General features: G+C 35.8%; 1 protein-coding gene and 1 pseudogene across 1 annotated transcript; both read left to right on the top strand.

Annotated features, from left to right (window-relative positions):
- Nucleotides 1-25,914: 25,914 nt before the first annotated feature.
- Nucleotides 25,915-27,564, top strand: LOC121298388 (histamine H1 receptor-like). Its single transcript, XM_041225497.1, has 2 exons — nt 25,915-26,652; nt 26,887-27,564. The coding sequence occupies exons 1-2, from the start codon at nt 25,915-25,917 to the stop codon at nt 27,562-27,564; spliced, it is 1,416 nt and encodes a 471-aa protein (XP_041081431.1).
- Nucleotides 27,565-32,216: 4,652 nt separating this feature from the next.
- LOC121298387 lies at nt 32,217-51,776 on the top strand (annotated as a pseudogene).
- Nucleotides 51,777-56,719: the final 4,943 nt, after the last annotated feature.

The raw sequence follows: 56,719 nt of genomic DNA, 5'->3' as shown, positions 1-56,719 counted from the left end.
ATAAAGATATTATTATCAAGGTGCAAAGGGCCCTCAGAATTGAATGTTTTTTGTAATGTTTTTATAAACTAAATATAGAGAAAGAAGCAAATACTGATCAAGAACAGTTTCATGAATATCACAATGTATTTTTTAAATTCAATCACTCATGAGATTTAGTTTTGCGAGTAGGTAAAATGTATACTAAATGTTGTTTAATTAAACTTAATCACACTGTAACTACACAGTAGTAGCACAGATATGTGTAATTACAATGTAACTACAGTGAAGGTTTAAATAAATCATTAAAATTGAAGGCTTTTCAAATATTCATAAAAACACATATGAAACTAAATATAAAACTGCTGCAAGTCGAATTAAGCTATCCTAGGGCTAAAGCATAGTAAAAGCAATCCTTGTAGGATTGAAACACTCCCACCTGTCATAGAGATGGATTATTCACATTATCTTGAACAGGTACTTTGGCTGTGGGTTTTTTTGTACTAATGGGACTCCAGAGAGACATAAGCCATGACAATGTCAACTTAATGCATCTTGTGTATAAACAGCACCCTGTGCAAAGTGATCAATTAGAGTCCCGTCTTATCCACAGAATTCACGTGTGCATCTTACCACACCTTGCCTGTGTGTCATCGTAGTTATACAAAGTTTTGTGGCAGCATTGTTTTGTTTTGCGCCAGTCCCTGTTTTTCAGGTTCCTCATTGACGTTTTCCATGGTGTGAAAATTAAAAAAAAACAACCAAGGTTGGGAAGTAACAAACAAATTTTATTCTGGTTGCTGGAGTCAGGGGCTAACATGAAATTCAAACACTGCCACAAACTCCAATTCTGAAAAAATGTAGAGCATATGAAAAAGCAGGTAAAAGGTCAATTTAGTGACACAATACATTTTTCTTTTCCATAACAAATGAAATGAAAATCAAATAACACTTTACATTAAGTGTACCTAATTACTGTGTATTTACATAGTAGTTACTTAGTAAATACATGTGTAGTGACATATAATTACCCTAACCCTTTTCTGATACAATCGTGTACTTACATATATTGTTGCAATTTTTTTTTAAATGTATACCTTCTTTCCATTCTCTGTAGACAGTAACCCATAATATAGATTTGTTTTCAAATCGCAATTGCAAATTAGCATGGCTCCACTGAGGAGAGCCTTCTGCCAAAAATCTGAAATACTGAGGTGTTATGGCATCACTGCCTGTAAACTGTTATACTAGCTGTTGTGAGTCATGGTATAGATCCATTTATCGACTGTTATGTGCCCTTAAAATGACACTTCAGCAGTAAATTAGATCACCATGGTGACCAGTGTACAGATTAATAGCGTCTCTGAGAGGCTAAAGATTCAAGCTCACCAACTCATTATATCATTGGTTTGGTTTTAGTTTTCAGTTTGAAAAGCAAATCTATCGGCCATTGTTTGTGACCAGGGGCCCTATTCATAAAAGTACTTTCCAACTGCTGTAATAAAACGAATTTCGTTTAAAACTGATGAAAGTTATCAATGTGATCTGAGAAAACTGGTGACTGTCGCAAAGCACTTTATGAATGGGTATACAGTCATTCAAGAATGAAAATCCCCACTGAAGCTCAATCAGTGTTTTTTGCAATACCAAGCAAGCCCAAATTTCCCACCGACTGCATCAGCAGCATTGGTATACTGTATATTGTAATGCTCCATGAAAATAAACAGGTTCACACAGGCAGTTTTCGTCCAAACTGTTTATTATGAACACGGGTAAAAGAAATAAAAAGAAAAGAATCACTGCCAGCCGTGGATCACAGCAAAGAAATAATAATAATGAAGTAACTGTCTATTCTCAGACTCTCACTTGCTCGCCAGAGAATGTGTTCTTGTGTGAGTATATATTTATATTAAACATTTTCCTTCATATAAAGCTACAGATTTTTTTTTTCAAAATAGGCAGTGTTAATCACGGGTATGTCAAACTGTATAACAGAGCAAGTGTAGTAATAAAATAAGTCTTTAAAAAGATAGCCTGTCAAGGCTGTTGTTAACTTAGAATTGACTGTAGAAAGTGTTCAATAACTCCTAGTTATCGTTCACTCTTATGAATAGCAGGTTGACGCTCAGGGCCAATGAAAACTTTATGCTAGTGAGGTCATTGTTAACCTTTCTCTCAGTTCGTTAAAAACATGCCTTCACAGGCGAAAATCATTGGGGCTTAATAATGCACCTGAATTATCTCTTAAATGCCGTTAAATTATGTACTCTTGTTTTTTCATTTCGACAGACGTTAACCCTTTATGAATAGACCCCTAGATGTCTACTCGGGTATTCAAAGATTACTGCTAATCGGGGGTCTGTGAAATCGATTGCAAATGTCTAAATGCTACTTAACATTGTATCTTATGGTGTATATGTTTATGACAGGGAACGTGGTTTGCTGCACATAGACAGCCAGGTTGTAGATGACTTCACATAAATACTGTGGCAGTTAAGCTTTACTACTTTCATCTGAGTTGGCACAGGCTTTTTTAACCCTAGCCTTGAAGTTATGCTTTGCTTTCCTGATGCCATTGTTAGTTTAATCAGTCTTCTGGGGCTTAGAGCACTGTATTTGAGATGATACGATTCCTTAGCTAATGGAAGTTAAGATGGTATATATTTTACCACATCTATTAATATGCATGTTTCTACTCACAAACTACAGTTAGGAGGAAGTTGCAGAGACAGGAAGTAGTAGTCAGGAACCCCCTGCCAGTCACCATTTGTTGCTAGGTAATCTCTGCTTTGTCACACTCATTGCCTTTCTAAAGGTAAAGAAATGGGCAGAATAACTTTTACTGGTAAAAGGTTATAAAATACTGGGTTGGCCATCAAAATAATTGGCCATATTTCTACAAAGTCATTACTAATTAATCATTACTGTCTGATGCATCGTCATTACCTGCTAAATAACTGAGCACGACGACAGTAAAGTCAATTATCTAGCAGGTAATGAGCTCTGTTGAGGACAGTAATGCATTTATAAACTGAGCTGTGTTTTTGTGTATGAGGACCTTTTTAAAATGTGTGTATTTTGAACTGGATCTACTTGAAATGTATTTTGTTGTTTAACCCTCATAAGGACACCTGCAATAAAACAATATATAACTAACTGGTGTAAATGATTGAAAATGTGTATACAAACGCTTCATTTTGCTTTTCCTTTACTTCGAGCCATCGTTTGATGTAATGTGTTGTTTATGCTATGCAAAATGGATAAGACGCCCAATGCGCACAGCTGTCTCCTAGCAAGTGAAGGTACCACTGTATTCAGGACGCAGTGATTTATTCTAGGGACATGTCATCCGGGCACGTGAGATGTCATTGGAAAGCCCCAAGCCTCTTTCATTTGGTATATCGACTGTGTTCCTAGCTCTTTCCGTTTTTGAGTTACATGGACTTGAACACACCTACCGATTGCTGTGCATCACAGCACTGGGGCACTGAATGAGGGGGTGTTAGAAAGTATGCATATGGGCATGTCTGACATCACTGGAAAGAGAAAAGCATGTACTTTTAAATGGTATTGAAACCGGAACACTATCTGTTGACGTGACCAAGTAATAGGCAACAAACGAAACTTAGGCGCTGACTCAAGTCACATGACTCAAGCCTTAGTTTCGGTTTGCTGTAGTTTCTCTTAGGAACATGTGTTCAGGACATATGTTACATCATTGGAAAGCTCCAAATCTGTATTTTCAAATAAGCCTCACTATTATGGTGCCTGAGATATTCATGCGAGAATGTCGGGCCATTACATTAAGCCTAGGGTCCGTATGGACCCCAAACCGAAAACAATTTGGGAAATTCAACCAGGCAACCTGGACTAAAATGATCCTTTGCATAGTGAAACAGGATGGCTGCCTGACAACTACCTAAAAGGAAACAAAAATCAAGTCACTAGATCCACATAATAACTGATACTTAAGCACTATGGTGTCCGAATGGACCACAGGTTAGCTTATGGGGGTTAAATCAAGTTCCAAAATTCTAAAGTTTTGATTTAAAGGGCATGAACTGTGGGATAGAGGCCGCTATACTCTGAACCTTGGCAGAGACAAACAGTTCTATGATATTCCTACAGATTCCTCTGTAGTGTAATAGGTAGGAAGCTGGGTGTAAACCGGCAACCCTGTGCACAGCAAGCTACAATGCAAAAGCAGGGCTCATTTGTATTTGTGGTTTCAGAGTTTTTAACCTAGTCTCATCTCACTGACAGCAGACAGGATCCACAACGGCAGTGGATCACACAGAGATATTCATAATAAAGGCAATGTGTCACTCAAGAAGCTACCCGCTTAGATAACTAGCACAGAATGTAAATTGACAAGTTGAATCAACCTAGGTACCGTGTGGTCAGATTCTAGAATAAAGACTAAGAGAGACTGGCTGGGATAACCTTTGGAGGAGTCATTAACTCAGGTGATGGGATTTTTGGCAGCCCAGCCTTTTCTTTGATCGCAGAGATCAGGGCTCTTGAGAAGTGAAAACAGCACATCAACATTCGGGGCAGTCTTACTTTAATCAGTATTAGCTATTTTTCCTTAATGTTTTATCTATAGATTTATGGTGCATAAAATGTGATATTTTTCAGGCCATGCACGTTATTCTAAAAGAAAATGTAAACCAATCAGAAAATGCCCTAACCTCCATTATAGCATCTTATCTGCAATAATGTATCCTGAAGGGGTGCATGATGAATGTTTTGTTCAATGGATTCTAAACCCATGAATAATAAACATGTATTTTTTATATAGGACATATTTTAATAAATCGTGCAATAATATAATACGGTATTCAATATTTCGATTGTCCTCATATCCCATGAAATACCGTACTTGTGTAAAATTTTACTAATGAAATAACTAATGGTAATTTGTAAGCCCTTTTTAACAGGATGAGTAGAAATAGAAAACCGTGCTTATGTATGTGATTGTGTAAAGCATACAGTACATCAGTGGGGTTGGGTAGGATCTCTGACAGTGAGGTGTTCTCACAAGCTCTACTAAAGAGAACTGCATTTCATATGCACAAATTACAGCATTAAAAAAACTTGATGTATACCAAGCTGAATTACACAGATAACCTATTCGGGCAGAGCACCATGTGTAACACTATCTATCTATCTATCTATCTATCTATCTATCTATCTATCTATCTATATATATATATATATATATATATATATATATATATATATATATATATATATATATATATATATATATGGTCTCGTGTTCACTGGTTTCTTATTATCCATTATAGTTTTTTGTTTTTACAAAACATTTCATATAGTAGTTGTATTTAGTATTTATTTTAATTTTTTATACCGTTGAATTTTTGTTTTAATCATAGTGCCATCCTGTGGCTGAACATTGCAATTGTGAAAACAATTTACATTTTCACCCCTGCATTACATAGTATAATGTTGTTTATTGAGTTGACCTGTATGCTGGTTTTTACAGTCGTTGTAATAGTTCCATCACTATAGTTACGTTTCTGCCAGTGGAGAAATTAAAAAAAAAACAAAATTTATTCAGAGCAAAAAAATTACACACTTCTTCACCATGACAAATACTTTCAGTCAACCGTTAATTGAATGCCTAGAGTTTGCCTAGTACTAACAGCATGCACTGTTATTTTCTCTTTGCTCCTTTCTGGTCTAATACCTGTTTCTAATACCTTTAAGCTACAGAATATGCAGGCTAATTACAATGCAAACTATCTCATTATTATTTATTAGGGACCAATGTGCATACCTTTTTGTAATAATTAGCTTTCTGCCTGTTGGAAAGACATTTTTCATTAATTAGAAGCAGCACTCAAAGTCCCAGGTGCTGTATCAGTCTGATAGAAAGTTAATTTATTCCTGTTAATTAGAAATACATCAAATTCATGATGTCTTTTAATTTTGTAAGTAACAGAATATCAAATGGTTATGCTCTATATAACAAAATTTATTTTTTGGTGGTAAAACAAGGATGATGGAAGACTGAAGGATAGTCTCTCCAGTCTAACCATCTGTCTCCCATCAGTTTATTTATCAGATCAATTCTAAAAGTTTCCCATAGTGCAGTAAAAGCATAGCAAAGTATAATAAAGCACTATGAACGCATGGATAAGTATAGATAAGCATTGTAAAGAACAGAGAGGTATGGTAAAGCATATAAAGAACATGGCAAACCAGGGTAAACTATGGTAAATGCATAGTATGGGAAAAGCATGGAAAAAGTGCAAAAATACCATGCAAATATTGTGTGGTAAACTTGTATAAGGGATATGTAAACTAAAAATGAGGGATGTTGAATTGCAGCTAATAAATGCTGGTTAATTAAACTGGGTGTCCATGAGCATGACTCTGAACCCTGAACCATATCAGTGTTTATTTGAGATCTTACCTCTGTGAGATCTGTGTAAATGTATGTCATATATCCATTTTCAGGATGTCTGGCTGTGATGTCAAGCAGTGGCTTACAAACAGAGAGATGATTACCATGCACTGTAGTGAAATCAGAAGCACTGTTATTTAGATTTCCCATAAAAATTCTGCCCTTTACGAGGTATGCATTTGACCTGCAAGCTACCAGCATAGTACATGTGGCCAGGTTTTCATAATGATAATGAAATGTAGAGAACTTGTTTAAATGGTGCTGGAGGTTTTCTTGTGCAATATTTGTTTCTCAGTGTAATGAAAAAGACAGTAAAATGCCTAAGGTTTAACAATGTCTGCATTTCAACTGCAATTACCCTGCCTCTTGCACCGCTGATGTTGAAAAGTGAGTTCTGCAGCTGAATAATTAAAGCCAGATTGAATTATTTTACATATTGTATTTAATTAAAGCTAAATAAGAACAGCTGGCTGTTAAAGGATCTGAATGCTGGGGTTTCAGTATGCGTTGAAATACCAAAGACAAAGGGCTAGGTTTTCTTTCAGTGTTGTGTCTTTTGTTATATAACAGCTCCGCCTCCTCACATGTGTGACAGCGTGACTGCCAAGAAGAAGAAGAGAGAACACTGTCTGGAGTGTGAGGGTATAAGGGAAACATTCCTACACACAGTAATACTGCTCCATTTAGGTGTTACTGTCATTTAATCAAGCTCTCAGGAAGTGTTGGCATGTAATGTTATGTACTGGCATGTAAGTGGATTTATCTGCTGCTTTATAGGGACTCAGTATATTGAATAAATAAGTGTTTTTGCAACCACAGCTGCTGAGACTATTGATGGAATATTCCTCAATACTATTGCAAATCTCTCAAGCTCTGTGAAGGTGCAATCCTACACTTTCACCCCAAGGTGGGCTGACCTCAGCCTCTATTGAGTCAAATGACGTTTCATTTTCGGTTCTATGGTATTGAAAAAATAATTATTACCATAGAGCATTCTGTTGCCCTATTAGTTTCTTCCTTTAAGTGGGAGACAACAGTTTTTCAAAGCTTTATACCTAGTAGAACGCCCATTGCATAGTGCTGTTACAGGGTTCAGTGATGTGCAGGGTGAGGCATAGAGTCAGGGGAGTGCAGGTTCCTGTCCTGGCTTTCTGAAGTCGCCAGTCTTTGCTGGGGAGCGTCGCACTGGTCCTGATGCTCCTGTCAGTTAGGGAGGCAAAACAGGATAGGACTGTTTCTCTCTGCTAGCCAGGTGCCTGGTGAGCTCAAGCACACACCTGCATGGCTGGCTTTTGTCCTCCAGAGGCTGGGAACTGGAGTTCCTGAGTGTAAAGAGACAATTGCCCTGGTCGTGCAGTGTGGGAACATAATTGGGCATTCTAAATTGTTGAGGCAAAGGGTGAATTCTAAAGACAGCAACCTAAACAGTAGTACCCTATATATTTACATTGATAGATGACATATTTTGCATTGAACAGTATGTTTCTTTGATGTTTAGCCCAAAAATGTATTGCTTGTATAAAGATAAAGCTTTTTGTATTTGTTGTTTGTACATACACAACAAACCCTATTGAAACTGCGTTACACTACAAAATACACTTATTACATGACTGTGTTTCTTATCTATAAACAACAGGGTCTGTTTTAAAATTTAAAATACCCCAATCTGTGTCCAGTAATGGGTAAAAATAAAAGTGAAAAATTACATTTTCTTACCTGTGGGTGGAGCTATTTTTCTTTTTTTTAAACTTCTGAAAATCACCTGCTGCATGCAGGATAGTGTTGTATATCACTCTTTGTGAAATACAACTGGTTATAAAGATAGTACGGTACTTTGTAATGCTGCTGTGGAAAAAGAGAGATCTGTAAAAACACAATGGTCACCTCAGTGGTCATATTGAGCAACCAAAGCACTCTCTAGGATCCACGGTAGTCGTATTCCTAGAATCTTATCTACACAAGATATACCTCTACAAAACACAGCTTGTCAGCGAGTTCAGTTTGGAGTCAGCCTTCTGTAAGAAGTGTTTCAATGCAAGTTCCCTCACTATGTTTGATTTGAAATATATTTCCGTGAGACCTGATTAGCACTAATCTTTCACTACCGGTACCTAATGTTACCATAGGCAGGGTAGCCTAAGACTAGTACTAATGTAATATGTGAAGCAAGCCATTAGTGTGTGACTTTAGCTTCCCAAAGCAAAAAAATATATATATGTTTATGGTGGGATCAATCAAGACATGCAATCAAGACAAACAAGAACTATGCAAGCAGGTTACATAATTAAGATAGGTCTTCAAAGAACACATGTGGTATACTCAGTATTTATGTGCTAAGCACAAATTGGGTGCTGGGGTTGAAAACATATTTATAAAGACTTTTTTAAAGCATGCTTGCATTATTATTCCAATCATATCTGTTGCTGGTTCGAGCGCTCTGGATTCTGGTAATAGCTGCCTTGTCACGAAATTGCTTTGTGGAGTTTTCTAATGACGCTGGCAACTATTATTGTGACCTTTAAGTCCAGTAATTATATTTTTCAAAGAAAAAAATGTAACTCAGGGAGAAGAGTGGCAGCTGGGAAAGTGATGAGTGAATTGACACTTTGTAGCAGTAAAATTCGAGAATGAATCTGCTCTCACACAATCGCAGGAAAGGCTGTGATAAGCCAGGCAAGTACTCTGGTTGCAATATTGTACAAAGGTTTGTGCAAGGCTCAGAGTTTGACCTTGGAAATCAGTCTCGTGGGGGGGGGAAGAGGGGGGGGGGGGGGGGGCGGGGGGGGGGGGGGGGGGGGGGGGGGGGGGGCGGGGCAACTATTATTGTGACCTTTAAGTCCAGTAATTATATTTTTCAAAGAAAAAAATGTAACTCAGGGAGAAGAGTGGCAGCTGGGAAAGTGATGAGTGAATTGACACTTTGTAGCAGTAAAATTCGAGAATGAATCTGCTCTCACACAATCGCAGGAAAGGCTGTGATAAGCCAGGCAAGTACTCTGGTTGCAATATTGTACAAATCAAATGAAACAGACAATTGGAAATCACATAGTGTCCTTAGTGGAATAAAACTTTCCACTACTTAATCAACAATTTAGAAGGATGTTTTTTTTTTTTTTTTTTTTTTTCCAGCGATCTGGAAAGTTAAATGGATTTTGTTTTTAAATCACGCTATGTTAACCCTTTATTGCAAGGCTCTGTAGCTTGTCAGTGGTGTGGAGTGAGTGAAGGAATTTAAAAATGACTCAGTAACAATACAAACCATATCTGTTATAACAATAATGGATGGTTTGGGATATTTCATGCAAAGTTTGCATTTAATAACTGTACCCAGTTATCATATGTTTTGCTGTTTGCCACTTTTTGAAGATGCTATAAGGGTAGTGGATAAGCATACTTGGGAGGAATAATGATTTAGATGATAGATGATCAATCTCAAATGTAAGACAGTATGCCCATTCAATTTTGATAAAAATGAATGGGGCTGAGCTTTACAGATATATTTACAGTGTATGACCATACAGTACCATACAGTATTACTGCATGTATTTAGCTAAGCACCCTTAAACAAACACGTCATATAACTCTGTTTCCATAGAAACTAATAGAGGTGGAGAGTGCAGTCCATTTATTGTGCTCTTTCAAAAAAATACGAAAATACAGCTCTGCTATAGTCAAGTGGAACATTGAGGATTCTGTGTGCTGCCTTGGCTGTATGTTAGTACTACTTTACATTGCCATAACGAGGATTTTTAAGAGAAAATATATGCACTTTGCATCCTGAATAGCAGCCTTTTTTCACATTATGCCAGTGTGCACTGCTGATATGCAAGATGGTAATAAATAAACTGTATGGAAAATTGTATTAAATTGTGCACATAATATATATATATATATATATATATATATATATATATATATATATATTTAGTATATATATATATCTCTTATACATATATTTTGATATCAGCATACAATATATTTTGATATCCATTTTAATACTAATACATTTGATCTCTAGATCCCGACAAAGAAGAGAATATCAACTGTAACTGAATATAAACAGATCGGTTGTTTAAGTCCTCAGATGCCAGAGATTCTTGTCCAGAAATATCTAGCATGACTATACTTCAAACAGCAAAGGATAACTATGTTTTTTTTTTTTTTTCTATATGTAATTGTGTGTCTAACACAAAAAAAATAAATAAATAAATAAATAAATAAAACAGCACTTGATGATTAAGCTCAACCTGGTAGTGTAAAGTTGCAAAAAAAAAAAAAAAAAAAAAAAAAAAAAAATGGAATAAAGGTGATAGTTAGCCTACCATAGCGTTACAACATTAAAAGCAAGCATCTCACAAAACTACCCACAGTGTGTGATGGTTCCTGAAGTTAGTAATTTATTCTACCACTAGGTGGCTGTAGGCATTCTTGTAAATAACACAGACCACAATGGTATTTTTTTCAAGCAAGTTCTCTTATTTTGGTCACGTTTTGTCGAAACTGGTTTACCTTTGAGGTGTAGTGGTTTTAGAATGGGGTGGGTTAATTACTTTGGAAATGCAGTATGTGATTAGTTAGACTGTACAATACCATATATAGCAATCCTCTGGTGCTGCAACCTTGCTGGCATTCATTTTGCGAACCCTATTTCAATAATGCAACATCACCAGACACAAATTCTACTAACCAATAAAACCCGATGCTCTACAAAAAAACAATCAGCCTATTTTAAAGTTCCTAACCACAACAAAGAAACTGGCTAAAAGTATGTTCTGTTAGGCATAGAAAGAAGTTTTCCAGTTTCCTAGTTGTGTTACACTTTGTTTTATCTATTGTTGGTTCAAAATATTTTTTTTTTTTTCTGTTCTGCTGAAGTGGTTCCTTACAGTGTGGTGCTTTTCAAAGCAGTATTGATAAACAAGTAGGCATTGAGTCACAGAGCCTCACGATGCAGTGCCTTTCAGCGCTGGTTTAAAAACAGAGACACATTACTGTAATGTTCTGAAAACATCTTCCTTCAAAGAGCAGTGCAGCCATAAAAAAAGAAAAATAAATAGTAAGCTAATAAACCCATAATAGACCCATATTATTAATTTAATTACTTAAGTGCATTGATACCTGCAGTAAAGACTGTTAATGAGGGCACTGCTTCTGAGATTTCCTTTAACCTCTCTAGGGAGACTCCAAATGGTGAGCAGGGATCCAGGTAGTGAATGTGTCCATATATAGTTTCACTCTTGTCGATCTAATTGTGTTTGATTTCCTAATGAATCTGTTGAAAATACATACAAAAAGGTTCTGGAATCAGGTCAATTCTCTGAGTAAAGATCATTATAGATTCTTAACTAACAGACAGAACAGTTTGACCGTTAGTTTTTCATTACACATCATTCCCGACGATTTGTTTATTATGTTCCTGATGTGAGTAATAGGTAAAAATAAATCTGACTTTTTACAAGCTATCAAAATATTACACAGCACCAGCAAACCCACCAGCTGCACAATGGACCCCTCCATTCTGTCATTTCTCATTTAACGCATGTAAAATCAGGCCAGAAGAGTTTAGGGTTCCCAATCTCAATCGTCTCTTGCTGTGTTAGTTCTTACAATACATTTTGTGTGACTTTTGTCAGGGTTTCCCAATCCTGGTCTTGGGGGCCCACTGTGTCTGTTAGTTTTCATTCTGAGTTCTCAGCTCCTTAATTAAACCCTTAATTGAACAGAATTTCCTTAATTAGACCCACTTACTTGTTTTCAGCTCTTAAACAGTAGCAGATTTCAAGATTGCTGTAGCATTGTATCAGCATCTTGAACTCTGCAACTGTTTAAGAGCTGAAAACAATTACAAAGGTTGAATTAAGCAAATGATCAGTTCAATTAAGGGTCTAGTACTTGCAAGCTCAGTTGGAATAAAAATCAGCAGACACAGTGGGTCCCCAGGACTAGGATTGGGAAACCTTGACTTATGTGACACCAAACTTGTCTTAAAACATCAATTAACACTTGTAGGCTAGCATACTAAAAGCTATTTTTAAAACAAGATTTCAAACCACCTAACCAATTGTTTTTCAGAGCACTATTATCTTAAATCTCACTTCACCCACCATGGAATCATTACAGCACTTTCGTTGTCACACGCTGTACAGCACAAGAGATGCCCTGGGGTTGTGTTAGCTCCTGAGGTCTTCTCTAAGCGTGCTTAATGTGTCCTCTAGTTATAGATATTATATGAAAGGGCTGCTTTCGCTCCGAGTCTGGCTACACAGGAAGAAGTCATTGGGCTCCGCTACAGGCTGACTTTGCTATTCTGTCAGTGTATTCTTCATGGTGTTTGTTTATGCAAACTGTACTGGGTGAGTCCAGGAAACAGGATATGTATCCAAATGAAAGTTAATGATAGAGAGTTAACAAATCCTCAAAGAGGCGATGCGGCCAATATCCAACCTGAGTGCCTTGCCTGGTTTAATTTCATAAATGTGTTCTGAGGTATTCTGGCTTCAAATGAGTGTTTATTTCGTGGCTAGAATCCAAAACTTCTGTGAAACTAAGGATTTCAACTGGGAGCTTGTTTAACAGTTTACAGAATCATACTTGTGCAGTACATAGTATACACATCATGTGGTACGCAAACGCTCAACAACAGTGAAAAATCACATGGGTTTAAACCTGTATAAAATACATGGTTCTTTTTATTGTAATAAAAAATAGTTTATTGGTCAATAATAATCTTTCTGCATCTATAAAATATGATAGAGTAGAATTACCAGACACGACAAACAATTTCATATCACAGTAATCAAGTTTTATTGGTAACATACAGGTACAATTATACAGAGAAATTCACTGCTACTAGAGTATATATGAACTAGCCCTAATACAGAGTAACAGATGTTAATACTTGCCTATTAGTTCTGGACAGTTTGGCAATGAATACCCTCTCCTGCCTTTTCCAGCTGTGAGTGAGTTTAACATTGTGACGATACATAAAGCCTCCAACCCCTACCCACGGCCCATGCATTCATTGATAAGCCCCCTCTCCTTATCGGCAACTCCTCACTTAACAAAGTACATATGCCACCTCCCCCGGCAGTTCTCAGGCATTACATGTATCGAAAAAGTTCAGTTCTCAGCAATAAATAGTTAGTCAATTAAATGATTATTAAAAGTGTATTAAAATACTAAAAACATTAAAAGTACTACATGTTACACTGTCATACTGCAGTAATGCCCTAAACAACAACAGTTTTCAGGTAATGCAACAGCGATTGGACTACATTACTGTACACTGTTTGAAATGAAAGAAAATTAGACACAAGATGGTTATATTTTGTTTTTCTTGATAGCATTTGAAACAGATTATTTCTAGATAAGCCCAGTGAAATATGCCACTTAGTTTTTTCAGGTAAAAGAAAGTAATTTTTCCAAAAAAAAAGAACAATAACCCAAAAGGGAAAGAACATTTAAAAGAACATTGTGACTTTAAGATTTCTGGCATTATGAGATCTGTGTAACTAAATAAATGTTGCAGTGACTGAGCTGCATTTAAAGGCTGGAGCAGATTGGAATTTAAATACTGCTGCTTCACTGTTAACGAAAGCCAAGAGAGGTTTGTAAAAAATATATAAAATGTACAAAATATGAACATCTCCACAATACAATGAACAGTACAAACCTGTTACAACTTAAATAATAATGCAATGCAAACAATTAATGATCACATTAGAGTAAATTAAAGTTCCCAAACTGAACCACACACACTTTTTGTATTCCTTTGTCTTATTGTATAACCAAACTGAATTCCTTTGACTGTTGCTAGATCCTACCGGAAACAATACATTGTTGGCAACTCCCAGTCAATCAAAACTTTAAGTAAATATATATTTTTTAATCATTGTGTTTCTGTGGGTTTATTTTGGGTACGCCAGAGGGAATTTAATGTACTTTTTATTGGCCTTAGAGTAAGTAGCGATGTTCTGAAAAATATAACGTTGTAAATCCTCAAGTGTTGCGACAACTGTTTAAATACGTACCTGTCATTTTCCTTTTCATTGTTAACATCCTGACAACTTTTTACACTTAGAATTTTAAAGTCTGTTTCAAAGCTCTTTTGAAAAAGTCCACTCTAGTGCACCTAATCCATCTGTGTTTTTTTTTTCTTCTTAGCCTATAGATATAATTGAGTGTGTGGTGTAAGAAATGGGGCCAATGTTGGAAACATGTAATCTTTTTGTTATTTTCTGCTTGATGCTTTTATAAAATACCAGCATTATGTGCTTATTTTTGCTGCAATTTTTTTAGGCACTCCTTCTTCAAAGAGGGTTTCATTATATACATTGGGAGCTGCTTTCAACCACACCCTTGTGTCGTACAGAATGACTTAGTTCACTATGCAGTACTTCAAGATTTGTTTTGTTTGCGCCCTCATTACAGATTTTGATCCAGTTAAGGGATGGTACCTATATAGTTTTGTCACCACAAGGTCTTAGTTCTAAAAATAAATAAATAAATAAATAAATAACGCTTTAGATATATAAATAAGCAAATAAAGAAAAACATATTTGTTCAGTTCCCTGTTCTCTGTGTAATTAACAGTGGACTTGTTGGTTGTCCTTAGACTCAGAGTTGTTCAGGGAGTCTGTTGTACTCACATACCAGTAATCAAAATTTGCATCGATAATTTCTCTGCCATGTGTGGATTAATAATGTACCAATTAAATCAGATTTTTAAGTTCCAACCCATGCTATTGTGCACAAGGAGGATTCCAAATGCTTTTGAATAAGCTCTATTTTCTGTTTATTGTTGAAAGCTATAAAGTTATCTACCCTCCTAATGCAGAGCCACAAGTCGCCCACGGCACATGAAGTATTGGCAGTGCCGTGTGGAGTCACATGATCATGACCTTGCTGATTCAAATCCTAGTCTTGCCAAGCTGTTGATCTTGGCTGGGGGCCCACAAGAGCACAGCATTGGTCTTTGCACTCTCGTGGGTTGAGGAGGAAAAAAAAAGGTTGGGAGAATGCACCTCGTAATGCTTCAGAGAATATGATTGGAAGTCGCATGGAAATGTTATCTCCTGATCAGTTGGCGTCATGCTGCTCGAACTACAGTTTTGGTATTTAATAAATACCTGTTGTTGCAAAGCTGCTGGGCTTCCAAACAGCACAGAAGGCAAAGCTCAAGGAATATAAATTCAGTGATCTTATCAGGTCAAGTGGAATTCTTTCTTAGTTATTTTCCAAGCTGTGTTTGTATTGCATTTAAAAGTCACTTTATTTTTCAAATGGATATTTATAGTTCTGTAGCAATACACACTCCTTTTAACGAATAGCATGATAGATTTGATAGTGCTACAATTAGCAAAGCTAATTAATAGTCAACACTATCACAAACTCAATTACAAAACAGTTCTGTTTACTTCATCGTTTTCATTAACCATTGGAATAATGCACACTGGGATTCATTATATTTGCACTCACCCTCCAAACCTATTTTGTTGAAGTAGTTGAAATAGAGAACATTTCATTTGTGTTCAATGTGAAATGCAATATGCTGGACTTGTGGTAGTGCTCCTCTGAGCTGAGTCCACCTGGCTTCTTCGATTCTCCAGACTACAAGCCTGTCTGCTTGGATGTCAGTGTAATCTACAAAATCCAGATCCTTGTTATGGTAGACCTTTGTGATGAAGCTTGGCTCGTTCCATTTCTGTGTGGTTTCTAGGTGATGTTATTTTTTATTTTATTTTTTTTTCTGAAGCAGCCAGCTGCTACACTTGTGAATATTGTGTTTATTTTGATTTTGTATTTTTTAATTGCTGTTTCATATCTGAAGAGTGGAACCAGCACAAAAGAAATCTTGAATTGTATTTTCAGCACAATATACTGTCCCTTTTTAGTGTTGCCCAGTCAGACTATTAACTCCATTGCTTCCAATCAAATACAGTTACGTTTTAACTTGTAATAATTAAGATGAGACAAAATATTATGCATTCACGTTTGCATTGCATGTTTACACTGTGCGGCATAGAGAAACCGTATTGTACACTTGAAAGTATTTGCAAACTGTCCCTGTGGATGTTGTGGTTGTCATTGCTATCTTTCCAGCGTGTTTGTATTACCACTGATGAGATTTAAACAGCTGGCTAGAACTACCTTTAAGTACCTTTCTTTTATTAGACTTTTTTCTTCGTCTAGCTTAGGTATCAATAAAGTTCAAATATATAATATATATATATATATATATATATATATATATATATATATATATATATATATATATATATATATATATATATATATATATATATAGTACAAGGCTATCCTGGAAGAAAACTTGCTTCCTTCTGCTCTGACAATGTTCCCCAACTCTGAAGATTGGTTTTTCCAGCAGGACAATGCTCCATACCACACAGCCAGGTCAATCAAGGTGTGGATGGAGGACCACCAGATCAAGACCCTGTCATGGCCAGCCCAATCTCCAGACCTGAACCCCACTGAAAACCTCTGGAATGTGATCAAGAGGAAGATGGATGGTCACAAGCCATCAAACAAAGCCGAGCTGCTTGAATTTTTGCACCAGGAGTGGCATAAAGTCACCCAACATCAATGTGAAAGACTGGTGGAGAGCATGCCAAGACGCATGAAAGCTGTGCTTGAAAATCAGGGTTATTCCACCAAATATTGATTTCTGAACTCTTCCTAAGATAAAACATTAGTATTGTGTTGTTTAAAAATGAATATGAACTTATTTTCTTTGCATTATTTGAGGTCTGACAACACTGCATCTTTTTTGTTATTTTGACCAGTTGTCATTTTCTGCAAATAAATGCTCTAAATGACAATATTTTTATTTGGAATTTGGGAGAAATGTTGTCAGTAGTTTATAGAATAAAACAAAAATGTTCATTTTACCCAAACACATACCTATAAATAGTAAAACCAGAGAAACTGATAATTTTGCAGTGGTCTCTTAATTTTTTCCAGAGCTGTGTGTGTGTATATATATATATATATATATATATATATATATATATATATATATATATATATATATATAATATATATATTGTTCAGGGTTATCTTAGTAGGAGAAAAACACATATAAAAAATAAACACCATTAGCCAAAGCATGAACTTTTCTCAACTGTGTAACCAAGTTTTTTTAGTGTGCCAGAGCAGAGGCCCAGCAAGAATGTCTGTGTGTTTGGTGGCTGTCGGCCATCTTGGTGAAGGAACAGTCTGGGGTCATTGTTTAAGTGATTGTGGGAATGGGGAAAATATGGCCAGGTGGTGATTGTGTGGTTAATTGTCAATCAACCCCCTGACCGCATAGTATAAAAGGATAAAATAATGTTTGTTTGTGAGAATGTGTAGGAAAGCAAGCAAGCAAGATAGCTAGCTAGCTAGCTTTATTGTATAGTGTTTGAGGTGTTTTTATTTAAAACTTGTATTTTATTCCTGTGTATTGTTTTATGAATAAAAGTCTGGGTCTAATATTTTAAGGTCGCAGACCAGCCTTGACCACACAATCATTTTGAATGCTGTTTCACAACCTCTGAAGTTTTTTTTATTTATTTTTTTTTTTTTACAAAGTTACATTTGAACTGTAGGATATAGTTGATACTGTTAGGTGTATTGAACTTTTATAATGGTGATGTCAATCTGTTAAGATTAATAAATATAAATTTTAAGCCAATCTTCAGGATTCGACAAGCAGATACTATCTTCAAAGAAATATGTATTGATTGATTTTTTTGAACTACATCATATTATGGCACATTCTCTGTTGTGGACAACCAATATTAATATCTGGTTAGTCTAACTATCAAATGAGCTCCTGGCTAATGGAAACGATTTACTTTAGATCCTTTCGAAATTAAAGTCTAGATTAAAAAAGAAAAATGAACCATGTGGTCACATGATAAGCTCTTTGAGTGAAGTGAGATATGCCATGGTTCAATTTAATTGGAGTATTTTTTATGTTTGTCTATTTGTGTGTGTCTATATATATATATATATATATATATATATATAGTCTGCCTTTTTAAAATCCCACTCGAAAAAAGCTCAATTAAAAAAAAGCATTCACAAAAAGACTGCTTGTAAGAGATCATAGTGCCCTATCTTAAAGTGCAAAGGCACACTTTTGGATTGAGGAAGCTATTATAATAGTATTAAAACTAAGTTGTCCTGAAAAGACCAATACTTATTTTGCTAGTTTTTACCGTTGAAAAAACATTTGAACGTTTGCCAGTGCTCTTGCTTTAAAATAGAGCCCCTTAGATGATATTAAATTGAGGCTAAAACATATGGATTATATGTTTGCTAATTTAATGTGTTATGTAGTATTTACCTTTGTTTTTATTGAAATTTGTATTGGTTTAAAGATTTTGTTCTATACTGTAGACAATTTAAACAATTTTCCATAACGTAAACACACATTTCCTGTGTATCTATAGCAGTGTTACTTTCCTGAGGATGAGTATCTTTTCATGTCAAAAACATTCAGTCCTCGCTTCACCAGAGAGAGTTTGGGAAAGTTTAAAGGGCTGATACTATAAAACTGTAAGCTTTTCAACACTGACATTACCTAAGGGAAGGGGCTGAAAAATGATGGGGATGTCAGCATTGTCATTCATGTCATAACTACACAAAACAGGTATAAACAACCATTAGTCTGATTAGGATCTGATTAAGATTTTGTTATTCTGCCATTGCCAGCTGGGAAAATATCACACCAGTAAGTAATTACAATTATTAAGTTTAACAAATTATATTGTATCACTCAATTCAGTACCCTTAACCTAATAATTATTACAATTACTGGGAAACAATAATACAACACTATCTAATGAATCACTCCTGATAAATGTAAAGCATGATTAATGATTCTCATGACTTCTGTCTGAAGACTTTGTGAGGACAGGTTTTATTGAACTTGTGATAGGTATTCTGCATGGTTTGGCTGAGCAGGGGCTTCTGGTTTCGTTGTGTGTCTAGTTGAGCAGTATTTTATAATTACTGAACATCAGGCTGGTCTCAATGTAGACTTGGGAACATTAGATCTGACAATAGCTTTTGTTTTGTTTTATTCCTGGACAATAACTGAATAGTTTCTCGTTATGCATTCTTGATATAAAAATGCCCATGGCTGCAGTCAGCACATTCATTGGTCCTAAAGTAGGGGCAGTCCTAAACTATAAGGCATGGCACAAAACAAAGCAATGCATATACAATTAAATACTGGCTTTGTAGTATGGGTTTGCATGTAGTGTATGTGGGACTGTGTCCAAATGCTGGACATCACAATTAAAAATACACAGCTGTTCAGATTACAGAGAGACCTTTTTAACAGTCCTATGAAATTCTGAAAAAAAACTATTTTTAATAGTTTTAAATAATAATAATGAATAGTGTCATTTTAGAATCGCTAGGAGTTTATTTTTAAATAAATCAGTTGCTGCCACAGCTACTGTATTTGCAAAGAAGCTATCTCTCTCCTTTATCAGCTGATGTGATATATTCAAATTCTAAATCTTAAATATGCCCTTAAAAGCTGTTGTTTCTTTTTGTCTGTATTATTTGTCTGTCTTATCTTGAGTTGGCCTTTGTTGCTATGGTGTTGTGTTTTTCAGTGATCTCAAGTGGTGCATGGGGGCATAATACACCCCAGCCACATTAGAATTAACTAGTTAGTGGCTGTGAATCCAGCAAGTCTATCTGTCCGGCCAGTGAAAGGCAAGATTCAGCAAGGAGGAATTATTACTTCCAGACAATACACCCACACTAGAAACGTTCACTATTTATTCCACGCTTATAATTGCAGCACAGTACTGATACATTTCGAATTTTGGACTCAGCAACTTTTCTGAAGCCTACATATATTGTCAAAACAAATACATAATAAAATGTGGTGAATGTTAACGATGAATTTCATCATTTAAGCACACTTCCTCTTCAACATTCACTGATTTACAGCGTTGTCTTCGTTCATGATTTAAATATAGAATAGCAATTAAAAAAAAAAAAAAAAGAAAAAACAAACATGTTAATGGTGTAAAAATGTTCAAGAGCGCATAGTTGCGGTTTCTGTTCTTTTTAAATAAGGAGAGGGCAGCAGGATCGAAGCCTATGCAATTTGAGAGTGGGTGTGAACATTAGCAATATCGTCTGAAGCTGGCGAGTCGAATGAGTGACAGACCAGCTTTCGTACGATTCTCCTGCTCACTGGGCTTTATCCAAAGGACATCAGGACAGAATTGTATTAGCGCTGCTTGGATAGCTATAAAAACGCATTTAAAGGTAGGGTTTCAACAGTCATAGATGATTGAAGGAAGTTTGAGATGCATATTGATAGTTTATGTTTAAAACGTTTAAAAACGTGTTGCATCTTTCTGTCATATTGTAAAATATAAAGTTATTGTTTTATGAGCTGTAAGTATACGGTAATGCAACCTATATAGTAACGTGTGCTGTATAATGTAGCTAATAGAAAATTCAGTGTCGCAATAACCGTCATTTATGTTGGAGATCAAGTAAATTGGAATAAAGAGAAAAACATTCATCAAAGGTACAGAAATAATTTGAAAAATAACCTTACAGTAGGTTAAGAAAATGTGAGTTTAATTAAGTAAATTAACTGTTGTTTTATAAAATAACAGTTAGGCTACTGTAACTATGTTATTGATATAAACAAAAGCAATATGTGTTTGATACTATAACCGCTTATAATGCCAATGTTAAATAGTTTGATGCTGCAAAGTTGGCACGTTAACTTTGTCGCCAGTTTATTCGCGGTTGTTCTTGTGTTTGAGATTTAAGCGGAAGGGTCTGATCTCTTGGCATCTCCTGGGAATTGACACGTTTTTCTAACTTGAAACCCCATACTGTATCTCACTGCACGGTTATGAATGGTTAGGTCTATTATTAGATAAATGCTGTTTTTGGTGTGCACTAAAACCTGTATTTCAACAAGTGTGTGTTAAATATGACATCGTTATATATTAATAGCAAACATATTTTAATAGAATGTTTGTTTGTTTTGTTCTGTAATTGGTAATTTACTTATTCAGGTTCCGAAAAATAAATAAATAAATAAATAAAAACGTTGTTTTTGCCAATACTGGGGAAAAAAAAAAACCGGAGGGTTTATTTTTTTGTGTAAAGGGCTGCAGACAGTTTGCGTTCTACATACTTCATCAAAGGCTTACAAGTAATGCCTATTTCGCCAGTCTAAATGTAAATGTTTATTCAAACTGTGTGGGTGAATTCTGGCACAAACACTTACTTCACTTTAGATCAAATTTCCAACTACTTGAGTGTTTTTTTTTAATGTGTCCAAACCCTTTGAAAATGAGCCAAGATGCTTTTTGGTGTTGTTTCTTTTGTTGTTGGGATAACAGACACTTACAATTATAATTGTAAATGTCCTGTTTGTAAATTGTAACTCAATTGTCCAGCTCCCCTAGTAAAAGCCTCACCTGTGGCTCTGTGTCCATCAATTGAGACAGGACAGACCTTAGACCTTTCTTCCTGAACTATTTCTGTTGTTCAGTCACACTATAGATGTTGTCATTGAAACTGTTTTGATGGAAACATTACTTACATTAACAGTTTAAAAAAAAGACCACTTTGCAAGTAGTTCATAATGTTCTAATGTATTGTCATCACTTGAATGTCAAACCCATTGTCCTCACCCATGTGCTAATGGACAGGCTAGGGGTGATTTACATTTTGTGGACAGCAATATTCATTATTGCCAGTTTGATCGACAGTCAGTGTCATCCTTTCCTTCCAATGTCAGTAGCCAACTGTACAATCTATATACAGATTATTATATATAAGAGAGGATACTAACACAGGTAACATTATTAAGTCTAAAAGCCTAAAATGCCATTAAAAAAGTGTTTGAGCAAAAAGAAAAAAAAAAGGTGTTTGCATTGGAACATTAATGACAGCTGCTGTAATAATTAGCCCTTTTTTTCACACAGACAGGATTTAAGATATGTTGGGGAGGGGGGGTGCAGTTTCACATTGGGTGTCCTAGTATCCTATAACGCAAGTTTATCATTACCAAATGTTGACACTACTCACCTTATTTCCTTTTGTAATCCGTTCTCTATCCCAGATCTACAGCAGCATGTTAAGTCTCTGTGGGAATTAGAGTTTTTTTCCCCCTGCATTGATGGTAGACAGTACGTTGGATCACTATCAATACTTCATTCATCTAATTGTGATTATTAATATTGCTGATACATGCGCTTCTGCAGAATATCTCACTTCATCCCTCTAGTAGAGGGAGATACTTGAATGTTATCTATTTCCTGTAATTCACTGTGTATTCTTTTAGGAAATATCATCTTCCTCTGCTCATCAGCCTTCCTGGATAATTGAAATGGCAGTCTTCATGTATTCGTACTACTTTATCTTTGGAGTGCTGCCAGCTATATACAGTGAATACTGCAGTTTTTATACTTATAATATGTGCACTTCTCTGTAAAGATTCAATGATAACTTAGTAAAGATTCAATGATAACTTAATTATATCAATAACAGATATATAGTTGTAGCTCGTGTTGCTTTTGAGACTTTGGTTCCTTAGCAACAGCCATTAATTTCAATTAGTCACACTTTCTTTACCTTTTAAGTCTAATTCGCTTGCGGAAACTGAAACTCAGCAGTTGGCCGTATTTCTGTATATACTTCAAAATAATTAGTGATGTTGTTTGCCTTTGTCAATGCCTCCTACACTGGTATGGTGCTGGTAGTTGGGAAATGTTATTCTTCATACAGTTCTATTAACTGAAATAGTGATTTATTATTATTGTTTAAGAAAACTGAAACTTGCCGGATAAAAAGACTTTAGGAATGTGTGACTCAAGACAAGTGTTTATAACAAATAGTTTAACATGTAAACCCATGCGCTGTTTGAGTGAATATACAGTATCGCCTGCATGTCCTGTACACAGTCCTTAAAAACCATTCTTGTGAATAGGACCTGGCTCCTGTACATACAATATGGTATTATCCTAGTGCTTGAATCATATTTTAAGAACAATGCATACAGTAACTTAAACATTTTTTAATGTGTTGTATTGTCACATGTTATTAAGAGCAGTAAAACTATCTTTAATAGTATCAATTTATGTTAAACTAAACTGAAAAGTAAGCAGATAATTTATGTAATACCACCTTCAGAAATTTAAATGGTGGTTTCTAATAAGCAAACCATTAACCAAGCAATAGCACATCTCCACACTGCTGCAGTGTAAATATTGAATGTTATTATAAGAATGGTGATATTGGCTAAACATATATAAATAAACAGATATGGCTGCAGAATTTATGTATTCTGTGCAATGTAAACATGACCTATATCCTGAATATAATAAAGTGATGTAATTGAAGAGAAAAGCCTTATTAACAATGACAATGTGTGAAACACTACCCCTTAGGCACCATTTACCATGTTACTACACAATAAAAAAAAAAAAACTACAACATAACAAAAACACCCATCACAACAAAGTTAGGTTACCTGCTGTAACCCTGGTTCCCTGAAAGAGAAGACGACCACCACCAGATAAGTATGGGATATTCCTGCCCTCTGCGCCTTCCAAGGAGGCAAGTGGTGCGGCCTGTTTAAGTAAACTAGGACCCGAAGCCGGGCAATCCCATGAGAAGCGTACTTCCTCCATAAAATCTAGGAAGGTTAGGGAGCCAGCGCCAGTGTCCAAAAAATGGACCGGCGTGGTTCTATGTCCCTTGCCTGCCTAGAGTGCTTCGCCCATCTCAACTGTGGAGATGGGGAGCGACTGCGGGAGGCCTGCGCATTGGCAACGTCCAGTAGGGAGTCCTGGGACATGCTGTCTGGGGCACCCAGAGCCGCTGACGGTCCGGCCGTAGAGGACGCGGAGAGCGCCCTCCTGGTTCTCTCCAAGAGGGACTCTTTCAGCCGAGGCTGAAGGGCCACACAGACACTGCATGCCACGTCCCTTTCAAGAGCAGCAGTGGCATGAGGAATGCCCAAGCACCTTACACAGAGGGTATGTTTATCCTCATGTGGGATAACAGCGTTACAGGCCGTACAGGGACGGGACCCTGACATGGGCCTCACTTTGTGCATAGCACCAAAGCACTGCTTGCACTGTGTTAAACACTGGAAGCGTTAACGTAGTGTAAAAAACTCTAGTGTTACAGCAGTAATACTGATAATAGTGAGCCGACATACATAAGGTATATGCCAGGAGAGCAGCCGCTATGCAACATGTGCAACGTGCAACTCGTGCATTGCTTGCACCTTGCGTTCCAAGCGCCTTGCGCACTAAGTACTTTACTTTAATGAATTGTACATCTATTACATAAGCAATTTAGCTTCAATCAATCGAATTAATCAAATCTGTCTCAAAAGAACTTAACCAAAAAATGGCTTAGCATCAACTGTCTGGAAGGTCCCTGAAAGTATTTCTCAATGCTTTTGTGATTGCTCTTGTATTTCAATCAGTACCACTGCTGCCCTTATCCTGGTGAAGCTCAACATTTCATTCAGTTTGAATGCTTTTTTACATTTGAAAAGAGTTGATTTGGGTCACACTTTAGATTCTTATTCCAAAGATATTACACTCCCGCTTGTGTTTTGTGAGGGGATACAGTACAGTTGTCCCTTTTTTTTATTTGAAACGTTATTCAAAAAACATGCAAACACTGAACCACTAAGTCACTTATGTTTGTATTTATTATTTGTTTGAAAAGCACAGAACATTGGGGAACATAGTAACAAGTGCTTCTGACTTGATGTTGAAAAGCACAGATAATAATAATCCTGGTGCTATACACAAGTGGCATTGGAATGCCAGTGCAATGCTTCTGTTAAACATACAAAGGGAAGCTCAAGACAGGGCACACAATGGTTCTACAGCACTTAAACTGCAGTGTCAAAGATCCCCCAATACACACTATAAAGTTTGTGTGTGTGTGCGCGCTACGCAAAACTGACCAGCTGTTGATTTGCTTTGCTGTAAGGTAGTGTATGATCACAATTAGCTTAGCAGGCAAAAGCTGAAGTGATGCTGAAAGCAATACTAAGCAGTGTCGGAGAGAACATTAGTCATGTTGCTAGTTTTAACTTGCTATATCTTGCCAGAGCCACTGTGTTGATTTGATCACTCAGGTATATAATGAGATATTTGCTTTGTGGAAAGGCTTTTTATTTTTAGAAAATAGATAATGGGCTGCAACCCCATTTTTTTTAACGTGGTTTAGAATTTAGCTGGCATTCTGTATCATAGACTGCAATATGTATTCATAAGTATGGCCATTGGTGCAACAAATGCTGCACAGCGAAGTGCTGCAGACATCAAAAAGAAGGGATTTACAATAACTTTCTTCTTTTTTATTATAGGTAACACACATGAAGACCGAGGAGGAAAAAGGAAAGTGTGATATGCTTTAAGCCTCTGATGTCTTTCCATACTTTCGGATTATATAGACTTTCAACAGTGGCAGACATGGAAACTACAACTGTAATTTTACCGAGAGACTATTACCTTAATAGCACTTTGAAAAGGCAGTTGGTTACTGAAGAAAACAGAGCAACAAATTCAACTTTCATTTTTCATTACCATGTAAATCACGTTCTCTTGGGTTTGTTTCTTGGTACTGTGTCTTTGCTGACTGTGGTAATGAACATCTTAGTCCTGTATGCTGTTAAAAAGGAGAGAACTCTGCACACAGTTGGGAATTTGTATATAGTCAGCCTGTCAGTGGCAGATCTGATTGTCGGTGCATCTGTAATGCCCCTCAACATTGTATATTTGTTGGAGAACGAATGGATATTTGGACAAGTGGTTTGCCGATTTTGGTTAGTTATGGACTATGTGGCCAGCACTGCTTCCATCTTTAGCCTTTTCATTTTGTGTGTGGATCGATATCGTTCAGTACGGCACCCACTCAAATATCTAAAATATCGAACCAAGGCTAGAGCTAGTGTGATGATTTCCGGTGCCTGGCTACTGTCAATGACCTGGGTTATCCCCATACTGGGCTGGCATTCATTTGGTGCTGTAGATTCAAAGCCTAAAACTGAAAATACATGTGAAACTGATTTCCAGTTTGTCACCTGGTTCAAAGTTCTCACTGCTGTCCTCAACTTCTACGTCCCCTCTTTGATGATGCTGTGGTTTTATATACAGATCTTCATGGTTGTGAGGAAACATTATCGGCAAAGGGGAATCATAAATGAGTCAGTCCAGTCTGCATTTGTAAGGATTGGTTTTGCACAACGTGGCAGACACAAGACTGATCTAAATGAACAAAATGAAAATACTATCCATGAATTATCCCATGGAGAGGCTTTATTAGATCAGTATAGCTTACAGCAGCCTCACGATGCAAAATATATCACAGAAACCCAGGATGAAATGAATCAGAACAAACATCGCTACCACCCAAACTTATTCACTGTTCCACATAATCTGGAGCTGCCATCAACTAAAATTTTTATGAGAGATATGGAAGCCCAACATCATTCTGCTTCCAGAGGTTTAAAGAACGGCACAAAAGAAAGGGAGGCTTCCTCAGAACCAGAGATGTCTTTAAAATTGACATGCTTACCTCCTGGCATTCTGCACAGTCAACCAGATGATGACAAGGTCAAGAAAATGTTTGTTTCAGAAAATGACTGCAACGTAATAGTGCCAAACTCCATTGCAGGCATGCCTGAGATAACTGACGCCTCTGACGTGCGGACATTCACTTCTGTCTTAGAGAAAGACGCAGCCCTCTCTTATTCTAGATCGGATCCCTCACCTTGGCTTCACAATGACAACACCAGAGTGGATTCAGTCAATAACCTAAAGCAGTCGTGGCAAAAGTTCTGTACTAACTCCAAGCAGTATGTTCAGAATCTTCGCTTAAAGAAAGAAATAAAAGCTGCCAAGCAGCTGGGTTTCATCATGGCAGCCTTCATGATGTGTTGGATCCCATATTTTGTGACATTCATGGTCATGGCTTTCTGTAAGACATGCGTTCATCACAACTTGCACATGTTCACAATCTGGCTGGGTTACATAAACTCTACATTAAACCCTTTAATTTATCCACTGTGCAATGACAATTTTAAAAAGACTTTCAAAAATATCCTTCATATTAAGTCTTGAGATTGTTACAGAAACTTTGTTTTGTTCATTTTTTTTCCTGCAACTGTTGTTTTCTCTTTGAACTTTTCATATTCTGGCTAGGGCTAAATTTATCTCAAGATACTAAGCAAATATACACTACTCATGTTTTGGTATCACTTTAGTCTGTATCAGATCATATTTTCCAAATATAATTGTAACAGGATATGGAGTCATTGTTTTTTTCTTCTGGTTTTCACAGCAATGGCAATGCAGCCACACACAACGGTACACTGTAGATGTCTATTATAAACACAACTTCCCAACGTGGAATTGAAATAAAAGAAACACTACACAACATAGTGTCCTCTACAACACATAGATTTCACTGAACTGTACTGTGGAATTATTAGACGTGAGAACTTAAGTCTAAATGTCAGATATAGAATAGTGATCAAGTAAGGAATAATTATCAAATTCTACATAACAATATTGCTATTTGAACCTTGTTAAAAATATACAATTTACATGAATGTAAAACTTACTCTGAATACTAAATATTCCAAATAACATTAACAGTAATTTTCTTAAAAACTTAGAAATATATAGTCCTGTTATTACCATTGAAGTTATCCATTATTCTCCTATGAGTAATGTATACATACAGGCATTAACGCAAGTGAACAACATAACATTTTCTTTACATACCTACAGTATAATCCAGCCAAATACAACACAAAGAAAGTGGAAAAAGTCTATGATGTCACATTTCAGCGTTTTCAGGTGAAGTGCAAACTATAAATTGTGTAATAAAATGTGACTTCAGCTTGTAATTTTTGGCTTTCAACATAGAGAATACTGTATTTGTCAAACATGTTATAAAATACACTGCACAGGTGTTGTATGTCTTTCGCATATTACTGTGTTATGGAGCACAGAAATGTTTTTTATGCTATTTATTGTTCATTTTAAAATGGCTCATATTTATTAAAGTGTGTTTGCACAACATGAACCGTTATTGACTTTATTGGCAGTATGAACTAATATAAGGTTGGGATTGTCTTTTTAAATCTGTAACAAAGATAAATACATTGTACTCAGCTCTACACAATAAGAAACACTACAAGGTGTTTGAATCTAGTAAACTCTCCTAATAGTGATTCACTTTGTGTATCTCACGTTTTCCAATATGAAAGACACGCATATTACAGTGTAGGTGTAATTGGTTTCCATATAAATTTGGGTAATTTTACTGAACACAGATAATTCTACCTCTTCCTGCATTCCTGTTTCAAGAGATAAAAGGATTTAACGCAGGGCCTAATTGCTACAAAGTAAATATCATTTAAAAATATAGACTTTTACTGATGTGATGAACATCATGTAGGAACATTGCAAGAACTGTAGGACTATTTGAGATTGTAGTGCTTAATGTTAATTTAATCATTTAGCAAAAAGAAACAATTTGGTTTTAGAACATCAGAAACACTGTAAAGGCGCCTTTGATTTTAATTTCAATCAATTAAGGACATGTAAAGATAATTTTATACTGCCAAAGAAAGGGCTTGTTTTCATAAAGGTTATATTTGACGGATATGCAGATGAGTCTGACTTGACAGGTTTATCACTCAGGGAGATGCTGGCTGTCTTGGGCTGTTACTGATTCTGACACTTGGAGAGCCACAGTTTCCTTTGTAAAAAAAAAAAAAAAAAAAAAAATCAATGCTCCTGAGTTCTGATCAACACCATGCTTTCCAATATTTTGCATCTCTTGCCGGAGAACTGTGTGTATGCTGTGAATTACTACAGATTTAGATGGAGTAACATAGGTAGCGCTGCATTCCCTATTCTGTGTGATTGAGATGCAATCTGGTGCGTTACAGATTTTCATCCAGGATATGGCTGGGACAAGTGGGAATTTTGCTTGATAATAAAATCAAATAATTATAAATTAATTAGCACGCACAGCTCAAGGCATCAAATACCGCTTTAGTTTCTATGTTAAGGTCAGACATGCTACACTTTAAATCGCTGAGCTTTTGTGGTATGTATTTATTTTAAATAATAAAAACTATAAATAAAACAAATTACAAAAAAAAAAGAAAAAGAAAGAAAAAACAACTTTACACGCATTATCTTTGCTGTAGTCGTTCACAATGCACTTATACTAGTTATGCACTTGTGGTAGGTGACAATACCGAAATACTGTATCTCCCTTTATATAAATTGTGGTATTAGTCAATTCCTAGAAATGCAACCTCTCTTTGTGAAAACGACTGTAGCTAGAGAATAGCAGAACAGTACTCGGAATGCAGTTACAATGCAGTTAAATTCAAATTGAAAGACACGGGCAATGTTAATCAGTCACCATTGTTTTTGGTGACTTCCCTCACAGACCAGTAACCATTTAACTCTTTACAGGTTTCTTACTACAAATACTGCAGTCATACTATTTTATTCGAAACAGCTGAGAAAACATAATAAATATAACATAACAATGTGAACCTGCCATACTACGATACTCCTGAATTCTGCACACCTCTCTTCACTTTCTCCAACCCTCGCCCTTTTCAGAAATCCAAACTGTAGCGCCTGGAAGTCATCCCCTGGTAGGTAAACATGTAGGGTTGTTATGCCTTTCCTTGGGTACCGTAAAGCTGTTGACAACAAAGTTTAATAAAGCTTTCTGTGACAGAGTGTTGTAATTGATAGGTCGTTTTTTTATTGTGTTGTGTACAGCGCCTTCTCTACAAAATAAATGATTAATACATAATGCAGGCTAAGTGTACTGATTAATAGTCATCGAAAGTAAACTTGTTCACTACGTTTTCATGTATGTACAAATTAAACGGTATGCCTGTTTTCTGCCCTCATTACTTGCACAGTACCCTGGTTGTCGTTAATTACGAGCCGACCGGAATATACGTTTTTAACGGTGATAACAAACAGGATTTGAAAGTCATATTGTGCAATTTTCAAGGTAATTTATGTTGAAATAACATGTTTACCTGTTTAAAATATTCTGAAATGCATACAGAAGTTTCAGATTAATGAGAATATGATGAATATCGTATTCATTTTTTTTTTAATGTTTTTTTTTTAAATATCAAAACTTATTACTAATAAAATTACAAAATAAAATTACAATTACTATTTCTAGTTGGCAACACAAATGCTATTACTTTTCTTCTTATATTGCAGGAAGCAATAGCATTACATTTCACAATAGCATTAAGCTTTACAACTTTAGTTCCGCTTCTGACATAAGTGAACATACTTTCTATTTTCTTACCCCTAGTGGTATTATCACTGGCCCTCCACAGTATTTCAGGTTCACCTGTTGTGCAGTTATGGACATAATCCTGTTTTAAATGTATCCTGTCCACCTTTTAAGACCCTAATTCACAAGTTAAGAGATGATTTGGCATTGGTGTCCTAAATAGATCTGTTGATTTTCATTCATGACCTATGTCCCTTAACAAGGTATTTGGATTACATCATATCTCAATATTGCATGATCAACGATTGGACCCATAGCATGTGGCAGATCTGAGAGAGAATGTAGGTTTTCATTAACAAAATCTCAATGAAAACAGTAGATTATTTATACAAAGTGTTTTGTCTGTTTTTATTTGTGAAGCAGACCATTGGTTGCTTTATATTATTGTTCTTTTTTTGTTAAAAGGCAAAAGGAGATTTTATGGTCTGCGAGAAGATGACACATCGATTCTGCAGTTGATTCTTGTATGCCATTGAATGGATGTTATATAGTGTTATGTAGCCTAAGTGGTAGGAACAGGTATCAAAACAATATTGTGCATGGAGTGTGTACCTTTATTTAGATTTTATTTTGTGATGTCTTGTAATATTTTTTCTTTAAATAAAATTAATACAATCTTTTGTTAATTAGGTTATAATTTGAAGAAATATTACTTTCAGCTTCTGATGATGTGGTCATGCATGTTATAAGAATTAGAGCCAGTTTAGCAAGTATCATTCCCAGTTTTCAGGTCATGGACATATTAAGAATTCAATACTGATGGATTTTGCATCAAAAGTGTAGATGGGTGACAAACTTGTTGAAGGATTGTTAATGCAAGTTGCTGGGCATTGACATAATTTCAGAATGTGTTTACTAGTAAAACATTTATTCACATTTGAACAAAGACAGCCACCTGTGTAGTTTGGCTGTGAGCATCAATATGATGACATTTTATTTGCATTTCACCCATACCCTAAGGACGAGATCAGTATAATTTCTGCTCATATGAATATAACTATGAGATTTAAGAGTCAGGATAATTTAATCTGTATCAGATATGCTGAATGCAGTTGCTATAATGCGTAAAGTAAATTGACAGATAAAAAAGAATGAATACCAATTTCTCTTGTCTATTGCAATTTGTCATAGTCTCTCTGCAATACATTGTAGGTCACTGTCTTTCTCCATGCTTAATGGCAGTTTGTATTCATGCATAAAATGAAACTCCCTGTAACGCTATTTATCTAAATGCAACGCTTTATGAAAACTCAAGAGTTTATTTCATGGCCATGTAACTGGATAGCTTAATATAAAACTCTCGTCTCTCAACCCCAAGACATTTCTGCCTTGCCTACAGTATTATCTGTTTGGTAAAGTGTACCTTTTATAATAGTATTTTTCGTTCTAGTAGAAAGAGTCTTTGAAGATAAGAATGGCAGCTGTGTCCACAGAGAAAAGTGATGCCAGTGGAGATGACATCCTGAAGTTGCAGTTTGCCCCTTTTAGCAGTGCCCTGGATGCAGGCTTCTGGCATGAACTAATCCAGAAAAAACTGAATGACTATGGACTGGATGAGAGTCCAAAAAGTATTGGAGGACATTATTTCAATGGTAAGTATAGTTCATTTACCAAATAGTGATGCACATCAATAGCAAATGTACAGGTACATGCCCCTAGAACACTTACTTGATTTAATCAATACTGATAATAGTAAACTAATGATATTCATTATCTAAAATGTGCAGTACACTTACTGTACATGAAATATTACCTTACATTTTTAATCATGAATGGGATCCTTCTGGACTGCCCACATGACTATCCTTAGAATTCAATGCATTTGATGTGTAAGTAATTTATTTGCCCTTTTTATAAAGATGTGTTATGAAGAAGTATTGTATCATCTAATGTCAAAATGCAAAGCCTAGCAGTTATTTTGGCTAGAAATAAATAGCTTTTGATTTTCTGGTTTGTGCACTGTAGCAGTGATTGAATATAGAATGTAACATGATTTCAATCCAGTCAATTTGGTGCATAGTGATGTATGAAACCTGTCAGTGAGTCTAATGCTTTTACAATGTTTATGCTCAATGAATGGGTAACATTCACGAAACATTTACTTCAGTGGTGCATTTGTGCCGTTAAAAAAAAAAAAAAGAAAGAAAAAACAAACTGTTGGTGTTGCAAAATGTGCAATAAACAATTCACTCTGTTACTTCTAGGCCCCTACAGATTTGTTATATCTTGCTAGATGCAATACCAAATGCTTATTTATTTATTCCAAGTCTAAGTATTGATTTGCCATGTTTCCCAAGCTGGTGCTGGCCCATGATGTTTTCACGATGGACTATTTCTTCAATCTGCAGCTGATCACATCTGTATTATTGTGTTGGTGCCTCCAACCCTTTGTTCAGGAAGGGTGTCTGAAACCAACGGAAATGTTAAAAGCAAGGGAAAAAGTTTCTTGTCGCCCCAAAGAAATTTTGAAATGAAAGTGTTTTCAGCATGGGCTGAATAGGGGGCTTACCCTAGGCACTTGATGGAATTGTCCTGCAGCTAAAACAAAGCTCTACATCCTCTACAATCACAAATGAGTATTAATCAAAGGCTACACATTTATAGTGGATACGTGACAGTGTTATTAAATGAATCGTTTTAATGTAAATGTTATTCTCTAATAGAGATGGCCCAACTCCAGCATGCTGCTGCCCAGCAATTGGTACTCTGTACAAGACAAACACTTTGGAATCCTTTAAGACTTGTGATAAGAAAAGCACTGTTGGAGAAAGCAGCACAAGAGGTAGGGCAGTAATTATATGTTAAAAGACAAAAGGCCCTGTTTAGCAAAGGCACATTTTCTGAACATAATAAACCAATTTCAACTGTATAAACCTTTCACGAGAATTGCTCCAAACAGTAATTTACCTACTCCTGGCTGGATTTATTTTTGTATTGCTAGTTTTAACTAACATGCCTTTGTTCTTTGCTACTAGTTGCTAAATAGGTTCCAATTTAAAGAATTAGTATTCTGTAGTTTATGTACGTGTGTCAATTATTTGAATGTATTTTGGTGGACAACCTTTCCTGAGTAAGTAAGCACATGGTTTCTCAAAAAACATTTACATGATGCTAAGTGCAGATTGTTAATGGGAACTGGTAACACTTAGGAACCATTAAGCAGTTGCATGGCAACCTGTCGCATTCTAGATGTTTTCTTGTAATAAGTAGTCTGTATAAGTATGTGCTAAATTTGGTAAATGTAGAAATTGTAAATTGCTCAGTGATATAAATTATATATGCAGTACTCTTAATTATGTTTTTATAATTATACAAGAAAAAAAACACATCCATTATCCATGGTTAACAGTGATTCTAATGGATAAAACTGATCAACATGTACAGTAGGCTACATGTTGTTTGGGCTCAAGTCAAAACATTTGTCTACAGCATTTTCATTCCTTTGCCTTTTAATTTGTTGTATTGTCTATTCATGCATTATAATATAAGATTCTAAGTACAGAAGTAATTTGTTGTTGCTTAGGAACTAACTACCTTGAGGCTGTTAATTGATCAGTTACATTGATTTTCCTGTGTGCGTAACACCACATCAGTATAATGTCTAGTGATGCACTTTTCAAAATCTGATTTGGTTGCTTCAATGCATGACCTGCCCAATATTTAATTATACTTAGGTCTTCTCTACAGTGGGTGCAACAGTGTTGAACAGCAGCAATCTCATTACCTGTTCCAAATGTTTGCATTCCATTCCATTCAATTGTCAATTTTCGCAATGAAAACATGAGTTTATATTTCCAACAGATTTGGGATGTGCTACAGTCTGGTACTGTGCTTGAAACACCTTCTCTTTTAAACAAATTTCTACTTCTGACTTTTGCAGTAAGTAAGTGATGTGTTATTTAGTGAGGACCTGTTCATTTCCATTCTCATGTTCTACTGTTGTTGGTTTCTTTAACAGCTATCTAGAAATGTGTCTACATCCAGACCTTTATTTAACCCTTCTAATCAGATACATAACTTTTTTGTGACTTTACATTTTATTTTTTGAAGAGTTTGGAAAAAATATGTTGCATTTTGATAAATCTCAGTTCTGTTTAAGAAAAATAAAGGTTACATATGCAAATTAAATTACTGAAATACTGTTGTAAGAGATTTTGAAAATGTACTCTATGTAGAGATCTTTCAATCTCTTGTCAGAGTTTGAGATCAGCTACTGCACTTAGAAGGCTTGGGTAAACTTTAAGACTGTCTGCTTGATGTTCTAAATCTATAGAAGTTCAAAATAAAAGATTCCTGTCTCTAAAGGATGTGCTTTTCTACACAATTTACACACAACCTTACCCCTTCAATTTTTTTTGCTCTTTAAATTAATATCCACACTAAAATGCATGCCTGTATATTTAATTTCATTGTATTACCCCCCAGTTCATAGCATATACTATACATGTTGTGTTCCAGGATTTAAAGAAGTATCGGTTCTATTACTGGTTTTGTTTTCCGGCCTTGTGCTTTTAGGAAGGAATTCTCATGATTCAGCAGCCCATTATCCTTGAAGAAAAGTTCTCTTCCAGACAGATCTGGAGTCTCTATTTGAACATATTTTACATGCGAATGTTTTCCAAAAAAAAAAGTTTATGTTGGCTCTTTATCCGTTTTTTTTTTTTTTAATGCAGTTATGTATGTGGCTACAGTTTTGCTTTTCAGGAATGTAAACAGGTTTGGATTTTGTTTGCAAGAACTTTGTCAGTTTCCAAAGATTCATGCTTTAGATAAGTTTGCAACACATAAATAGACTGATTGCACAATATGAGGGGGGTTTGAGAGATATGAGAGACATATGGACTGCTTGTTAATTATTGTATTTGCCCTCGCATGGGGACGAAATCCCCCGCAAAGGGGATATAGTGGAGGCGGCCGTACGCACGCTTCACCTATATCTGGAGAACCACATCTCCAATTGCCATTAAACTTGTTATTAAGTACTAATTATTGAGTGCTAAAACAGGTTATTCCCAGTTGATAGAAAATACAAATGTACATATAAAATACAATTTATTTATTAAAACTTTTTTTTTTTCACTAATTCAAATGTAAATTACTGGTAATAGAGGATAAAATGTCCAGTTCAATGACCCAGTAGTTATACTGCCTCATGCACAGGGGCAAATTGTTATTAAAGTTACTTTATATGAAATTTGTCTCCAAAGATTAAAAAATTACAAGAAGCCTACGAGGATCTCTGCCAAACAGATGGAGCTGCTGCACTTACTAATAAAGTTTACAGATGATTCAGTTTCGATGTCTCCACTAGGAAAGTGGAATGACTTCTTCAAAGATCAAAAAAAGGTAAAATAAGAAAAACAAAAGAAAACACTGTGCAACCTAAGTGCAACCCAGATGGCTATACATGGTGTACATTCAGAAAGTTGTCAATATAAGATATTTCTGCTGAATAATACTTACTAGATTACTCTCAAAGTGATTTTCAATGAACATGTTTTTTTTCTTTACTGACGTTTTCATAGAGTTCACACAAACTGTTTTTACATATGCATAAGTGAGCTGAATTGTGGTACATGCCTTGTATAAATTGCTTTTTATTATTTAATTTTTTTACAAAAACGCATTTTGCATTATAAAATAGATACATAGATAGGAAGCTTAATATGGTCCAATTATATACACAGTGTGACTGAAAGGGATATAATCCACAGTCTTGCTCAGCTGTTCTCAATATCAGTGTCTCAATTCTTGTCCCAGGTAACAGTGGGTGTCTATGATCCTTAAACCTTGTCCCAGTATCCTGGATGGCCCTTGAGGAACCTCCTCATTCTTGTGGCCTGCAAATGGTAAATAGAACAAGAACATCTGTAAGCTGTATGCTGTTCAACACGATTGCATCAGTGAATTCCATTTTAATCAGGATGTACTGTACCTTAACAAATGTATTTAGGTTGTCAATTATCACAAATACTCTACATAAAGGATTATACAGTATATGTTATATATATTTATATGAAACCTTGATAGCAATCAACTCTGTTTAAACAAAGTTCAAACCATGTGGAACACATGACATGAAGCTTTGTTTGTTAAACTTGAAATGGAAATGAAGTAAAGTGGATCAAACTGAAATGGGATCTTTAAACTGCTTTTTACATTCAACATAAGTAAAAGGAAAGGTCTTTTGTACATGTTTATGATAATGTAGAGATTGATAGAGACTGCCCTGCTCATGTATGTTCATCTTTGATGTTGTTAACATTGACAGGGGTGGTGATCTTGATTCAATTGAAGTACTCTGCTTCAGAGACAGGACCATGCAAGGAATGAGAACTACTAAGCACAGCATCTTCTTTGAGTTAAAGCTCCTGAAGCTAACTGCCGGCTCAGGCAATCTACTGCATTTCTCCGTTTTTCTAAAACAAAAATATATCCTTTTTTAAACAAACAGGAATATGGTGAAATACATTATACTATTAATAGTTACCTTTGATGCATCTAGTTTTGATCAATGATGTTGAGCATTGTAAGAGATGCAATTTATGTTCAGAGCAAAGAGTTTTCATCATTAGATGTTGGTTTAATTAACCTTTTGCTGAGATGTCTCTGTGGAAGAGTAATTTATGTATAACATGTTGTCTGAGGCAAAAAAATAAAATAAAAAAATATATATACGGTTGTTATCAGTAGGTATACTCTTCTGCCAACAATTAATTAACGGTCACCTTCTGTCACATTTGAAGTGACGAACTGCAAATTATTTTATTTAAATTATTATTTTTTTTAAATGTGTTCCTCTTTATTGATTTTATCATATAAATTATGAATACCTGTTTACCAATAAAAATACACAGAAATCTAGTATAAAACATATATGCATGCATTCTCAGCCCTGCTCACAAAAAGATCAACTTTAGTTTCCACCTTAGCTTTGGATAAATGAACTTGTGATAAGCTGATATTTTACTCATCAGAGAATTCCCTTGTTGCAGCCAGTGTTACAGACTCTGCATTTCAGGTGGTAGCTGCTCCTTTAGCGAACAGCAAGTGCTTTAATTAAAGCATGGCAGGCCACTTTCATAGGCAGTGACAATACTGTTGGGAGTATGAGCCAGCTGCACCAAGATGTGCCCCTTTTCCAGGGAAGAATTTTTAATTTAAGAACAACTGTAGATGCGTGTTAGCATTTAAATACCGATAGATGATCTCCCTACACTTATATTTATTTTTATATTTCTATTCTCAGGCTGCCCAAGAAGTGTTGGTTGGGAGAAAAACCAAAAGGGAAGCACGGGACCAAGAATGGTGAATCTCAGTGAATGCGTGGACCCTAAATGGTATTGTTTGTTCTGCCTGCATAATTGAAATGTTTCATCCTCATCTAATGGTATGGTTGCTCATACAGCTATACATTTTAAAGAGAATGTAAAGAGGAATCTCTAGGTCCAGAAGTTCAGGGTTGGGGGGTAAGACACATCACTTTCGTGGACAACGCAAAGATCTCTTACTGAAATCCAGTGCGTTAGCCTCTGTATGAATTTAAAGATTGCTTAAGTGGTGGAAAATCTAAAGCTCTTGCAGCAGTGGAAAGATTAATAAAAAAAGTGGTAAGTGGAAAAAACCCTATGACATATTTATTCTTTTTGTGAATATCTAAAGAAAATTGGCACTTGTTATATATAAACCTAGCTGATGTTTCACCTTATTGTTAGTCATGGAATTTGTTTATCTTGTATAACCCTTAAATAAAGGTTTGGTTCTTGTGTACTACATTCCTGTTTGCAGTTCAGTTAAAATATATTTCTTCTGAGACAAACTGTAAGATTGTATGTGTAAATTTAGACATATTGGCCAAACTAACATACAATAAAACACGTGGCCCTATCATAGCTTATATAGTTCCATTTGTTACTGACATTCCAGTAAAATATTTTATTAAATTATTTAAATCTAAAAATTTGGTGTTTAAATTTACATGATAATATATATATAGATGTTATATATATATATATATATATATTATATATATATATATATATTATATATATATAATATAACGGTAATAAAAATACGGTTGATTCAAAATAAAAAGAATGAAAACTAAATAGCTTTAAACGAAGTATGTGTCAAGCTTGTTGTTATGTAGATGTGTCAAGCTTGTTGTTATGCCTATAATGGCATTTCCAGGCTTGAGAAATAAAACCACAAATTGTAGTTAAAGCCAGGAAGTGCCTGTAAGTCTCTGAATGCCTTAGTGATTTATTTGGTCACTGTAACAGCCAGATATGACTCCCAGATATAAATAAAATGGGCTTTGTACTAATATTTTATGTCTTCATTGCAAGTAATGTGAAGAATACATTCCTGCTGTCTGTTGGTATTTTACTTATTTCATACTGTAAGGAATTATGAACTAGGACCTATGAGACACAGAATTTTAAAATCTGTTACGCAAGCACACTTATTTTGTTTGTGAAAACCCCTTTTAGAATTAAAAAATGCACACATGTAGCTGTTATGTTACATTCTTTTGAATGAAATAATGTTGATTCACCAGCAATCAGTCATATAGAAAATACTACTAATAAAAAAAAACATTAATGAAAATTGTGGGAGTAGTGATTAAAGGTCCTCCTTTTTGGCTGAGTCATTTGTTTGGAGAAAGACTAGTTTAAAAAGGCTGTGACACATTTGTAATATTTGTTTCGAAATACTGTACATTTTAGATTTGAGTAATCTTGAAAAATCTGCGTGGATTTACGGAAATGTTGTTTTCCATATACTTGATACATGGGGCTGGAGAATGTAATTAATTGCTGTTCAGCAGTGGTCTGTGTAGTGGGCTGTTTGGGTTTGAACTCAGTGAAGGTAGAATTATTTTTACTACATATAGTCAACATCCGAGCAGAATGTTTAAGTGGCTAGCACTAGGGACTACTTTATTCTAGCCTTCAATGTCAATGTTAAAATTACTGGCTTGTCATTATTTATCTTGTGATCATAGAGATATTGCACATCTATCTGGTGAGAAAAAGTTTGAGGGAAGCAGTTACACAGATGGCATGATGCTTTATTCATCATTCGTCATTAGTTGTAGCCCTTATACTGTAGTTCAATGGTCTTATTTGATTGGTTTATGTAGATAGTTAGCACCAACAGTTGCTGGTGTAATATTACTGCATGGTGTCACAGACTCTGACTAACATTAATTGTGGACTGTTTTATTTAAGGTAACATTAGGGAGGCTGAGTTTAGTGCAATGTGATGTCTGTGAAGCGAGACATGCACATTAGTCAGTGTATCTTCCTATACTAAAATATAAATACTAGTACAGAGTAAAGAGCCATGCCAGTGGAAATATATTCTCTTTTGTTATGGTTCTTGCATTGCAATAATGTCAGCAAAGAATGTCCTCTACAGGCCATAGGCAGTGATGTAGCTGCAGGTACCTCCAGAAGTCAGTCCTAGGAATGTTGTGCTTATTTTGTATTAATTCAGATGTGTCAAAATGTCCTTCTGTGTGTAAGTCTTTAATATAATGCATACCCTTTTTTTTGGCCAACTTCCCTAATTCACACTTTTACCTCCTATCTTAATTTTAGGGGGTTTTCCATTTAGAAGAGTCTGGATGCATTCTAATTGACTCTTTGAACAATACATGTGTCTGTGCCCAGACTGAAACACTATAAAATGATTAGAATGCATTTGTTTCGGCTTTTCCTGTTCCGCGTAATCAATTGGGGAAAAGGGTATTTGCATCTTTGCGTCAATATTTACCCAACCTGGTCTTTCATTCCCTGTCTTTCTCAAAGAAGCTATTCGAGTATTTGAGTTGTTTTAGTTTAGCTTCCAAGTATTTGAATTTCCATTTACTAAACAGTGAAGTGGGGCAAATGGTTATTGCACTTCAGTGTAGTGTACTGTATTAGTGTACTCTGCTTTTAAAAGTGGGGGCACATGATTTCCATAATTTAACCCCCAACCTGAGTATTATGTTCATGACCCTCTTGTATAACTCTCTTTTATACCTTGTTAACACAAACACCATAACTGACTATAACACTTGTATATCATAAGCAACCTGTATATAGCACTCAGAAATTCACAGCTGACTGCCCATGACTTGGAAAACCTGCAAAATTGTGCATTCTGTTCAGCCGTGGTTGATTGCAGTTGATGAGACGAGGGAGGTGGAGGTGGGGATTTCTGTATAGAAATCCAAACTAATAAAAAAGGCTCAGGGGTAGATTACTTTGTAATAAATTAGCTAAATCCACAAGTTGCTGACTGTCAGACTCAGGTTCGTAATTTATTTGAGCTGTTGATCACCATCATGATCCTTATCGTCAGGTATAATCTCTCATCTGCAGGGCTAAAATATTAATGTATTTGCAAGTCTGTGTCAGTCATCATATGTTTTTTTTTTTATGTCCTCCCTTTGAAAGTGTCCTGCTGAGTATGTATCTGAAGCCACTGAACCCTCTGTAGGGTTTACTATGCAGAATGTGCACAGGCTATTAGTCACATTGTTTCGAGACAATCCCTTGTTTAGCACCTACTCTGATTAATGGCAAGGGTGACAGCTTTCTGTTCTTATTAACTGTGGGGTGTAGGGCAAGGTGAAGTGCATTCAAAAGACAAGTGGCTCAATAAATGTTACCCACACGGGAAGGTTTCAGCAGGGAGGATGACCTGCTTTTCTGCCTACTTTACACCTCAAATAATAGGTTTTTTGGACATTATAATTAAGGAGAAAATATAAATTGTGTTATCCTAGACCTAGCAGGGGGTCAAAATAAGAGGGATGAACAAGTAGAATGGTGACTATTTATAGGGCTGAATTACGTTACTGCTATTTCACTTGAAATGTGTATGGTAATTCCCTGGAGGGGGATTGCCAGGGGAGATTGTTATCACAAATCAAAGACTCAAACTAATACATTTAGTCTACAGAATAACTGGATCAAAAACCATATCCCTTTAAAGTGTTCACCAACCTTGCCTGTGGCTTAAAATAAATAATTGTAATACTGTTAGGCTTTGCAATATGCCGGGCATGCTTATATTATTGGCCATTTCAAAATAATCTAGGCTGTAATAAAGTAAACACATGACATTGATTATTAGAATTCAGACTTAGAGAAGTTATACTTGTAGTTGTTATTGTTGTTTTTTGTTTGTTTTGTAGAATGCAGAGGGCTTTAACATGAGTATTCCCATGCCTGGACACCCTGTGAATTTCTCAGCGGTAACGATGGAACAAGCTTGCAAGGATGTACAAGAGCAACTCAAGAAACTCATCTCATGATGTTGTTTTCCTGCTAATGGACACTCGAGAGAGTCGATGGCTTCCCACTGTCATCGCAGTCAGCCAGCCAGCCAGCAGAAGGTAAATTGCAGAGTATGATCAGTTATCTAAGTGCCTGTTTGTTTCCATGAAACACTATTCTAATGGGTCACTTACAAATCAGATGTAAGGGAACATGGGGTAAAAGATGATAGTGTATGTAATGTTCTAAGTCTACTGGACACAATTTGTTAAGCCTTTGCACAATTAAAAAAAAAATACAAAACTTCAGCTGAAATACTAGGTTAATTCAATAAAATATAAGATGCTGCCTTAGAGGCTAATGATGTACTAGCAAGAGACAGGTACTCTTGTAGTTAACATTTTTTATGTTCTGTATTGGTGTCTAAGCAACTGATACTATACACTTCCTGAATGCAGGAATATGATTTGCATGACCAAATTCATATCTCTATTATGTTGCTATTTCAGTACATGCTTTCAATACACAGCTACTGGAAGAAAGTAAGAATCGGATATTTTCTGTAATTCAGTCTCTGATGTTTTCTCTATGTTTTCCTCTAGCTGATTATTAATGCAACCCTTGGGTTTGATACCTTTGTTGTTATGAGGCATGGCCTTAAAAAGTTTAAAGAGCAAGAATGGAGTGGCTCAGCTGGTGCTGCTGGCTCCTGCGGTCCAGTGTCTGCCCCAGGGACCTCGCTCTTTTCCAACATCCCTGGCCACAAGCTGGGCTGCTATTTCTGCAATGATGTGGTGGCACCTGGGGATGTAAGTATTACTGTTGATAATAGATGCTAAAAAAAAAACCCAAAAATCGTATGTCTAATTTTAAAAAGTCATACTGAGGTACAGTATGGCCTTTATCTCGTTTACACAAAAAATAGAAGAGCATTGGATTAGTGAAAAGTCCACATACAGTAAAGTTTATTACATGTCATTATAAAATAGTGAAATAACTATTTGTGACTGAATAAAGACACAGTGAAGCGAGGCATCTGCTTTCTCTATTCTTATCTTTTTTTCATTTCTTTTTAGCCCCAAGTGGGAGCATCTAAATTTTTAGATGTGGATGTTTGAGTAAATAAATGCACCTTCAATTACTAGTGGCTGTAAAGACCACTGTTATGAAAGCTGGGTTTGCATGAATGAGGCGGTTTACTATCTTTTTTCTCCTCCCAGTCAACCAGAGACCGCACTTTGGACCAACAGTGCACTGTGAGCCGACCAGGTTTAGCCATGATTGCTGGAGCTCTCACAGTGGAGTTGATGGTGTCTATATTGCATCATTCAGAGGGGTAATCCAACAATTAATGGCAGATAGTGTTTTTTCACTTGTTGCCAGGAGCTGTGTAATTAGCGTAACCTGACTAAAAAGTACTACATTTGTCAAGCATACAGTAGACAACATTTTGGGTGTATGCTGCAGTAGCATCTTAGTATTTGGCTGTGGAGAATCAGGACATGGACAGTATATACACGTCATGGTTTTGCAAACAGAAATGTTAGTGCTGCCTAAAATGGTAATATATAGGGTCTTTATAAAGCCAGTACAATAAATACACAATCTGTTTAGCGAGTTACTGTATTGCACTTGGTGTTCAACCTGTTCAATAGCTTTAGGTAGTTTGTACAAAAACACAATTAAAAAAAATAACCATGTAACTTTTATATATGAAATGATAAATATGGGAATCATTATAAGCAGTTATATTTAGATGTTGCTTTAGTCTGCCAAATACCTGATCTTCATACGGTTTTACTTGGGTCTGTCTTTAAGTCACCAGGTCATAGAACAGAACACTGAGGCTCTGCACTATGAATGTTAATCATGTATTCAAATCATAGACTGGGAGTGCTTACAGCTAATTAGATGCACAAATGAGCATCTGAGGAAGGGACTAATAGGTACGGTAGATCATTCTTTGCATGATTATTATTATTTTTTAAAATTCGTTATAGTTATTTCTGTAGATATCATTCCATGGCTTTACAATCCTACTTTTGGATTCTTCCTGTAGTGAAAATAATAATGATCAATATGTTAAAAATAACAATAGTGAATGTTTTAACCGATCTATGATAAGAAAGTGTATCTTTTGAAGTGTAAATCTGTAGCTGGAACTAATGTGTTTTGTTTTTTTTTTTAATTCCTGATCAGTGTTTTTTGTTACAGTTTATACAATTACAGAACATGTAATCAGGAATGAATCTACTGATTGACTACGTTGAGCTAGAATGCTATTTCTGTCTCCCCAGTCTGTGTCTACTAGTGCTGGTGCTAGTGCTGGGGTGTTAGTGCTTTGTTTTTTGTTATGCGTGTTTGCTCCGTGGTATAGCACTTATGTGTGGCATTCGATGTCAGGCTGTCAATGCTCATACTCTTTAGTAATAGTGTCACTCTAAAACATGGGCATTTATATCCAGCTAATGGAACGCAGCTGCACAGTTGCTTAAAAATAAAAACTCAGTATTCTTTAGATAAGGTAGCAGGTTGGACCTTATCGGATGCAAGAGAAAGGTAACCAGCTGTGGAGCTCTTAAAATAAAAGTAATAAAAAATAGATTTTGGGTGGCATTTATTCGGAATGAAACAGCTATGCATAAGAAAATGCCACTTTGTACCTCATAGCGACATGCTGACAGTAAAAGGATCATACAGTAGTTTTCGATACTTATAGTAATGAACACTTCATTCGGATGTGTTTCTAGCTGACTAGTTCACTAACATTAGATGCCAGTTGAAAACATGATGCTCAACCCATATTTCTTATTTTAGAAAAATACTTGGTTTTATATAATGAAGTGCATTTCCCGCTCAAGCATTTTGGACACATTCTGATATTTTTTATTTTAGGCAACTATCTAGTCTGATTATCTGAATACAAATAAAATGTTTGTTTGTAAATATCTTGGTTTCTGAGCAGTTTGTTGAAAAAAGACAGTGTTGCATAATAATTAGAAAATTATATGCACTCCCCTGATCGTTGCTTTTTATGCCATCTGTATGATTTGCTACCTTGAGTGTAAAAGTCAGGAGCAATTACCGGTCTGCTAGCTTGATGTGTTATTCTGGAAGAGAGACTGGAATTCCTGTGTCAGGTACAGGCAGATAAATCTGATGTGCATGTTATTTAGCTGACAGAATTTGGTTCCAGCGTATTTAAATCCAATTTAAACTCATTAAATCGTCATGGGTCTGCAAAATATTGTCAGCAGGTGTTTAGCCAGTGAGTGTTATTACTCAAAGGGATTGCTGTTTATACAGTAAGTTCATTTTAGGGACCACTGACTAGGCATTGCTATCTCCTTATTTTGCTGACACAGTAAGGAAGGCCAACCTTACAAACTACAAAAGAACTAAGAAATAAAAGAATACTACAGTGTATGATTTTATTTTTGTGTTACTTTCAGCCGAGGCATTTTTTTTAAAAATGAAACAAATAAAAGACTTGGTATTTTGTATTATTATTTTTTCTACCAAAAACCTTATTATTTTAGGACCACTATGAAAGGCTTAAGGTTTTGCTTCAGGACTATGGTTTCTCATGGAGTGGTTGCTAAACTTAATGGGTGTAAAAGTTGAACTGGTAATGCCAGCCCAGTAAGCCTAAATGTAGTCTTTGGACAGTCATACTGTTCTCCGATGATTAAACCAACAGAAAAACTGTATTTCTGTAACAGTACTTAAACAACATTGTGGTAGTTTTGCTATTACTCCTGACTAGGCTTTATGCACTACAAATACATGTGAATATTAGATGTAATGTGATAGATAGACTAGTGCATCTCATAGGTTTCAAGTAATGCATTTACAGTCGTTTCACGGATTAAAATGCTGAGGAAACTTTAAAGAGCTTTTGATCCACTAGCCCATCTATTTATTTTTCTATTGACACGCTGCAGCATCAGGGTCAAAGTCACCCAGCATTGCTTTTTTTCTAGACAAACAAGAATGAATTGAAGACGATAATGCGGCAATACATGCTTATGGAAGGGATTGAAAAACAAAATGCAGAATTCCCTTTGAAGCATTTGCCATCTCAGTGAAGGGAAAATGCAGACTTATCCCACCTTCAATAGCCAGCACTATCTCAAACCTGTCAGTAGAATGAACTGAAACATATTCTAGCATTAGTATTTTTAAAGATTTCTGCTGTAATGTATACACAGGTGTGCTAATGGAAAAGTCAGGGCTTTACATTACACATTTTAACCAGCATCTATAAGCTATGCTGTCCACTGAAAAAGGAGGTTGCTGTATACAAATCTTTGCATATATTATAATTGCATTAGTCTGCAAGCATGCACTGACAGCATGACTTTCAGCCCCAGATGTCAAGAAAAACAGACATGGCAGCTTCATGAATTGCAGAAAAGAAAAACTGTGTTGCACAGCCTTCAGTGTCATACTACATTTCTTCCAGAGAAACTGTGATTTGGATGGATATGAAGGGAGTTTGTCACATTGTATTACCATTTCTGTTTTCAGTAGAATTAAATCCTGGATAATACTGTGTGTTCAAAACTCTGAGATTGTAACACTTTTTTTCCTGTAATAGCAATTTAAAAAATAGCCTGAATTTTAAGGGTAAAGCGGTAATTTATTATATTGAATAGATTATTCTAAATCTAATTATTAAGCATCTACAATAACAACAAAATAACTGGAGGTGATTTATACAAAAAGGATAAGTTCTTTAAAGATATGTTTAAAAATGACATTTTTATGTTTAGCAGGACTGCCTTTTATTGCTTTAAGGGTGTGTGAGCACGTCTTCACTGATGTAAACAGTGCGTAAAAAAAAGTAAGTGATGAAGCCGGAATTAGACTTTTAACATAAGGTGACACTGCCCCCTTGTGGTATCAACTTGTACTGTTTAACAAAGCTTTGAGCATGTCCTGCATTTGCTGTAACAAGGACTGCCAAACACCAGGCATTTCCTAGGCCCTACTTGAATGTTAACCTGGATGGCTTTAGATTTATTAACCCTTACTCGTGTCACCTCTAAGGAACAACATAATGCTGCAGCCATATACATAATAATGCAAAATGGATGTGGAACGTACGGTCAAACAAGCTTAAAGTTCTTTTTGGTCTTTTTTTTTTTTTTTTTGTGCACCCTTTAACCACAAAATACTTTTGGTATTACTTTAACAACAAGAAAAAAAATCAATCATCTTCAACACCTACCTTTTAATTCAAAGCATTGGAGTGGGCACTGTGTGTACATTTCAAAGCTGGCAGCTGGAATGCAGCTGCTGGGTTTAATTAGTTCAGGTATGAGGTGTCGAGGGGTGCATTGATGTCAGTTTGAGTCAAAAGACACACCTTGTTCCTGAGTGGTCTAGTTAGTGCCAGGGCTGTGATCTGTGGGCATCTATATCGTTGGCCACATTGTACATTGGTCTCTGTTTTTATTAAAGCTGTCATAGCCAGTTAGCATTCGCTTACTTAAACCTGCAACACAGCTGAGAGATTACTTTATTGAAATTCTGGCATCTGTATGTGCACTATTCAGAAGCCAGTATTGCAATATGACAAAGGATACTGCTATTTCAGTATCATGGGCGAAATATTACAAACACATCTCAAGTCTTGCTGGATGAAAACACTTGACTACACTTTGATTTCTAAAGATGAGCCATAAAGTCTGTAATGCATTAATTTCTACTGATACTAGCTTTTAAAACTATGTAGCTATGTTTACAATGATGTTTATTTTAATTACGGTATTTAAAAAAAAAATTAAAAAATACTCTGCCTAACAGAACTGTTATATTGATCTAAATAGCAACATATAGGAAATGCTGCCACCATTTAGATAATTAAACATAACAAATATGTAAAACACCAGAAGGATTAATCATTTTAATCATTTTAATCATTTTAATGATTAACCATAGCTTGAAACATTAAATTAACATATATAATAATACTAAGTACATTGTGTTTGAAAATGTATCTTTAGTACTGAGGTTCTTTTTCGTACTACAGAACATGATGGACCCTATCTTGCAGATGCAAAGGCAAATACTGTGTTATTTTTTTTAAGTTATACAGCGGTTTTAACAGTAGAATATGAGAAAAGAACAATTCAGATAGGAGCAGAGCGGTTTCTTATACTGTTAAAATTGTTTAATTTCTTTTAGAAAAGTTGTGTCTTTCGACTAGCTTCACGGCGACACACGGCCATAATAATTAGATTTTTTTCCAATGACTTGGTCAGATTGTGGGAAGAAGTTAATGACAAAACCTGATTTTGAAAAACTATTCAATTCTGCCATAGATATTCAATCTAGTGCTCTAGTAAATAAAACACAAAACTAGAGTGAATACATATGTTGAAGAATGAACACCAGGTGATGCTAGAATCTAGCATTTGACTTAAAATAACAGTGCAGTAATGATTTGGTAGAAAGCAATTGGTTACAGAGCTGGAGTATTGTTATGTATTTCTTAATTATTTCTTGTATAGAGCCAAGGATTTTTGTCAAGATTTGACAAGGTGCTCCCTGCAAGTTTGGCTTTTGACAAGTGCACAGCTTGCTCACCTATAGTAAGTTCATTTTGCTGCTGTTGTTTGACTGATTTTTAATACCAGAATCCTTTGGCAAATAAAACATAGATATCAAAAGTAAATGCTGTGCTTTCCTGTGACAATAAATGTGATGCCACACTGATCAACCAAATAGACATGCTGAGCCTGGATGGTCTTAGGACTTGAATAATGAGTCTTTTAAATAGATTACAAAGTATTACTTCATTTTCTGTGTCTTAAATTTTCTCTTAGAATTTGTGCCAAAGGGCATCGGATCTTGAGGGGTTTGTTTGTTGATTCAAGGACTCTGTCTGAGACTCTTTCGTTTGGTGTTTTACTGTTTTTTTTTTTTTGTTGTTTGTTTTTTGTTTTTTGTTTTTTATCACATTTTGAAAGTTACTAAAAATCAAACTAACTGGTCAACATTTCTGAAGATGTAGTCCTTTTGGAGACTACATACTGCACCTGATCTGCAGCTATGGCCCAATGTTTTGCATCACCTAGAATTTTAGGATTGAGATGTAATTTAAAAAAAATGATAATATATGAACATAATTTAAATATTTTATTTAACACTGTATACAAAAAGGATTATATTGCAAAAGTCTACCGGAAGCCATAATAGCAGTAAAGTATTCCATGCTAGATTTTGACATGTCACATTTTTCAATTTTTCAGTTTTTCCTTAAGTATATGGCAAACTACAAAGCGGTATGTAATTCAATATATTAACGGTAACACTATTCAGCAGCTTGTGTTCGACTTTATATAGCAAAATGAGTTAATTTGATAGGGCGATACAAAACTTTTGGCTGTACAGTACACAGATCATTGGGATCAGATTTACTTTGGAAAGCACACATTTCTGTAAAAGGCCATATGGACTTCATCATGACACGCTTGATGTCACTGTCACATGTAAGTAATTAACCTCCATATTTAATAGCTTTTCTTGACTGCCAGAGGCATAGTCCTGCTGAAAGGTTTATGTGTCATGAATCATTTGTTTAGCCCAATCAATCAGTCAGTCAGTGTCGGTCAGTCAATTTTCAAACTGCGATTCTGTGAACTGTGACACTGTACTGTAACTGTTCCACAAACAAGGATGGCTGAAAAACAAAAAATCAGAATATGGGTTTAATGCTCTTGAGCAGAACACAGTCTTCCTTGATCATCTCCTCACCACACGCACATCATTCCACTTGAGGGGAAAGTGTTTTGCTGCTACTTAAAAATTGTTCATACGGCAAGGCCATTTCTAATCTTCTCATTCTGAATCTCCCTGACTCTATATGCTTACTACAGTGTGTGTGTGTGTGTGTGTGTGTGTGTGTGTGTGTGTTTTCTTGCTATAATTTCTCTTGGCATATATAAAACCTACTAACACAACATAAATAAAGAAGTACTGTACTGCATAAAGTAGTCCTGAAATATATATTGCTTATCCTGCTTTTAATGCAAATCGACTTGTTTTATTGCAGTTTGTCTGCTCCTGTCAAGATTGCTTACAATGGGATCCTGTTATAAAGTTACTACCATACTTAGAGTGATGTTTATTGCTGATAGTTCCTTACAGTTTACGCGGATGTTTATTAATTTAGTTAGAATGGCATTTAATCTCAGGGAAGTGTCAATCTTCATTATTTGAACTCAGTGGATTGCTGCTTAAAGAGTACAGCTGTAATCATTTTACAAATATATTCTATGTTTTTAGACCTGGTATTATATTCTGCTATATATCACCCTTTTCATGTTAGTTTGACAGTGCAGACTCACTGGAGTCAATTGCAATGAGCTAAATGTTTACACTCCTTAAGTTTACTTTAATCAGCTGGTGTCTAATGGTATGCCATGTGAAAAGTTTATTAAAATGAGATTGCTAAAGTAACCCTAACAATAGTGCCTATTTTAGCATATTTACCATTACTCCATAGCCTTTTACCCAAGCCTTATGCAAAAATTTTAAATTTGAATTTTATTTTGTGCATGTATATATGGTGTTCTTTTAATGATGATGCACATTTCAAGTGAATGCCTTAAGTGCTTTTGTAAAGGTCTAGCATAAATGCAAAACTAGATGATAAAGTAGCTTCAAAGAAAGACATTTAGAGCTATGAAAATGTGATCTTTTGTGGGAAAAGCCTATCTCGTTAAACCAAGCTATTATGACAGTGAGGCAGTTTTGAAAAAAAACTTAGGGCGTACCACATTTAGCTGAAAGTGGTAAATGCAAAACAGATGTACGTCCTTGTGTCACATGGTTGCTAAAGCTTTAGAGCTACATCAGACAAAGCTTGGAATCATGGGATCTCCCGCTGGGGAAACAAAATGAAATCTTGTAAATGTTCCATTCTGCACTTTGCATGGTGCCAGATAATAGTTTTATTTTTTTTTACCTCCTCACTACAGTCAATATTCGGTTTGTTTTAAAAAGGTACATAAATAAATACTATGACAGTATAATCAAACACTTACCCTAGCTAGGTTTGGCACCCGCCTATCTCTCCTTCCCTTACCTCACCACCACAACTCTCTAGTTTTCTCAAGTCTAGGAACACTACCTCTAAAACTGTCACTGAATTGATCACGAGTCTCTCCAGTAGCTTAGGAATGGGACTGCTGTTAACTATGGTTAGTGAATTGTTCCACAGTAGAAAGGTGCCAGTTTGCAGGTCAGAGAATACTCTGGCTCATTGCCAGAGCTCTGTGTGTGGATATGCTCAGACTGTAGTTGCTTATGCCTTATCTACAGTGTATGTAAACAGAGACTTTCAGTGTCTTATGGTGACAGTCAGGCACATTTTGCAAAACACCCTATTCATCCAAAAAAATAAACTTGTACAATAAAAAGAAATAGACACTTTATTGAACACGGTCCAATGCATCCACATGGACATAGTACTAGTATTTGCGATATGGACAGTTGTGAGTTTGTTGTTGTTGTTCTCACAGGCTCTTGATCATTATGAAAGAGAAGGGTTCCAGTTCCTGGCAAAGGTGTTTAACTCTTCACATTCTTTTTTGGAGGACCTGACCGGGCTGGCGCTGCTTCACCAGGAGACTCAAGCAGCAGAGGTAGGAGACCATAAAACTGACCAATCCACTATTGCTGTTATATAGGTGGCATCTTTATTGTATGCTGTTTGGATAAATCACACTTGAACATTATCTACAAAGATCTAACCAAAGTGAAGCATGAATACAATAGATATATTGGCCAAGAGATAATCACTCTATGAAATATTGGAGCAAATAGAACTTTAAAGAAAACTGGTTCTCTGGTTCCGTGCTTATTTTTGCAGGGTTACTGCAAATTGACATGTATTCAGGTACAACATTAGTTGTAATTTTTATTTTATTTCAGGATTTATTGAACAGTTTTAATTATTGAACCTTATAATCCATTGTTCTTCAAAGTTGACATCTCCTTAACCAGGGCATGTAAATGCATCTCCTCAACAAAGGCTCTGGTAAATGCATCTCCTCAACAAAGGCTCTGGTAAATGCATCTCCTCAACAAAGGCTCTGGTAAATGCATCTCCTCAATGGGGCTTGTAATTGTATGCTGCTGATAAGCAGATGGCTGTGCATTGGAGGCAAGAACTGATAGCTGATAGTACTGTATTCACCAGGAAATTCCCACAATGACTTTTTAAAGGGGGGGGGGGGGGATCTACTTCCCGTGTGGCATAACTGTATACTTACACCCTCAATGCAATGCCATCAAGCTTACAGTCTTAACATTGTTTTAAACAGGAATTAGACAAAGAAAGCTGTGTATAGCAACAAAAAAACAAAACAAAAAAGCCTATGCATTTAAGGTTTGAAATGATAGGGGAGTTTGCTTTTTGAAACACTAACCCCAGACTCATCAGCGGGGTAGGGATTTGACCTGTGAATTTACTGAAGCCAGGACAATACAAGAGCACATTCACAGAGCTGATAAGATGTCTCCCAAATGGAGGTCTTTCTAAATGAGTAATCTGTGTTTATGTAAGATAGCATGCACTCATATTTAACTAAACAGAAGACTCTGGTCGTGTTGAGTTAGCGATGCATAGAATTGCACTATGATTGATCAGCTAAAATACCAGGACATTATGAGAATATAATTGCAGTGTTATGAAGGGATGACAAATCCACATAACTGCTATGATATGACAGAAATCCAAACAACATTTACAATAAAATGCAAGAAAACTTTTTTTTCCAGCAAGCAGATAAAGCAGTTTTAATACTTTGCTTATGCAGATGCACATCTGGGTTTTATTTGATTCCTGTGGAACATTTAATGTTTTCTGACAACCGTTAGAACTTGGTATACAGTACAGTTTCATCAAGGGGCTCAAATGACAAATGTGGCTTCAGATGCCATTGAAAGCTGTGGGAAAATCCCACATCAGCACTTTGTTTTCAGTAGCAATGATAGCAATTCCTAGCAACTTGCTGTGGGATAACCAACGCAATACACATTTTTTTCTACCATTGTAAGTGTTAGCACGTTATTCAATGTACTTCCACCCATGTTTTTCATGTGTTGAAAATTGTATATATCATTGTCTTCAATAAAGAAATAACCAAAATATCTGCTACAGAAGAAATGGGTGACCAGTGTACTGCCTTCAATTAAGTGTATTATTTAAACGATCAGGAGCCAGGAGTTCCACGTTTAAATACAGTGTTCCTCCCTGATAGCTACATTAACAACTCCTATTAGTAAATCTACACAGGTGTGATTTATTCATGCTGTGATGAGTTCAGAGCAGGCTTAGAAGGGGCCTTGTTCAGACTCTTGCCATCTGGTAATTTCAATAACACACCAAAACAAGATCTGAAACCCACGTGCCTTAAAATGCACTCGACTGAAATAGCAAGAATAAACGCAATAAACAAAATGTTTTAAAAACATTGCTTTTATCGATTTTTTTTAAGTCTTTGTGGGTACTTATTTTGCTTTGTTTAATCACTGTGTCTTGGATTATGGGTTAGGCAAGGATTTCCTCTTGATATAATTTCAAAAATACCTAAACCAGAGTCTCCTGCTGCTTTGCCTTGGTACTGTTTCTTTGTACAAATTCAATCATAATTTGATTATAAAATGCAAACATTGTATTTTAAACACAAATATTTAAAACATCTTCAAGGCCAATTATCCACCCTTTGTATTCTGTTGATCATATGGATCAAATAAGGTTAACAGGGTGGTGCAGGAAAGAACAAATCAGGTTAATTTTTATAGCAGTACATCCACACTGGTGATGAGCAATCAGTAGGACATGGTTTCCAAAATTTGCTTGCCTGATTATGCCTTTTAGCTCTAATTCTGTAGTCTGAGCATTCTCATAGGAAACCATATTTTATCCCACTCAAGAGGAAGTCTGTCATAGCCCACACAGCACTTCTTCGTATGTGGGCTGTGTGGGCTGTTTGTCCGGATAAATACTGTCTATTGACTTGGTTGCATGACTCATTGAAATATGGGGGGACCTGGTCTTTTTAGTATTTAATGGATTTCCCTTTCAAAGTTTCCTTTATTAAAACATTCAAAAGTAACCACTTTGATTTCTGTCACTGTGAAGGAGTATATTACATACATGTTCTTTATCTGAGAATAATTATGTGCTATGGACAACACAGAACACAGCAAAGGGAACATAATGTGTTTCTTGTACAATTTGCAGAGTGTTCTGTATCACTAAGTAATGGGTATGAAAAACAGGTCAGTAAGCCTAGCTTTATTTGCAACTTTATGATCTTCCCTTGAAAACAGGTGTTTGTAAATTAACTAGATGGATCAAACACAGGACTGTAATCCACACACCTATTATCAGTTCCGCTGCAAGTCCTAATAAAAGCTTCAGAAGGATAAACAACATTGAAAATATCCAGCTGAGCTTTAGTGGAGTTAGTGGGTTTGTGTTGTTTGTCTAAATATTCCCAGTTTTCCCTCAGCCATGCTCAAGTCCTATTTCTGTTCACTTTTAAACACAAGGTTTATGTTTGAAACTTAAACTCCAGTTAAAGAGTAAGCAGTGAGGGTTCTGAAAAATATAGCGTTACTACAACCTCACGTGCTGCTACAACTGTTTAAATAACACACGTGCTGCTACAACTGTTTAAATACAGCCACATCCCCGCGTGCTGCTACAACTGTTTAAATACAGCGTTACTACAACCTCACGTGCTGCTACAACTGTTTAAATACAGCGTTACTACAACCTCACGTGCTGCTACAACTGTTTAAATACAGCGTTACTACAACCTCACGTGCTGCTACAACTGTTTAAATACAGCGTTACTACAACCTCACGTGCTGCTACAACTGTTTAAATACAGCGTTACTACAACCTCACGTGCTGCTACAACTGTTTAAATACAGAAAAATTCCAGGTGTGTTAGTTAAACAGTTGTAACAACAATATGGGGACGTGTAACGTTATATTTTTCGGACCTCCGCTAATTGCTCTTTAATACCAACCTTGGCTGAGCCCAGTTAGAAGTGAGATTATCCATGAAGTACAATATAAATATCAAACTAAACTAAACTTTTTGTTTTTTAATATGGATTTTGTGATTCATAAACTCCAGTGAAGGAAATTGCACAACATGAGCTGTTGATAAAGCTGCTTTTGTAATCCGCACTGGGGAACGTGTAACGCATGTTTGATATCTAATTTACAATCGCAGCCGAAATGGGCCCCTGTAGATTGTTTTGTTGTGTAAAAATCACAAGTTGGTTGCTACTAGCAAAAATTATAACCAGATGTAGCTGTACAAGAAAAGCGCACACTGTTTCTCCTCCTCAGAGATGCCATGTGCGACCTTTGTGTAATTCGACTTGGTGTACCCTGCTTGACAGAAAATGATACACCAAGAACTTTAACTGGCAAAGCTGGTGGGGCCTTCCCAAATGAACAATAAACGGAACCTTTTCGCATTGTTTCCTGACCACTATAAAATTTGGATCTGAATTGTACTATGTGTTTGCCAGTTTTATTGACATATAGAATCATGATGGTAAGAATTCTGCCATTCAGTGCCACTGGCAACTACACAAAGAAAAAAAGGCACTTTTTAAAGTATGGGGAAGGTTTAACTCTGGGAGATGGTTGGGGGGTGGGGGGTGTGGGGGATACTGAAAAAAAAACCAAACATGTTTATCCATACCTCCAGAATCTGTTCAATATCATATTCTCCATGTGTTTTCACACTCCCAGTCATATGTATAGCTGTGTTCCTGGATGAGAAATTGGTGGACACTGGCAAGCTTAGAAGTGCCTGCATATAGAGGAAGGGTGTTGTTTGAACATGCAGAGTCAAAGCTTATGAAGTAAAGTGTAGCTTCTGTTTTTCCAACAGTCAGAAATGATATTCTCTCCACACACCTTTAGTGATTCTGCCCCCTCATGCATTCATATTGCTTGATACAAAGTTGTGATATAATATTTTATAGTCCTTTTTCATTATAGTCTTGGGTTTTAATGGGATATGAATTTTATCCTGCCTTGCCTTGATCCTGGGGTTGAGTCTTCGCTACCAGTTCATCAGGGAATGTTTCTTTTCTTTAATTTATTTATTTTTTTCACATTCTGATTGATTTGTAGATAAATATTTTTTCAGTTTTGCAGGGTTAAGCGCTTCATTTGACAAAACCGCCTGACAAATAATGCCAGAGCTGGTCCCCACAACCATTAGTTACCTAGTGTAGCAAGTTAATCTATCCATTTTTAACGCACCTTATTGCATGCCACTTCTGGTGGGCCGTGATGTGTAAATTAACCAGGATTGGTGGCTCACAGTCGATAGAATTTAACATTTTGGTGATGGTGTCAAGAACAGACTGTACACATTTGGTGTTTTTTCATTTTGGCATATAAACATGGCTGATAAAAAACCCATATAATAACATGAAGCTGAAATCGATCATTCAAACTACAGTAAAGTTCACAAGTCAAGCAACAAATGTAGCCTCTTTTTGTTTAACATTAACTTCTGTTACTATGGAGATAACAGGTATATTCCTGTATGCCTGGCAACACTGTAGCACATATTTGAAAATGAAA

This window comes from Polyodon spathula, chromosome 23, assembly GCF_017654505.1.
Source record: "Polyodon spathula isolate WHYD16114869_AA chromosome 23, ASM1765450v1, whole genome shotgun sequence".
NCBI lineage: Eukaryota > Metazoa > Chordata > Actinopteri > Acipenseriformes > Polyodontidae > Polyodon > Polyodon spathula.
The sequence above is the reverse complement of the archived record's forward strand: the minus strand, read 5'-3'. Positions and strand labels throughout refer to the sequence as shown.

What these genes read in the sequence shown, in the direction of transcription:
- LOC121298388 (XM_041225497.1), top strand. Translation starts at nt 25,915, where the DNA reads ATGGAAACTACAACTGTAATTTTACCGAGAGACTATTACCTTAATAGC. An exon ending in GGGGAATCATAAATGAGTCA is followed by an intron (nt 26,653 to 26,886) that starts GTCCAGTCTGCA and finishes CATAATCTGGAG; the next exon opens with CTGCCATCAACTAAAATTTT.